Raw genomic sequence first — 72,089 nt, forward strand, 5'->3', positions numbered from 1 at the left:
GTGATGAGTTCATTGCCATGTGTTGGGTTCAATCAGTGAATGAGGCAACATTCTCTGTCATTCCTTATATCGGGTTACCTGCATTGTAACAACGTACTAAGGGTCATTATTACCTGCATTTTGTGTCTCTCTATGTGCAGACCCCAGGGCCTTCAGAAAAAGGAGAAAATTGGAATCTTTTGCCATGAACAGAAACGTGTACCACACAGACCATATTTAAAAAGATGTTCTCACATTCCAGATTTTATGAGGATCTCAACTCAAGTAGAGGGAAGAAAAGAAACTTTTATTATTCATTATCTGCTTGCCTTTAGCAAAACAAGAATAAGCCCTTTATCCTACTGTAAGTGCTTGTTAGCATACCAGTTCCAGCACACTTATACAGTGGGTCAAGCCCCCCCCCCCCCCACCTGTGGGAATATGTGAATATGTATGTTTAGACACCGACTATATCATTTGTTGTAGACCCTTGGGCAACAAAGGAGTTTAATCTTTCTGACACCACTTTAGTCATAACGCCTTAGTGGTCCCTCACATCTATTCATTTTCAATGTAAAAATGAGCATGTTAACACTTGCCGCTCTTCAGTAAATTCAGACCACTAACCATACACTTAAATCAATATACCACTGGTATGTACTCAAGTGCCTCATGCTTAGAAATGTGGTTCTACATATGTTGTTATTTAATCATATACATTATATAGTGATACACAGTTCCACTACATGAAGATGGTCCTCAACCTGATAAGTATGAATGTGGATATTTAGTGAATGCCAGACTCTGATGAAATGTAAAAGCGTTTCAACCAGTAATGGCCAAAAGCAATGGTAATGGTTATATTATGTATTAATTGCACAAGCATGATGGTGGTGTACAGGACTGCCATCAGAAACTGTGGGGCCCAGTACTAATTAATCTGGCAGGACTCCCCCCCCCCCCCGCCTCCCTCTTCCCGGTACATGCCCCCCTCCCTCTTCGCGGTACATGCCCCCCTCCCTCTTTGCAGTACATGCCCCCCTCCCTCTTTGCGGTACATGCCCCCCTCCCTCTTCGCCATACATGGCCCCCCTCATCACAGTACATGCCTCTCTCTCCATCCCTCATCCAAGTACATGTCACCCTCCGATATTCTAGTAAAAATCTTTAGAGGAAATATAATTATGTATAATAATAAAAACGATACAAATAAATATAGAATAGGAATGCGTTTCAATTATGAGAATTATAATAAATATAAAGGTAGAGAATCTGATTAAATATGGTGATGAATTAGGCTAGAAAAAAGTGGAAAAAACAGATAGTAAGGAAGGAGAAGTGGTGATGGTTTGCAGATGAATATAATAGTGTAATAGAGTAAGCACCTACAGTGTGGATGATATTGGGTGGCTGATGCTGGATGTGTGTAGTTGGGTGGTAGTGGGAGGTATGCAGAATACAAGTGCTGGTGTCTGTGAGAAGTGTGTGAGATGTAAAGTAAGTGTAATATGTAAATACCCTTAATGCTCTTTGAAGAGCAGTTCTTTACTTTTGATGATAGCTATCAGTGGTGGCCAGCAGTCTTTCTGTATGTAGCGGTGGCCGAGCATCTTCTGGTCCTGGTGTTTGGAACGCAAATGCGTTCCAAAAACCGAACTTCCTACTTTATATGGAACGCACAGACGCTGGTGTGTTCCACTGTCTCAATAGCCGGCTGAATTGGGGTTTTATTCTGGGGGGTCCGTGCAATGAGGACTTCGTCAGGGAGGATGGTTAGTCAGCCCGGACAGTCCAGGGGGTCCGGACAGATGAAGGGGTCTGTCCAGCAGTACCGGCCGCACCCCCCTGATGGCGGTCCTGGTGGTGAATGTCCTTGTGGCCCATCCTATACGGGCAAAGAAAATGTGAATTGTATATTTGCACTAGTGAACACATTAGTAATATTTGCAGATAGAACTTTAAAAGTTAGACAGTTTCACACGTGATTTACTATTTTCCATCTGTGACTAAATTTACCCGATTTTAAATACAGGTTACCTATACACTAAAGTTGAATACCCGTGACCTTTGGAGGTCTGTATATGTTCATAGTTTCCTACCTGTGCTGTAAAGTGTTTCAAGTTTTTTTTAATCTTCATTGATATATGCACTTAATGGGGTGGTGAAACCATTATCTTACGGTGACCTTGTATACTGTTTTTCATGATGGCTAATTCTGGTCCTTTAAATATATTAAAATATTCCATTGGCAAATCACCTGAGTAATAAGAAGTGTTGAACATTACTGGACATTTTGACGTCTCCATGATTTATTCATCATATATTATGTATTATACAACCATGAATTTTGTATTTCTATGTGATGATGAATTGGTGTGATCTGCAGTAGCAAAAGAAAGTATGTGAACCCTTTGGAATTATCTGGACTTCTACATCAATTGGTCATAAAATGTCATCTGATCTTTATCCTCACAAGAATAGACAAACACAGCCTGCTTAAGCTAATAACACACAAATTACAGTACTTTTCTTTCCTATATCTTTTTTAACATTCAAAGTGAAGACTTCTGAAAAAGCTAAATGGTGTCAGTAGTTAGCTAGCCTGGAAGTCAATCAATGAGACAAGGTTGGTGGTAAGAGTTGTCCTGCCATATAAAAACCACTCACAAATGAGCTCCAAGAAGACTTAAGATTAAGAATTGTTGACTTGCATAAAGCTGGAAAGGATGACAAAAGTGTTTCTAAAAGCCTTCATGTTCATCAGTCCACATAAAGACAAATTGTCTAGAAATGGAGAAAGTTCGGCACTGTTGCCACTCTTCCTAGTAGTGGCCATCCTGCACAGATGATTGCAAGAGAACAGCGCAGAATACTCAGAGGATAAGACAGAAATCTATACTTTCCCCAAAAAATATTGCTGCATATCTGCAGTACGCTAAAAAGCATCTGGATGTTCCACAGTGCTACTGGCAAAATGTTCTGTGGACAGATGAAATGAAAGTTAAGTTGTTTGAAAGGAACACACACTATGTGCATAGAAAAAAATGGCTCAGCCCATCAACATCAAAACCTCATCCTAACTGTAAAGTATGGTGGAGGGAGCATCGTGGTTTATGGCTGCTTTGCGGCCTCAGGGTCTGGACCACTTCTACTCATTGACGGAAAAATGAGTTCCAAAGCTTATTGGGTGATGCATCAGTGACCCAATGACCCAAAACACAGAAGTAAATCATCAACAGAAGAAAATTAGACTACAAAGTGGTTCATACCAGACACCCCAAGAGTGTTGCTGAATTGAAAGGCTTTTTTTTTTTTTTTTACAGAGGAATGGTCCAATATCTCTGTTGACCATTGTTCAGGCCTGATCCGTAGCCACAGGAAACGTTTGGCTGAGGTGTTGCTGCCAAGGAGGGTCAACTAGTTATTAAATTTAAGGGATGACGTATTTTGTCAACCCTGCACTGTGAATATTAGCTTAAGCAGACTGTGTTTTCTATTCTTGTGACTTAAGCTGGTACACACTACAGAAAATTCATGCAATTATCATGCAGATCACATGAAAAACGACCATTTGGTCAGACATTACATTAGGCTTGGTACACACTGGAGAATTTTCCGACCAATGTTTTATATATAACGATTGTACCTGCGACTGAAGGTCCAACTGGTCGGGCGATTCATGCTTACACACTAGATACATTTTTTTTTTTATATATTTTCATTTTTTTATTAATCTCACTTGTGACAATACACATGTCGATACATACAACAGTGCATAAGAATATACATGTCTTCAATACAATCAAAGCTATATTGACAGCATCAAAAGCATCATGGTATAATCCAAATCAAATACAATAACAATCATATACAGACTTAAAACCACACAGGACGCATTTTAGCTCAATGCTCTTGTCTCATATCATAACACAAAAGTGTACCGATTTCTTGCAATTGCAATACCACCTAATAATTTATATAATAGGAGGTTCTCTTGCCACATTTCGAAGTTCATATAAAGCTGTGTTTTGGAGACATTCTTGTATTTTAAGTTTGGTAGCAACAGGAAGTGTATTAATATAGCTTTCCCACATGTCAAAGAACTTTGCAACTTGATTTTCTTTATCAATTAGTGCCTCTCCGAAAATAATCGCAGTTTGAGGAACTATCGCCAGTTTGTTGCGGAATCGGTTGTGAATTCATACACACTACATGATCGGAAGATGATTGGAATGAGATTATTAAACAGTACGACCAACCAAATGAAACGACAATTGGGACTTTGGAATGACTGTCATTTGGTGTGTAAGTATACATACTAACGCGATATGTGGCCGAGTGGACGTATATCGGCTGATTGGCAGGATAAATACGTGGAAAACCTCCAGTGTGTACCTATCCTAAGTGTTTATGTTTTATTGTACCAAAGCACATTGCATCTGTTGATTTAGTTTTCTAAACCTTCTAAAAATCAACAATGGAACGATGTCAGGCAAATGTGGAAGTGTGTATTAACTCACGACAGTTCTCCATAGAGTTTACAGTCATAATCTTTTTAGCAGATGGTTATGAGAAATGAAGAGCACAGATCTGAAGGTAAATCGTGTGTGTACAGTAGGGATGTGCACCGGCGACTTTTGAGGTCTCGTGTTTTGTGTTTTGGATCCGGATTTTCGTTATTTTTGAGGTTCGGATTTGTCTCGCAAAACACTTGACGAAAGGTCTCGGTTCGGATTTAAGGTATTGGATTCGGATTTTTTTTGAAAAAAACATAAAAAGTTTAAAAATCAAGTTTTTGGGCTTATTTTCACTCCTAGGCTATTATTAACCTCAATAACATTCAATAACAAGCATTTCCACTAATTTACAGTGTATTCTGAACACCTCACAATATAGTTATTAGTCCAAAACATTGCAACAAGGTATCTTTCTGGACTGCGTAGAGGAGTGGGTCACCACAATATCTTAAAAACCCTGAACTTTTATGATTCGCACCAATAATTGTACCTGGACTGCGTAGAGGAGTGGGTCACCACTGTATATTAAAAACCCTGAACTTTTATGATTCGCACCAATAATTGTACCTGGACTGCGTAGAGGAGTGGGTCACCACAATATATATTAAAAACCCTGAACTTTTATGAATCGCACCAATAATTGTACCTGGACTGCGTAGAGGAGTGGGTCACCACAATATCTTAAAAACCCTGAACTTTTATGATTCGCACCAATAATTGTACCTGGACTGCGTAGAGGAGTGGGTCACCACAATATATATTAAAAACCCTGAACTTTTATGAATCGCACCAATAAATGTACCTGGACTGCGTAGAGGAGTGGGTCACCACAATATATATTAAAAACCCTGAACTTTTATGAATCGCACCAATAAATGTACCTGGACTGCGTAGAGGAGTGGGTCACCACAATATATTAAAAACCCTGAACTTTTATGATTCGCACCAATAATTGGACCTGGACTGCGTAGAGGAGTGGGTCACCACAATATATTAAAAACCCTGAACTTTTATGATTCGCACCAATAATTGTACCTGGACTGCGTAGAGGAGTGGGTCACCACAATATATATTAAAAACCCTGAACTTTTATGAATCGCACCAATAATTGTACCTGGACTGCGTAGAGGAGTGGGTCACCACAATATCTTAAAAACCCTGAACTTTTATGATTCGCACCAATAATTGGACCTGGACTGCGTAGAGGAGTGGGTCACCACAATATATTAAAAACCCTGAACTTTTATGATTCGCACCAATAATTGTACCTGGACTGCGTAGAGGAGTGGGTCACCACAATATCTTAAAAACCCTGAACTTTTATGATTCGCACCAATAATTGTACCTGGACTGCGTAGAGGAGTGGGCACTGGGCACCACAATAAAATATATAAAAAACCTTCAACAGATCTGCATTACACTACACATACGGCTGCTCCTCCATCCTCTCCATCATATACATGTTGGAGTTTTAGCGTGTGACAACCTCTTGTTTTTGATAATGTCAGTGCATTTTGAATATTTTTCAATTTGCCCCACACCACTGAATGTACTTTATCTATGATACGCAATACGCATCTATCTATCTTGACTGCGTAGTGTGGTGGCCCCGGTACACAATTTGGTACCGAGGCCACAATATAATTAAAAAACCCTCCACGTGTCTGAATTCCACCAAACAAGTATCTGGACTGCATAGTGGGGTGGCCCCGGTACCCAATTTGATACCGGGACCACAATACCTCCTCCAAACATGGTACAGACAATTCGTCATTGAGAGACCCCAGACAGACAGGGTCGAAGTGTTATTGTTTGACTTTGTAAGCCCAAAAAAATGTCCCTGTTGCACATAGTCGTGCAATGAAGACTGACTTTTTCATTTAAAGGCACGATCTTTAAAGTGTAGTGTTTGTAAGTCTAAGTCATATTATACTTTTGGTAAAATTGGTTTATTTTGTTCCTCTTTATGGTAATTAATTAGTAATAGAAGTAAAGTAGGAAATAGAATTAAAGTATGAAATAGAATTAAAGTAGGAAATAGAGTGGTATAGAGTTGTAGTGTGGTATAGATAGAGTGGTCCACACAATATAATAATAAAACCCTCAACTGGTCTGAATTCCACCAAACAAGTATCTTGACTGCGTAGTGGGGTGGCCCCGGTACACAATTTGGTACCGAGGCCACAATATAATTAAAAAACCCTCCACGTGTCTGAATTCCACCAAACAAGTATCTGGACTGCATAGTGGGGTGGCCCCGGTACCCAATTTGATACCGGGGCCACAATACCTCCTCCAAACATGGTACAGACAATTCGTCATTGAGAGACCCCAGACAGACAGGGTCGAAGTGTTATTGTTTGACTTTGTAAACCCAAAAAAATGTCCCTGTTGCACATAGTCGTGCAATGAAGACTGACTTTTTCATTTAAAGGCACGATCTTTAAAGTGTAGTGTTTGTAAGTCTAAGTCATATTATACTTTTGGTAAAATTGGTTTATTTTGTTCCTCTTTATGGTAATTAATTAGTAATAGAAGTAAAGTAGGAAATAGAATTAAAGTATGAAATAGAATTAAAGTAGGAAATAGAGTGGTATAGAGTTGTAGTGTGGTATAGATAGAGTGGTCCACACAATATAATAATAAAACCCTCAACTGGTCTGAATTCCACCAAACAAGTATCTTGACTGCGTAGTGGGGTGACCCCGGTACACAATTTGGTACCGAGGCCACAATATAATTAAAAAACCCTCCACGTGTCTGAATTCCACCAAACAAGTATCTGGACTGCATAGTGGGGTGGCCCCGGTACCCAATTTGATACCGGGGCCACAATACCTCCTCCAAACATGGTACAGACAATTCGTCATTGAGAGACCCCAGACAGACAGGGTCAAAGTGTTATTGTTTGACTTTGTAAACCCAAAAAAATGTCCCTGTTGCACATAGTCGTGCAATGAAGACTGACTTTTTCATTTAAAGGCACGATCTTTAAAGTGTCAGAAAGAGAGAGAAGACACAGGAGAGGAGAGTTGTAGCTGGGGACCTGGGGTGGAAGCTCCCAGGCTCCCCCAGCATTGCCTGGAAGTCTGAGCGTGGTGACTGAGCCAGGGCAAGGAATGTGTGCCCTGGATGAGGGGGAGAACTCCATGCCACTATAGTGAACCCAAGAGAGAGGGGGACACTGCACATGGAAGAGGCCCTGGAGTGAGGGCTGCTACAAGAGGCATGGTAGTTGTAGTGTCAGATCCTGAGGCTGAGAGTACACAGAGTGACGTGTCAGAGCACAGGAGACATTATCCCCGCAGAGGAGGGATGAGCTGCAGTTGAGAGGTACACAGAGTGTGTCAGAGCTGCATGGAGGAGAGGCTGCCTGCCTATTAGCATCCATGCATGTGCCCCTGCAGAAAGGGTGATCTGCAGTGAGTATGGAGTGCAAGAGACATGTAAATTATGTTATTTAACATCTGGATAACATTAAGAACTGTGCAGGAGGAGTGATAAGATATTTGCAACCATATTCGTATTTCTCATTAATAACTGTGCTGGAGAGAGTAAGGAGATGTATATATTCTGCAACCATTATGATTATCGTGCTGGAGGAAGAGTGTAAATAAAAGTTCAGTTTGTTATAGAGATGGTCTGGCGCCCAAATTATTGTGACTTCTATTACACTGCACCAAAGTGACATTACCTGTGTCCCACTAACTACAAAGAAACACCTGCATGTGCAGGGACCCCCTGATCATTTACACCCATGCCCATCAGCTAGCCAGGGCTTGAGAAGGAGGTGCACTGTGTACCCTTTGCACCCCACACTACACACAGTGACAGGGGGTTACATAATGAGGCCACAATATAATTAAAAAATTGGGCATCAACTGTCACCGTTGTTTAATATCTGATACACCTAAATATGGACTGCACAGTGGAGTGTCCCCCGTAGTAAATTTGGTGCCGGGGCCACAATACCTCCTCCAACTTCCAAGTGTAGTGTTTATAAAGACACACAGCGTCGAAGTGTTATTATTAGTTGACTTTCTTAACCCTAAAATTGTCCCTGTTGCAAATATTCGTGCAATGGACAGTTACTTTTCTATTGAAAGACTCAAGCTTTCAAGTGTAGTGTTTATAAAATATAAACAACAATACAGTAGTTTTAGAGCACGTCAATACCTCTTGTTTTAAATTATGACACGGCATTTTACTTTTGGTTTAATTTCTTGAATTTTTTTACATTTGGTTTTACTTTTTGAACATGGCAAACGACTGTTGCTTGGTCATATAATGCAAAAAAAAAAGTTCCAAGATGGAATTGTCCTTGGGCCCTCACACCCACCCTTATGTTGTTGAAATAGGACATGCACACTTTAACAAACCAATCATTTCAGCGACAGGGCCTACCAAACAACTTTGGCTGAAATGATTGGTTTGTTTGGGCCCCCACACCAAAAAAGCTATTCATCTCTCCCTGTACAGACTAAACAGGCTCTACTGAGGCAAGATGTCGTCCTCATCCTCAACCTCTGATTCCTCTCCCCCTACAGTGTGTACTTCCTCCTCATCACACATTATCAATTCGTCCCCGCTGGACTCCACAACCACAGGTCCCTCTGTAGTATCTGGAGGGCAGTGCTGTACTTCATTGAGGAATTGATTATTCATTTTTATAAACATCATTTTTTCAACGTTGTGAGGAAGCAACCTCCTTCGCCGCTCACTGACCAGGTTCCCCGCTGCACTAAAAACTCTTTCCGAGTACACACTGGAGGGGGGACAACTCAGGTAAAATAGAGCCAGTTTGTACAGGGGCTTCCAAACTGCCTTTTTTTCCTGCCAGTAACAATATGGACTGTCTGACATGTCTACTTGGATGGTGTCAGCAAAGTAATCATCCACAATTTTTTCTATTGTGACAGCATCCAATGCAGCGAGAGTAGACATGTCTGCAATGGTTGGCAGGTCCTTCAGTCCGGACCAGATGTTATCAGCATCCCCGCCAGTGCCTCTTTTGGGAAAACTGAGCTTTTTCCTCGCAGCCATAGATGTGGAAGAAAATGAGGGTGGAGCTGTTGGCATGTCACGGTCCTCTTCAGAGGACAATCTCCTGACCAGCAGGTCTTTGCACCGCTGTAGACTTGTGTCCGCCGGAAACAGAGACACAACATACGCTTTAAACCGAGGATCGAGCACGGTGGCCAGAATGTATTCCTCTGACTTTAAAAGAGTGACCACCCTCGGATCCTGGCAAAGCGTACGAAGGGCTACATCCACAAGAGCTACATGCTTGGTGTAATCGCAATGGCTTACCAGCTCCTCCCTCACTTTCTCCAGCTGCTTCTGCAACAGCCTGATCAGGGGAATGACCTGACTCAAGCTGGCAGTGTCGGAACTGACTTCTCGTGTGGCAAGTTCAAATGGCTGCAGAACCTTGCACAACACGGAAATCAGTCTCCACTGCGCTTGACTGAGGCGCATCCCCACTCCTTTGCCTATGTCGTAGGTGGCTGTGTAGGCCTGAATGGCCTTTTGCTGCTCCTCCATCCTCTGCAGCATATAGAGGGTGGAGTTCCAGCGCGTCACAACCTCTTGTTTGAGGTGATGGCAGGGCAGGTTCAAGCTTTTTTGATGTGCCTCTAGTCTGCGGTAGGCACTGGCTGAATGCCGAAAGTGTCCAGCAATTTTGCGGGCCACCGCAAGCATCTCCTGCACACCCCTGTCACTCTTGAGGTAATGCTGCACCACCAAATTAATGGTGTGGGCAAAACATGGGACGTGCTGGAAATTGCCCATATTTAATGCCCGCACAATGTTACTGGCATTGTCTGACACCACAAATCCCCATGAGAGTCTAAGTGGGGTAAGCCACTGGGAGATAATTTCCCTCATTTTCTCTAATATGTTGTCAGCGTTGTGCCTCTTATTAAAGCCTGTAATGCACAATGTTGCCTGCCTTTGCATGAGCAGCCATTTTGTAGATGCTGCTACTGATGCAGCTGTTGCTGTTGCTGCGGAAGGGGATGCATCTACCCAGTGGGCTGTCACAGTCATATAGTCCTTCGTTTGCCCAGAACCACTTGTCCACATGTCCGTGGTTAAGTGGACAGTGGGTACAACCGCATTTTTAAGAGCACTGAGGACACTTGATCGTACTTCTCTGTACATTTTTGGTATCGCCTGCCTAGTGAAGTGGAATCTCGAGGGGATTTGGTACCGGGGACACAATACCTCCATCAACCCTCTAAATCCCACTCCACTGATGGCGGACACCGGGCGCACGTCTAACACCAACATTGCAGTTACAGCCGCAGTTATACGCTTTGCAATAGGGTGACTACTATCGTATTTGGTGGTCATGGCAAACGACTGTTGGACGGTCAATTGTTTTGTGAAAGACTTAGCGGTCTTACGACTTCCCCTCTGGGAAGATGACCGACTAACAGCAGCAACAGCAGCAGTGGCAGTAGTAGGCGCACCGCTGCAGGATTCCTCGGATGAATCCCGTATTGAGGAGGACTCAGTCTGGCTGCTGACTTGGGCTGCAGGACTGAATCTGATGGAGATTGTGGAGGAAGTTGACGAGAAGGGTGTTGCTGGTGTGTATCCAACTGGACCACGGGATTTAGGTGTCCCTGTACCGATGAGGGTCCTAGCCCCAGTTCCTGAACTAACCACTGAACTATGAAGGTTATTCAGGTGACGTATAAGGGAGGATGTTCCTAGGTGGGCAAGATCCTTACCCCTGCTTATTTGAGCTTTACATAAGCTACATATGGCCATACATTGGTTGTCTGGATTTGGATAAAAATAACTCCAGACCGAAGAGGTGCATTTTTTGGTCTTCTGACCAGGCATGACGATGGGCTTTTTCATCCCATGGACATCAGCTGTTTCCCCCCCTGGTGCCTCATTTACAATAACCACATCACCATCCTCATCATCAAGTTCCTCCACAGCGCCAGCTACATCATCAATAGCCTCCTCCCGAGCCAACTCTTCCCGTACAGTGATGGGAAGGTCAGGCTTGACAACCACCAACATCCTTGGACTCGCCTTGTGGATTTGTGATAATTTCTCTTTAGAAGGCAGAGTTGTTTGCTGTTTTGTTGCTGACAGCATAACTCTCTTCAATTTTTTGTAGGGGGGGGGAGGAGGAGGAGGGCTAAGATCCGTGGGTGAAGCTGAACCACTAGTCATGAACACGGGCCAGGGCCTAAGCCGTTCCTTGCCACTCCGTGTCGTAAATGGCATATTGGCAACTTTACGTTTCTCCTCAGATGATTTTAAGTTTCTCTTTTTGCTACTTTTTCTTAACTTGGGCTTTTTGGATTTTACATGCCCGGTACTACGAGATTGGGCATCGGGCTTGGAAGACGACGTTGATGGCATTTCATCGTCTATGTCATGACTAGTGGCAGCAGCTTCAGCATTAGGAGGAAGTGGGTCTTGATCTTTCCCTACTTTATCCTCCAAATTTTTGGTCTCCATTATATGTAGCACAAGATACTGCAGAATGTGTGAACTTGGTAATATTGCAGTACCAATGGACTTATACTGCTGGATTGGTTTTGCAAATTTGGTTATAATTATTATATATTTTTTTTTTTTTAAATTTTTTATTTTTTTTTACTTTTTTTTTATTTTTAAAAAACTTGGGAATAGTGGGGAAATAACTATGCCCTTAGAAGCACAGAGCACAGGACACAGCACCACTGGACTGAACAGGACACGGCACAGGACCCAGCAGCACTACGGAACTCAGCAGGACAGAGCACAGGACACAGCACCACTGGACTGATACTGCAGAATGTGTGAACTTGGTAATATTGCAGTACCAATGGACTTATAATGCTGGATTGGTTTTGCAAATTTGGTTATAATTATTATATATTTTTTTTTTTTAAATTTTTTATTTTTTTTTACTTTTTTTTTATTTTTTAAAAACTTGGGAATAATGGGGAAATAACTATGCCCTTAGAAGCACAGAGCACAGGACACAGCACCACTGGACTGAACAGGACACGGCACAGGACCCAGCAGCACTACGGAACTCAGCAGGACAGAGCACAGGACACAGCACCACTGGACTGATACTGCAGAATGTGTAAACTTTGTAATATTGCAGTACCACTGGACTTTTACTGCTGAATGTGTGAACTTGGTAATATTGCAGTACCAATGGGCTTATACTGCAGGATTGGTTGTGCAAATTTTGTGGTAATTAAAAAATATTAAAGTAGTTTTTGGTATTTTTTAAAAAAACTTTTTTTTATTTTTTTAAACACAGGGGAATATTGGGGAAATAACTATGCCCTTAGAAGCACAGAGCACAGGACACAGCACCACTGGACTGAACAGGACACAGCACAGGACCCAGCAGCACCACTGCCCTCAGAAGGACAGAGCACAGCACACAGCACCACTGGACTGATACTGCAGAACACAGCACAGCACAGCACAGCACTAAACAGTACAGCACAGCACAGCACAGCACAGCACAGCACAGCACAGCACTAAACAGCACAGAACTAAACAGCACAGAACTAAACAGCACAGAACTAAACAGCACAGAACTAAACAGCACAGAACTAAACAGCACAGAACTAAACAGCACAGAGGACCACCTAACACACCCTCCCTCTACCCTGATCAATGCCCGAGTGAAGATGGCGGCGACTAGCGGGGAATTTATAGGATCCGAGTATCGCGAGATCCGACAGCGGGATTATGAGTCAGAGCCTCAGTTTCACTTTTGAATTTGGCGCCAATACCCGGATCTGTCTCGGATCCGACTCGGATCCGCAACGTTCGGGTGGGCTCGGATTTCATAAATCCGAGTGCGCTCATCCCTAGTGTACAGTGTCGGACTGGGGTATGAAGGACCCACTTGAGGGGGTGTGGCCAGCCATAATAGAGGCGAGACACTAGAGGGGGAGTGATCAGCCCACGAAAGAGAGTTAGCACCATAGTGTAGTATATAAAGAATGCAGTGTGTATATAAAGAGTACACAGTCTTGACCTGCCCCTTAGATTGGGCAGAACAGTCAGCAAAACTCAGGATTTTCCCGCTAGAATCAGAAAATTTGACTGTCCTGCTCTCTCCTACCTGTTCTTGTCACTTTCACCACCTGTGGCTGCTGGTTTCTTTAGTTGCAGCTTGTCTGGATCCTGGAATGTTGGAGACCCAATTTTGAGAAAAAAAATGGGTAGATTTAGAAAATTCCAACCAGCCCCAGCGTTAAATCAATAGGACCCACGATTAATAGTTAGGCCTTCCTCCAGCCCCAACAGTAACATAGTAACATAGTTGATGAGGTTGAAAAAAGACACCAGTCCATCAAGTGCAACCTATTTTGGATCTCCTGCGATCCTGCACTTATATTTGAAATTATTCCAGAGTAGGCAACCGCCCATCTGTTTCAATTTTGAAAATCCCCCCCAGACTCAATATTGCAATCCAATTTTTACCCTATATCCACTACTATCCTTTATTTTAAATTAACGGTCGTATCCCTGGATACACCTTTCCGCTAAAAATTTGTCTAACCCTTTCTTAAACATATCTATTGAATCTGCCATCACAACCTTCCCTGGCAATGAATTCTATATCTTGACTGCCCTTACTGTAAAGAACCCCTTCTTTTGCTGGTTGTGAAATTTCCTCTCCTCTAACCTTAGGGGATGACCATGTGTCCTGTGTATGGTCCTTGGGGTAAAAAGTTCCCATGAAAGCTCTCTGTATTGACCCCTAATGTATTTGTACACAGTAATCATATCTCCCCTTAGACGCCTCTTTTCTAAAGTAAACATGCCTAAACTGGCTAACCTTTCCTCATAACTTAATGACTCCATACCCTTTATCAATTTTGTCGCCCTTCTCTGAACCCTTTCTAGTTCCAAATTATCTTTTTTATAGAGTGGTGCCCAGAACTGTACTGCATATTCAAGATGAGGTCTTACCAACGATTTATACAGTGGCAAAATTACACTGTCTTCCCTTGCATCTATGCCCCTTTTTATGCATGCCAATACTTTGTTTGCCCTTGCAGCTGCTGCTTGACATTGAGCACTATTGCTAAGTCTACTGTCTACGAGCACTCCCAAATCCTTTTCCATTATAGATTCTTCCAAATTAATTCCATTTAATTTATAGATACCTTACATTTATCTGTGTTAAACCTCATATTCCATTTAGCCGCCCAATCCTCCAGTTTATTTAAGTCCCTCTGTAGAGAAGCTACATCTTGCTCTGATTTTATTACCTTACAGAGTTTAGTGTCATCTGCAAAAATAGAAACTTTACTCTCTAAACCATCACCAAGGTCATTAATAAATATATTAAAAAGGAGTGGTCCCAGCACGGAACCTTGAGATACTCCACTTAAGACCTTTGACCAATTAGAAAATGTTCCATTTATCACAACTCTCTGTTCCCTATTCTCTAACCAGTTTTCGATCCAAGTACAAATTTTGATTTCTAGACCCAGTTCCCTTATTTTGTAAACCAACCTCTTGTGTGGCATTGTATCAAAGGCCTTTGCAAAATCTAAGTAGACCACATCTACTGTCCTGCCCTGGTCTAAGTTCCCACTAACTTCCTCGTAGAAACTAATTAGATTAGTTTGACATGACCTATCCCTCACAAATCCATGTTGATTCCCACTAATAATTTTATTGCGTACCAAGTTATCCTGAATACTGTCCCTTAAAATACCTTCCAGTAGTTTCCCCACTATTGATGTCAGGCTTACAGGTCTATAATTCTCTGGTTGTGATCTCGTCCCCTTTTTAAACAACGGCACCACATCTGCTATTCGCCAATCCCTTGGTACTGAGCCTGATGAGATTGAATCTCTGAAAATTAAGAATAGCGGTCTAGCTATTTCCGAGTTTAACTCCATAAGGACCCTGGGGTGTATGCCATCTGGACCTGGAGCTTTATTTATCAGTAAAATAATAGTATACCCATTTAATAAATAAACCTATTTCCCTCCCTCCAAACAGCCCCAGCAATAAATAGCATTTACGTATAATAAATATACCTATTTCCCACAACTGTCACTGCCATTAAATAACACATATTCACTTTTTTTTTTTAAAAGATATTTTATTGAGCTTTAGAATAGACAATAAGGGAAACAGGCAATACAGGTAAAACAGAACTGCAATGAAGTTTCCACATAATATAAGCAGCGTATTGTTATTAATATGAAAATACAAAAGCAAATTTAGGGAGGGTTGGTGGAAGAGAAAAGAGAAAGGAAAGAATAAGGATGAGAGGGACAGGGGAAATCACTAGCCAAAGCGATAGGAAGAAAAGTAAGAAGGTGATGAACCATAACGAGGATCAAGATTGGTAGTTAGGGCTCAGCAGCCTTAAAATGAAAGCGGAGGGTAGGCTCCAAGAAACTCAGTCCAAGGACTCCAGACCATATCGAATTGGACAGGAGTGCGGCGGATAATGCTAATCATATACTCCATATGATAGACTTGTCAAGTGCGGTTGACCACAGAGGGCAGGTCAGGAGGGCTCGGGTTTTTCCAAAGAAGGGCAATTTGGCATCTAGCAGCACTAAGTATATGTGTGATAAGTTTCTGAGTTGATTTTGATACCTTGGGAATAGAGCGCGGGAGTAAGGAATACGACATATTCACATTTAATAGACCTCATGCTCCTCAAACTCAGGCCCACAGTCAATTAATAGCCCCCAAACCACCCCCATCTTAAATTAATAGTCCTCACTATAAATTTAAATTGCCCCACTATCACCCAACAAATTAGCATCCATTAGTTAGCCACCACCTACCACACACACATTACATTGCCACAAGCCCGCTGTCAACACACACACACATTACTGTGCCCCTTCATCACCATGCTGTGCCCCCTTATGATCACACTGATCCATGCTGCTTTTTTTTTGCCCCACTTCACCACCCTGTGCCATGCTGCTTTTGCTCTCCCCTTCTCCTGGCCCCCCTTTCATCACCCTGCACCATACTGCTTTGGCCTTCCTTCACACTCCGCCATGCTGCTTTGGCCCCCTTCACACTCTGCCATGTTGCTTTGGCCCCCCTTCACACTCTGCTTTGCTGCCTTTGCCCCTATTCACACTCTGCCATGCTTCCTTTGCTCCCCCTTTACACTCTGCCATGCTTCCTTTGCTCCCCCTTACTTCCGTTCCTTCACCTTTTCTATCGGCTTCTTTCTTCTCTTCCTGTCATCTTGCCGACTCCTCTCTGCGCCGCTCCTCACTGAACGTCGGACGTGATGATGTCACACCCGACATCCAGTGTAAACGGAGCAGAGAGGAGGGGCGCCGGTGCCGCGATCACGTATTTTTTTTTGTATTATTATTTTTTAAAGGTATTGGCTCCACCTACCAATGAAGAGGGAAGCCATCAGGATCGGGGCCTACCGGGTATACCCCAGCTCCCGGGCGGGCCAATCCGACCCTGTGTGTGTGTGTGTACACATAAATTTGCATGCTCATCGGGACTTTCAATCATAGGTAAAAACGTTACACGTGCTTTTTCTTGCCACTATATTTTTATCAGTTTGTCTATTAATGTTGTCATAATTTAATTATTCTATATCTAGCATGGTGTTACCAGTATTAGGTAAAACTGGTCTTCAGCTGACCAAGTATATGACAATATTGTCTTTCAAATTATATATTTTTATGACAATTTTGTGTATGAATTACAATTTTTACATATCCATTTCTTCTTCGTTTTTTACTTATTTACATAGCCATGTGTACCTATGGATAAGAATCTGATATATAATATGAATATATTGTGGGCCTGATTCAAGTCAGAAAGCAAATTGGCCGTACTTTACGTGTTTAAAAAGAGCATCTCTTGCGTAGTTACACCCGGATTCCAATCAAGTTCAATGCTAGAGTTTCTTTTCATATGTTTCGATTTGAATATAGGTGTAAATGCTGTATGAACAGTACTTGCCCTACATAGACACACATTATAGAATGAAATATACACACATGCGTATGTATGTATAGTAAATTTACATCAGAAAGCACATAACTTGTATTTAATGATGAATTAAAAAAACACCTTCTAACAATGTAATACATTTAAAACATACATTTTTCAATTATAATCCATTTTTAGTTTCACAAATGATTTAAAATTAACTAAATAATTAACTCTTCAATGCATACAATGTGTTCTGAAAATAAACATTCATACGTCCGGCCTTAAGTCAGGCCCTTTATATACCAACCATTCAGATGAGTTCTGATGTTAACACTCCAGTGTTTAGGTCTGCACCCTTGTGCTTAGTTATAGAACTCCAATCACATCATTAGACTTTAATTAGGTACAAATAAACTCCTTCTTACTCACACATTGTTATCTACTAAACTCACCTACTGATCTATTTCTCTTCATACGGAGAAAACAGGAAATCAGTGCTTTATTAAATTAAATGTACAAAGAACATGTACATTGCGCATTCTAATGAATAGCATTTTTATTTTTTGAGAAAAAAAAGGGTACTTGTCGAAAAAGATGAGCTGTGTACAATCAAATTGTCAGCTGCTCTTCTTATACGTCTTTTCGCCCCCATGCTGGACACTGAGGTCGGTCTTCTCTGCCAGGATCCTGTCTAAATATTTCACTACTGACTATGCCCACATGGTACACAACATATTCACAATGTCCTTTAATAGGTGGCAGCAGGGCTAATGGAGGCTTATGATATAACATCTTCAACAGTGGTTCTAAAAGGAACATTAGAATCAACTCTGAGGCATAATACACTTTGAGAGACATGTATCAGGAACAGTAGACAACCAACCTTTGTTTTTAGAGATGAGGGGCCCTCGGACTCTCACACCATTAATTGGAGCATCTGAATCAAATTACTACTTTTAATAGGGTTGATGTCAGAGATCAGTATACCATTTTCCTATGGATTCATGCGTTCAATAAAAACATGATAACATACCACCTGGGGGTAAATGTATAAATGTCCGGATTCTTCAACTCCGGCGTGTTCAGCGTCTTCGGCGATTAAATTTAAAGCGGCGCTGCATTGTAAAGGGAAACTTCCCTTTACAATGCAGCGCCGCTTTAAATTTAATCGCCGAAGACGCTGAACACGCCGGAGTTGAAGAATCCGGACATTAATACATTTACCCCCAGGTGTTTATTGTGTGATAACATTCTATTCTTCTCCTCTGAGTATTAGTACTCAGCTGAAGATCCGATTAATGAAAGGAATCCACTGCGATAAGTGTTCACAAACTTCTTCCCAGCATCAGCAGAGATTGAGTTTTATTATATGCTTTTTTGGGCATGTATTTTGTACCAGTTGCACTGTAAATGTCACAACAAAAGTCTAACCTTCGGACACTTTATTACCCCTTTCATTCATTAAGACTATTTTTTTCTTTAGTTTTATATTTTTAAAATATTTTATATTAAAAGACAAGCAATTTGCCCATGTAAAGAAAAAGTTTAAAATACACAGAAGAGCCACCTATACTAAAGAGAGTCTGGATGTCCCCTTACTTAAGCCATAAATAACAATAAACAAAGCAATATAAAAATAAAGCATAGTTATTTAATGAAAGGGGTAATTATAAAGTGGCAGGAGGTTAGTTTTAGTTTTGCACAGTTCGTCTCTTCAGATCTAAAGAGACATGCGTGTAGGACAGTGCTGGGCGGACCGTGTAGAGGCAGTTGTGCAACACCAAAGCATTTAGCAGTCTGCATCCATTGCGCTCTGTAAAAATGGAGATTCAGTATAACAATTCCGCATAACCTGAACCCTTAGTATTTGACTGAATCCTATATTCAGTGCATCAACACTTATCTCTAGAAACATTTGTTTGCTAAAAGTGTTGTACAACTATTGATAAAGAAAATACAGATACACTATATGTATAACGTATTTGGACGCTTGACCATTACACCAACAGGGACTGTAATGATATTGTATTCAAATACAAATACTTTAATATGGAGTTGGTCCCCCTTTTGCACTGATAACAGCTTCCACTCTTCTTGGAAGGCTTTATACAAGATGTTGGAGTGTTTCTGTGAGAATTTGCATCCATTCATTCTGTATAGCATTATGAGGTCAGAAACTGATGTTGGACTAGAAGGCCTGGCTCTCTTCATTCCAGTTCATCCCAAAGGTGTTCAATGGAGTTGAGGTCAGGGCTCTGTGGGGGCCAGTCAAGTTCTTCTGCATCAAATTAATCAAACCATGTCTTTGTAGTCCTTGCATTGTGCACTGGGGCTCAGTCATGTTGGAATAGAAAAGGGTCTTCCCCAAACTGTTGCTACAAAGTTGGAAACATAGCATTGTCCAAAATGACTTGGTTTGCTGAAGCATTAAGATTGCCCTTCACTGGAGATAAGGGGCTTTGCCCAAACCCTGAAAAACAGCCCCATACCATTATCCCTCCTCCACCAAACTTCACAGTTGGCATAATGCAGTCAGGTAAGCAACATTCTCATGACATCCACAAAACCCAGACTCACCCATCTGCCTGCCAGAGAGGCATGACTTTACAGAACACGTTTCCACTGCTCCACAGTCCAGTGTCTGTGTGCTTTACACCACTCCATCCGACGCTTGGCATTGGTCTTGATGATGTAAGGCTTGCATGCAGCTGCTCGACCATGGAACCCCATTCCATTAAGCTCCCACCAGTTTTTTTTGCTTACATTAATGCCAGTGAAAGTTCAAAACTCTATAGCTATTATTATTATTTATTTGTTAGGCGCCACAAGGTATCCGCAGCGCCGCACACAGTACCAGTGGCGGATCCAGGGTGGGGGGGGGGGGGCGATCGCCCCCTCCAGCAGGGGCTTGCTGCCGGCGGCTGCACACTGTGCAGGTCCGTTCAGCAGTGATAATGTGCTGCCCGGCTGCTCTGATTGTGTTTTAAACACAACCAGAGCAGCGGGACAGCACACTTTCACTGCCGAACGGACCTGCACATACTGTGCAGCCGCCGGCAGCCTTAGAAGTTAGATCACCCCCCCCCCCCCCCCATATCGCCCGGGGTAGAAAAAAATTCTAGATCCGCCCCTGCACAGTACTAACAGTAGACTATACAGGATGAAACCATACAGAACAATGAACAAAAAGTGCCAATAATTCAGAAACTCCGGCTAGTCATATGCAGTAAAGACGGAGCGGAAGAACAGGTATGGAGACAGGAGGGGAGGGGGCCCTGCTCATACGAGCTTACATCCTAAGGGAAGCTATGGAATCAGCAGAGCATTGGTGACTTTTATGCACCATGTGCCTTAGCAGTCATTGATCCCGCTCTATTTTACGTGGTCTTCTGCTTCGTGGCTGCTGTTCCTAAACGCTTCCACTTTCTAATAATATCACTTACAGTTGACCGTGGAATATCCAGCAGGAATGAAATATCACGAACCGTCTTATTGTAAAGGTAGCATCCTATCACAGTACCACGCTGAAGTCACTGAGCGCTTCAGAATGACCCATTTTGTGTCACAAATGTTTGCAAATGGAGACGGCGTGGCTAGGTGCTTGATTTTATACACCTCTGGCAACGGGAACGGGTCTGATTGAAACACCTCAATTCAATAATTAACAGTTGTGGCCAAATGTTGATATACTATATGTGCTGTAGTTTGAATAACTCTAGTATACAAACAATACATGGTTAAATATTGTAGATTCCAGCACAATTAGATGACAGTTTCTTGCTCAAGATGAGTCATAAATGCTTCTGAGAAGACATAAATCTTCACGCTGTACCTACGTCTCTGAACATCTCTCGGCTAAGAATCTCTTGGGTGATTCATTGAAGGTTGCGAGAGACATCACTATGTTGCTGATACACAGGTATGTTGCTATGGCTGTACCATTTAAATAGTGTGCAGGCTACACGTTCATTGTGATACACATAGTTACACAGATTGACATATTTACCAGCCTGATTGCTTTAAATTAATTAATTGAAAGAAGTGCGCCTACCTTTCTTTTTTTTCACTAATTTCTAGTTTGTTTTTTTGGTAGTGGACTACTCCCTGCAGGTGCTGCATGCTTTAAAATGACACCCTGAATATACCTACAAGAGATGTCTTGACGGTGGCAGGTGAGCTTATCCCAATATAGCTGTATTGTGCACAAAAGTCTCCTATTTATGTATATCCCGACACATGATTTATTTATTTTTTTGCTTTAGAGAGTGCCAGACAATATTTTCTTTTGTTCTTTCATAATCGCTTTATATAAATTCCTTTGTCCTCAGTAACTGCTCAACAACAGTGTTTAACAATAAAGCAGTCACACATCACATTTACATTAACGTACATACAATTACACAAATTTATAGATCAAAATCATTATAAATTATATTAATATAACAGGACAAATTTGTATAATTTTAAACACATTTTATCATTTATACATTATATTATTTATTGAGTTTGCTTAAAGGGTAAATTTGAAAAACACAGGATTTAGGATTATTTAATCTAAAACAAATTAATGGTATTATATTAGCTCCGCTGGTCTCATAGTCAAACAAACAACAACACACTCTTGTGAGGAAAATGGCAATATTACCTCATTCATTCTAAAAATGCTAAATACAGTCTTCTCACTCCTGATCCTACCAATTCATTGGCTTTACATCAAAAGTAATTGGGGGAGAGGATGCTATTGAATACACAGCAAAACAAAAAGTGATTATTTCATTCTGAATAACTCATTCAATAATAGGAGAGCAGTAACCAAACTCATTTTTAAAGACACAACTCTAATGAAGTATAGAGAATTTAATCTCCATGAGTTCGGGAGACTTGGTAACTCGTGCTAGAAGGAGCTGAATTGCCAAATACACATTGTCCTTATTTTTATAATTATTATTCATAAAACATATAACACATATGTCACAAATACAAATACAAGTAATAATACAACAGGAAAGACAGATGCAGTAAATACATAAACTAAACTGGAGATGTTGTTAAGATCTATCGACCCCATATTCAAAGAATCACGGCAGCAAGCCCTGGCCAAGAGAGACCAATTATTCTATAAGCAGTTCCTATTGATCTTTTCCAGCATAAAGTAACCATGACAGGTACATGGTTTTCCAGATAGAAGCTAAATGCAAACATGCCCCTAAAGAGATATGCTGCCATAGACAATTACCGAATATAGTATTTGCTAATGCGCAGCTAGCAATGCGGAGTTACTAAAACACAAGGAAAAAATCTGCACTTGACAATTCTCCTTACTGATCCATCTATTTCTTCCTTCATCATCTATTTATATAGTGCCACTAATTCTGCAGCACTGTACAGAGAACTCATTCACATTAGTCCCTGCCTCGTTGGAGCTTACAATCTAAACCCCCTAACATACACACAAACCGAGGGAGACTAAGGGCAATTTAATAGCAGACAATTAACCTACCAGTATGTTTTTGGAGTGTGGGAGGAAACCGGAGCACCCGGAGGAAACCCACGCAAACACGGGGAGAACAAACAAACTCCTCACAGATAAGGCCACAGTCGGGAATCGAACGCATGACCCCAGTGCTGTGAGGCAGAAGTGCTAACCACTGAGCCACCGTGCTGCCCTTTTTTTGTGTTGCGTGCAGGAATGGAAATGTAAGAAATAAAGTTTTTGTGTTCTGTCTGTGAATAAAGACCTTTCTGTGGGAGACATCGATTCTCATTTAGGAGGCGTACTCAACGCAGTTCGCATTATGGACACATCAAGAAGCACACCCACCCTCCACTCTCAGGAGATAGCTCTACAAAACCTCAAGTGTACCTGAGTGTAGGGAGAAGTGGAAAATCGCTCACTGTGCAATTTATGAAACATCAAAACGTCCATCCTCCTTTATAACTTTATAACCATCCCCTCAATAAAAGATACGTTTCCTTTTTTTTCTTAAATACTGCTCAGACTAGCCTCATTCATTACTTAAATCAATAATTATTTTAGTACATGTGCACATTTGCATGTTGAAAACTTTCTTTCATTGGGCATAATGTGCCTAGAACTGCATATCTCTGACGAAACGCAACTGGACAATGCGAAATGCGTTCCATTAAAAATATAGGATGAGAATGTCTGCACCAGCTCAGAGCTGGTGAAAAAAGTCAAGCAGTTTAGCTGACTGGAAATGGTCTAGCGCCCCTCCACACATCAATTAATGCCCCTAAACATGCACCCTCTCAACCCTTATATTTTAATAACACTGCTTGGCAAAATGAGATTTGGTTTTTGCACTGTTTTGCAAAACTAAAATAACAATTGCTGCTCCTTATCCATATACGTCCTCACTCCGCCCAACTTCTCCCCATTGATAACCTCTGCTCCTCAACAGGTGCCGCCATCCTGCTCCATAAACCTATGCGCTGTGGTGGAAATTTCAGCGCACGTACAGAAACTGAGGCGTATAGCACAGGGATTGTTCTGTGCAGCACATCAGCTGTTTGCTGGTTATGAAATGAGGCCCAGTGCATTTATTTGTGCACATCAGGCAGCAGAGAGTGTTCTGTAGAGGTCCCCTTCCTGCCATCTGCACACCTACCTCCATTGTCCCTCTAAACTAATGTCTGGTAGCAAAGTGATGGACTTCTACCTACACTTGGGAAGGGGAGTGGTGAAAATAAGGTGGGAGGTGGGAAATTCAAGAGAATTATATATTAATGGTGATACTTTGTAGCTGGCAACATCACAAAATACACATAAATCATATTTGTAAAAATGTACATATAAATTGTCAATATAAATATACTTATTTAGAAGTCAATTAAATAATCCATATGGAACAACTTTAAACCCCATCTGCAATAGTGTCAAAGTTCACCAAAGATGGAACAAACCCCTTAAATGAACTCAATGGGAATTTGTCACATGCAAATATCAGAGCAGGGATTGTTCATTCTGATGCACATTAGTTATCAGGTGAATATCTCTAATCATGAATGGTAAATGTACCATCAGGGCAATGTTTCCTTCCGGATATAGTTCTGGAAAAGGGAACACAAGTTTATCTAATTATTAAGAAAGAAGTGAAATGAAGACCTTCCCAAGATCACCCCTAATGCAAATAAATATAAACATTTGTTATAGTGGAATCTTAAGAACACACTTGGAACCTCCGTGCTTCAGTGAGGTCACTGGTTCCTATAGTTACCTGATAATGTGTAATTTCATGAATATGGTTCAGCCCACAAAATGGCTGCCTCCAAAGAGTGTAGACCAAGTGCCTCAGCGATATCACTGGTTCATACTGAATTAATCGGCTGCATTATGATAACTATTTGTTCAGCCTACAAAATGATTGCTTCTATGGAGTATAAATAAGTGTGAGTATTGTCTCACTAAACAAGATGGCTGCATCCACAGTGTCTATGTAACTGATGCACTTTAAAGTCTGCAGGTGATCACTAGCCATCCAATTAGCAATCTGCCTCATCAATATAATGCCTAGAACACAGAACAGAAAGTTAAGCGCTAGGGAACTTGCAAACTAACAATCATTGTACCAATCTGTAATCCACTGGTTAAATATAATCTTGTATTTGGGGTTTAAGCATCTGTTTATAAGAAAGATCCAGGAGAACCAGAGATTTTTGATAAACGGGCTACCTTATTAATAATTATTATGGAACTATAAGAATCTAAAGGTATTTCTAAATTAAAAGTTAATTTGTATTTCTCATATTTAAAAATAACAGTCTTAAAACATTATTTTGAATATTGTTTAAGTTCTCTGTGGCAAAATAATTAATGCAGGTTACTTTATAGCAAGTGAGTCTACCTCTACTCAGTCCCCTTTTATAAATGAGGCAGAACTGCAGGTCACCACGTACAGCAACTCCCAAGTACTCATGATAAATGAATTCAGTGGCAATTCACATTTTCTAGGGAATACAGGCTACTGAATGCAAAACCATCGTTGGCCATAGTGCAGGGAAAATAAATGCACTTCCGGGTTTTAGATCTGGTTAATCAAATAAAAGTATTCCCCTGGAATCATTTGAAGCTATGAATCATATTCTGATCCCATGACAAATGTCCCGTTATATACCTGTTCCCATTCTCTGCATTGTGACAAGTGTTATTTATGATATACTGTATTCTAAATACAGCCATTCATCTTTGTGTTACATTTCAGTAAATACAGTCACGTCGAGACTGCAAGGTTTATAAGGAAATCTACATTTAGTTTTTTTCATTGCTGTATAACACAACTGGAATGTGTATACATTATGTATACTTCTGGTCAGGGCCGTAACTAGGGTTGTGCGACAGGGGCGACCGCCCAGGGCGCAACGCTGAACGGGGGCGCAATTTCGGAATATTTCCCGTTAATTTGGTTAAAATTGAGGGCTAGTGGGGCGGCATTTGTCTTTCTCGCCCAGGGCGCTAGAATTCTAAGTTACGGCTCTGCTTCTGGTATCAGACAAGAGCCATGTTTTAATCGTGGAATATGCTGTATTTTAAGTGTCATAACATAGGCAGGGGAGGGCCGACAAACTTTAACCCGGGGGCAACACTCAGCTCAGCAGCTTATTAGGAACATTTTAAAGGAAAATAAACACATGTAGCTCAGTGACCCAGCCCAAGGCTGCCCACTATGGGACCGGCCTGGGGGTCAGAATACCCCCGGCCCCTGACCATAGGGATCAATGATCACTTGCTGCATTTTGCTTCTGTTCCATGCATTCGGAAACCCAAAGGAGTGGATAATAGCTCGCACATGGGCTACACACCCATGTGGAATAAAGAGATGGAAATAAACAAAAATATCATTATAGTGTAAAGCAACCTTTTGGTTTGTTGTGAAGTCAAAGGGGAATGTTTAAGTAGAATCAAAATATTGGCGTTTCTACTTCCATAACATCCTGTCTAGGGGTTCTACGTAAACAGACTTTGGTTTCCCCAATGTAAATAAAAAACACAAAACAAACAGACACACACACAGCAGAAATAAAAAAAGAAGGGGGACTAGAGTCCATTTTCTATAAAATAAATAAAACAGAAAACTACTTTGGCAAAAATAAAGTTTGCTGTAGCATTCCTGTTGGTAAGAATGGCTCCCTTGACTTCAGCCTGCTTTCCTCATAGAAAATAATGAATTGTATCTGATCTAGGCAGGCAAAAAAAAAAAAGTCAGAGAAAAGTGGTTGAAAAGTTGGGCAACAACATATTGTTGCTACTTAAATAATTCATATAGAAACTATAGTTGAAGAATCTTAAGTGTGGCATGAAAATGATAATCAACTGTAAAACTGGTGAAGTAAATATTTGTATATGCTTTTTTTTTTGACAGTGAAAAAAAGCACATTGATGATTTTCTAATAGCCCCACCTCCAAAGACATATAATTGATAACAGCTTCAGGATATGGAACTTAATAACTGACTGTACTATATGACGACAGCGTGGATTGCCCAAGGCCTGGTTAGGAAAACAAATGAGCAAACCTACCCAACGGGTGTATAAATAAAAGTCATGTTTATACAGTACATACTTTCCTTATGCATCACTAAATAGCCGTCAGATTACAGTAAAGTTGTTGTCTATCTGCATAAAACCTACTAAATGCTTCAGGCTACATCTTGAAATGAAAGCTAAAATGTTTTATAGCTAGGTCTGCCCTATGAGGCTGCATCTATTGCAAATTAACAATCCATTACATTTTTAACAACTATTAAAATTCCATGGCAATACCTACCTACCATCAATGAGCCAATGTAGTAAAAACAAAATAATTGTATAGTGCAAGTTTTGTAATTAGAGAACTAATTTGATGACCCCCCCCCCCCCCCCTCATCACATCACGTGTATAAATAAATACAGTATAGACATAGGATGAAAGGTGGTCATATTATGAAATGCTACACAATTTATCTGAAGCTGCCCACATACAGGCAGAGCCTGGTGTAACACAGATGAAATTCTGCAGCTGTGTCCAGTTTGGCCAGATACATTGGTAGCTAAATTGGTCAGATCCTGTCTTTAAGTGGGTAGGATGAATGATAGGATCACATGGGGAACAAATAATGAGGGCTGCAGATGATAGTATACACAAAACAAGCATGGTCATTGGCTGATTATTTAGCACATGTATATGGAAACAGACAAAATATCAGCTTTACAGGACAGACCAGGTTAAATAACAATATTTGTTTCGGAAGACTCTCCTCTACGCGTGTCAAACTAACAGTCTCCAGCTCAAATCCATTCATTCGTTTACCTGTGATATACTGGCAAAGGAAATGTCAAACTTACACAAGGCATTTTTATTTCTGACATCTACCTTTAGAGGGTTGTTCACTTTTGGACAATCACCTTTAATATAACTCTGCCCCCTCGTTGATGCTTATCGAAAGCTGGATTGCTCTGTGCCCTCAAGACACAGGAAGACTCAATGTATCTCTAGAGTACTCCATGGAGGAGGAATGGACAGAAGGTCATACATGCTACCAGCTAAAGCGTTACCCCAGCCTGATCTATCAGTGAACGAGATCCAGGGGAAGGCGGCCCTACTATGTGCCAGTGCTAATAGGCAGCAATACATCTACCAGGATGAAGCTGGAAGAAAGGAGATGGGCGAGGTGTACCTTTGTAAGACATTTATATCTGGTGAATTAATGCACATAAAAACATGAAGAAAACTGTTGTTGTGTGAGCATATATTATGTTCATTATTTACGAAAGCACCTTTCCCATAGGGATCTGTTCTTCACTTTGGTAACCGTCTAGAAGACCCAAGAATCTGAATATCCAAATGGCAGAGAGCACTTCTACCCTTGCCTAACTAAAGCCCTCCATTAAGATTACAGTCTATCTTGCAGCGTTGGAATAAGAATTACAATCATAATAGAACAAGCACTGGCGGTGGAAGATTTCTATATGACTGGATGGAGGTAGAGTAGGTACAACACTACACAAGCAATTGTCTGGTCACATTCTGCCACCACCACGGAGGTTGTCTTGAATCTAGATTGTGGCTCATTGTAGACATGCAAGTTAGGTAAAGCGCTATGGTTCTTCCTCTCCCTCCAGTTGTGTCTCTACGTACTGAAAATGAGCCCCATCACAGAGCACAAACTGGGGACTTTTTCTCTTCCACACACTGAACGAGTCCACGTGTCCCGGCCAGCTGGGCAGCCGGATCCTCTTCACGCAGCAGAAATCCTCGGCCAGAGTGAGTTGGAAGTCACGTGAGGTGGACTGTCCCCAGGGGTTGGAGGACAATGTTTCGCCGAGCAGTTCACCGACGTGGAAAAGTGTTTGACCCCTGAAGAAGATCAGACAATCCAGAGAGAAGTGGGAAGATTCTGAAAAACAGCATACTGTAAAATAAGACGGCAACCTCCTATAGACATCTACAGTGGGCCTAAGTGACAGAAATAAACTAAAAATACTTTAAATCAGCACTCAAAGGAATGAAGGTCAAAATATCCCAAAGTGCCACCACATGAAAACAAATTATATAAGAAAAAAAAAAAAAAAACCACATAAATTGAGCACTTTGCCATAAGCACAAAATCAAATACATCTGTATAATAACACATATTAAGAAAATATATAATTCTATCCACAAAAAAGGTTGTTCTCTAAGTCAAAGAGTAGGCCGGTAAAAAATCAAATCCAAATCCTCTTTTAAAAACAGTGTTCTAATCCAAATCAAATAAACATTTGAATGTTCCACTCACAACATCACTCCCGTTGTTAATGAAATCACAATTAAAGACTTGTGATACATTCTTTTGAACAAGTCATCAAATTGTGAGTACAGGAATTGGGATTAGTGAAAATGGCAGAAATCTGCCAGAGAGGAGATGAAAGCATCACATTTTATGGGGTACCTCATAAACATAAATACCATGACATATACCCATCCAAGGCTCTCACCGTTGTCCTTACCACACGACGCACATGAAAAAGTAATACCTCTTAACAGAGGAAGCAGCGCTCAGCCGTGCTGTAACATGGACGTAGGGTTTATTGTCTGTGACACATTAATCGAGTTTATTGGATGCCTTATACAAATATTATACAATCCATGAAAGTGTTCCCTATAAAAAGTCATTGGTGTGACTAGGAAATACAAATCTCAATAGATGTGAAAAGCAGCATCATAGGAAAATGTGCAACAGAAAAAATAAAATTCCAGATTCAAGTTTTGATTGTAAGGCCGTCATTGAATATATTTTGATGATCATTAGATTATTAAACACCCATTTATTTTTGTTTGATGCAAGTCATCATGGATATTCCCACTCCAAAACACCAGAAGCTGGTTCTGATTATCGCATCCTATTGTCCCTTTAAATTTGTCTCATCATAGACAGTTTATGTGGACGTGCATTTATTTTCCAGCTCTCAGTCTATCCGGATCAGCCTAAAGTTAGGGCCATCTGCTCTACTCAAACTCATACACCAGGAGACAGATATTTTGTACTTGTAGTTGAGGTTTGTTCTCCGGAAATGAGATAATTCTATTTAGCTGAGAGAGGAACATTTTCTTGCATATAACTGTTGCAAGTAATATATGGTCAGTATACACAGCTCGTGGTATAATCTCAGTGGAAAGGTGGGAATTTTATTCAAAGTTTTTTTCCACTGTAAATACTCATTGTACTAAATCCCCTAATTTCCCTGAAACTGCCCCCCCCCCCCTCCCAACCATTCATTGTTTAGTAGGGTCCTATTACCTTTGATGCTCCATGTGTCGTTCTGTGGCAGGAGACACAGTGGCTCTGATTGAAAGCCTCTGTGCTGCCGATTTAAATAAGGGGAAAGAGGCAATCGGCGCTAAAGGCGTTCGGCGCCGATCCTGGTTATATGCGAGTTTCAGGATCCTGTAAAACAGAGTGTAAGAAACAAGAAGGAATCCCTAATAAAGTACTATTATTGGGAAGGGAGGGGATATATTCCAAAGGTTATTCATTTTTCCAAGGGAAAACTGCTTTAGAGAAAGTTCATAGCTTTACTCAGCACATTATAGCACTAGTGATATATACTAATTACAGGGTTTATTTATAGTATTGATTTAAGAATACTTGTACACATACTGCCCTCTGCTGGCCACAGCTGCAGCAATTTTATTTTCTCAGAGGAAGAATTGGAATTTCAAGAAAATATATTAATATTCTATGTAAATGCCTAACTTGTGAACTCTTGCGATAATATGTAGTACATACAATATCTCTGGTACTACGAGAAGGGAAATCTGCCATGAGAAGAAATACCTGATATTTTTAGCAGTGCTATAAATGGTAGCTCTATAGCATTTCCTCATATTTTCAATGGGGGGACCTACAAGAATGGGTTAAGCCTCAATCTTTCCATTTTCATTGTTCACAGACATTTAATCCCCTTGCTGCTAAGGCTTTTCTGCTTTTTCTCACCCCTGAGCTGAGCCTATTTTGGTACAAAAGGTTTGGAAGTAAATTAAATAATATTGGTAACAGAAATCTTGAGCAAATAAACTTAGTTTAAAAAAAAGACTTAAGTGATGTGGCTCAGTAATGTTCAATTTGTGCCACACTGTAAAATATAAGTAGGTAAGTATGTGTTTAATAATTGTGGGTAAGTGATTACCCACTGAATAGGTATAGAATCCCCACTAAAGAGTAGAATAAAAAATCCAGTTTGCTGCGATCTCCAGCTTTGAAGATACAGTGTGTCTGCAATGCGGTTTGGGACGGCGCCCCTTTTTAAGTAGTGGAGCGTACTCTTCATTGTTGGAACTAGTTTACGTCTTCCCAGTGCCCCGGGGCTGTAGGAAGATTCTAACATTGCAGATTTCTTCAAACAGGGTCTATTCCATAAATAAGGCTGAAGATCTCCAACACCTCCTTACAGTTTCCACAGTGAGACATGCATCCATTTGGTTGCAGTATTTCAAGGCGTATTAAAAACCCTATAGAATATTTTTTGCAATTCATTTTTTGCGTTAATTCTGTTTCTGTTAAGGCTCTCAGTATGAAGGAGAGTATTGGCAGTTACTGAAAACGGAGTACAGCTCACACAGGTAATATCAAAATGCAGTCAACATTAATATCAGCATCACAAGTACATAGGCACAACAGGTAATGTCAGTCAAGCAGGGGTTAATGCAGAAGACTCTGGCACAGGTCTAATGTAGAGGGCAGCTTACGGTAGCAGGTAGTGAGCAACCAGAATATATTTGGCAAATACATGTCTCGATACAAAGGCACACTGGATCAAACAGGAACAAAAGACTTGGTAATGCTGGTATCCGGGTATAACAGAGGGAGTGCAGGTACAAGGAGACACAGCATATCAGTCACAAATGGTGCAGAAGCAAGTTACCAGGTTCAGCAGTGACTGGTGTCCAGGTGTACAGATGAGATACAGGCACAAGGAGACTGAATACCAGGTTAGTCAGGAGGCACGAGGCACTGGATGTCAGGCACAAATGGGGAAGTGCAGATGCAAGTTACAAGACTTAGCCATGTGACAGGAGGCACAAGATAATCGACAGGAGAATAAAGCAAAGGAGGGTCAGGTAAGCCAGGGGTCAGAAGCCGAAGGATCTACAATGATACCAGGGAGTAAGTAGCAGCAAGATCAAACGAAGCCAGAGTCTTGGGTTACAAGCAAAGGTGCAAAATGATGCAGCAGGCAGAAGTCAGATAATCAGGAGAACAACAGCCACAATAAGACAGGCGTACTGACAGGGACCAGAAGCAGCAAACAATTGATGTACTGAAAGGAGCAATGTTTGGGACGGGTTATAAGGCAGTGGAACAGATGCAGGTGATGATCAGGGAAGAAGGTTAATTCCTGCAGGTGAGGTGGAAATGTCCAGTGGCAAAACAGCAGCACCTGGTAGCAAAGAGGTACTGCAAGCCAGATACAAATTAGGATCAGAGTCCTAAAAGTTTCCTATATTAATGGCGCTGTTGTTTATCTTTCTAATGACCCCTTCCTTTTCCCCTTCTGCGATAATCGGGAGTGTTAGTGATAGCATTACTCTATCCACTTCTATTAATTCATATATCTATTCTATAGCACATTTATCATTTGTATTTTTTCTACTTATGTGTCGCTACGTGTGGGCAGATTGAGAGATTATAAATAAGCTCTTTAATATAGATTGTTCTTTTCATTAAACAATTTGCACACACAGAAAAGATCCTTCAAACAAAATTCAGAAAATAAATGAATGTGTGGATTTTTTTTCGCTCAACCACGAATCACTCTTTTTTCTAGAGTAGCTTTGAAAATGAAGGTCAACATCTGATTGGTTACTATAAGCAAAAACACATTTTTCTCCACTCCAAACAAAGCGTTGGTACGTGTTAGACAAGATATAGTGAAAGGTTCTCTCACCATCAGCATCAGGCCAGGCCAGGAACAAGGCTCTATCTGGATAGTTCTCCAAGAGTTCTGGACCTCCAGTCTAGATATAACAAGTTGCATGTTCAGAGGCTGCACCTGTGTCCTGTAACCAGTGTAATAATAGAAATAATAATACTAACACAGAATACATGCTAACACTTGGCATCTAATGAGAATTTTGTTGTTTTATAACCATGGTTTACAATAAATAAAAGTGGAACTCTGTTGACTTAATGCTCGATAGCCACTGAAAATGGGTGTGAGCTGGAGGACCAATAGGAAGCTGCAAGCTGCATGTTTGCGGATTTCTATTGGCACACGTGGTCACATCCCCAGAGTGCAGCATTAAATCATTTCATTAATCAAAAGCAATGGATGAGTTCTGTCGAAGTGATGCATGGGTCTGCACGTGTGTTAAAAAGTTTGACTTTTAGGCTGAAGATCCATAGAAAAGAATTGAAGGCCCACAATGGCTGGTACTTGGATAGCCCTGGATTATATTGTACTTCAATCAGTGCAAAAAAAGTGCTCAAAATGTAAATAAAAGCAATATAATTTACACCCTTGTATGATGTCTAAATAGCATTACAAATATCAGAATATTAAAATATGACATGCTCCCTAATATTTTGAATGACTAAAGGACATTTCACATTAGTGAAAAGAAACTGTTGTGTTCTTAGATTCCCGCACACAACTGCATTCTTATAGTACCTGCACATGCTATCATTTTATGAAGTTCAATCAATAGATGTTCACAAACTCTTAACTATATGTACAAACACTCCAAGTATTATAACTGGTCATTTACTCTGCCAACACACAGAAATACAATTGTTTTCAAGCACTGGGCGAGTAAAATGACCAAATTTGGATAACCACATTTCTTTTCAATTAGATTGTAAGATCTCATCATATATGAGACCTCGAGAACAACAAACTCTTGTTTGTGTGGATAGATACCAATGAGCCTAATATGGTATATGATACAGAACTACACCAAGTGTTTGCACACAATAAAATTACAATCTGGATGTAAACAGAGTGGGGGGGGGGAATTACAGAAGGAAGGATAGCTGGGATACAGTACATATGTTTTTATTTACAAAATTAATTTTTACTTGCCATTAACACTCATTCCAAAGTCCATCCACTACATTGTTCTTACCATCACCTCCGTGTAACGCATCTCAGGTGGAAAAATGCTGTTTTGGTCAAAAGCCACCACATCAAGTCCCCGACACTGTAGTAAGAATTCCCAGTATCCTGTACCCTAGAAAAATAGCAAAGACAATGTTAAGGAGAGAACGTGTAATGAGCAATATCAGTTCTTAACAGGCCTCACATGAAACAGTCAATAGGACCTTAAGCTAGGTACACACTGATACAATTATTGTACAGATCACACAAAAAACGACTGTTAGGTCCGATATCACATTAGAGTGTATGCTCCCACAATCATGTTTATCATACCAAAGCACATTGTACCATTTCATTTGGTTTTATAAACTTCCAAAAAAATCACGATCATCGATGGAACAATGTTGGGCAAAAGTGGAAATGTGTCCGCACTCACAACCAGCAATGTAGGCAGATCTCTGTACAGTGCGCAGATTCCCAATCTTTCCAGCAGATGGGTATGAAGGTCACAGATCTGAAGGTAAATCACGTAGGTGGGTACACATGAATCTGCATGCACATCGGGACTTTGGTGAAATCGCTATAGAAATCGCATCTGAAGTAAAATAAATAGTTCAATAGTGTGTACCCAGCTTTACATTTGTAGATTACAGGGGAAATTCACCTGTAGAGAATTCTATTGTCAAGGAAGATTTTTATTTCCCTTACAAAAAAACATGGACTACCCAGATGTCCATGCTGTGGGACTATTGCAAACTAAATATATATTGAAAAAAATTACCAAGAAAAGGGATTTAAGGGTTAAACAGTACCCATCTGGGTGGCCACATGTGACTTTTATGAAGGCAGAATGTGCTGTCAGGTCCATACTTATTTAGTATGGTCTGATATCAGTCCTGCTCTGCCCACCAACAAAGTGTCCTACCCGCCTGTAACGACTGCAGGTCACGTTAGGTACCACACTGCACCCCGGACTGCCCACCAGCTGCCAATGTCTCTCGCTCTGCTGTTCATGAGATTTTAATTTTTAAATCAAAACTGTAAAAGCTAGCCAGACTAGTTCTCCCAAAAGTATAAACTGCAATCAAAATCTCAAACATTAGGCTAAATCACAAATCCTACAATTGACACAACCATATCCTAACTTTAGCCCTGTCCACATTTATAAATGTAATTTTCTTTCTCACATGAACAATGGAGTGAAAGAGGTGCATGAAGAGCAATAGTCTGATGAGCATTTATTGTATTCCAAAACTCAAGGATTCCCATAGGTAAGACCAGTGGTGGAAGTGGGGGTTATACGATAGCATGCCATAGTACCACTTCTCCTACAGTCTTCATTGTAAAACTATCAAATTCCATTCACTTACTTTCCCATTACATTTTCCATGCCGCCAATTCTAAATATCTACCTCAACCACTGGGTAGGGACTTACATAGAACGATCTGTCTAAAGTCACAGGGGGGGAGGAATTCAATTCCCCCCGAATTAGCGCAGCATTAAAACTATTACCGTTATTACGGTAGTTTACTGCTCGCAGCAAAAGCCGGCGTTGAAACTACCGTAATAATGATAATTAAGCGCAGGCCGCGTTACTTTTACCCGCTGCCAATTGAATTCCCCCTACAAGGTCAAACACAATTAGATCACATGCCTGCAGTTTTTATGTGTGTAGATTTACATCGCTGATCTGGTAGCCCTGTGTGTTTTCACAGCACTGCTGCCTAGTTCTACTTCTCCTAAATGTAACAAACACAGGGGGAGATTCAATTCCTCAGAACATCACGGCTGCGCATTTGTACCGTTACTACGGTAAATTCTCTGCTGTTTTTCCCTCTTACCTCTATGGGGCGCAAGGAAAATTCAGCAAAGAGTTCTTGTAAAAATCTAGTGGCCGTGATGTTCCAAAGAACCACTGCGGCTAATTGAATCTCCTCATAATACAGTTAAAAAGTAATTAAAGCTGCACTACTGTTGACTAAAAGGTAGGAATGTAAAACCAATTGATATATATACACACACACACACACACACTGTGAGGGGTTAGTTGGGTCTGATGTACACATCAAATATATATTTATAATTTTGCTGTACTTAAAGAAATATACACCAGTATGTTAAAAAATATTTGAGTTGCTGTATCAATGCACTAGGTTTTTACTCACATAGCATATTAAGCAAATTTATTTTTAATGCAATAGTGTGCTTAAAATTTTCAGAGGAGTTACTTTGCTGTACTAATTTGTCCATGGGATTTTGAAACATCTGACTGGGATACATTCATCTATGTGACAAAAATATTTTTTTTGATGATCAAAGTCCCCTAATAGCACACAAAAAAAGTTTCTTTGAATGCAATGAAAAAAAACTGCCACAAGAGCATTATAGAAATGACTACATCAAAAAGTACTTATTGAATACAGCTTTTGTCTATGTACAAATGCCAGACGATTACAATGCCTACTTTAATTAGTTATCTGCCTTAAAATGCATTTTAGTTGTCTACTTCAGATTAAAACGGTGCAATAATTTACATTCATTGAGGCTTTAAGAAAAAGTTCCAAGTACACAAAAGCACCGTGATCTGCGTGTCCTGCTGTACTCACAGCTCCTGCAGACACAAGTGGTAAGTGCTGAGCACACAGTAGGTCCAGCACTTGTGGACTGGGCACAGAAAAGGAGAACAGGATCTGCAAGCGCTGACAGCTGGACTCATCCTCCAGGCTCCTCAGCAGGTGTAGCAGCTCCTTCCTGCGAGGGGCGGGTAACTGGGGGTCGCAGAACCTGTGCACATCTGCAGGCAGCTGTTGCACCTTCCACAGGTATATCTGATAATACAGATTGTCTCCATTGTGTTTCCTCTGCTCCAGGGTGCTCCACTGCAGCCCAGAAGACCCGGATACGGCCATGCTTCCGCAGCCTTGTGCTGACCACCTCCGGAGGACAGCTCAACATTCAAAGCAGCACCTCTCCGCAGACACTAGAGGAAGTGAGAGACTAGGAAGTAAACCGGAGTAGCTGTTAGTCTCTGCTTGTACTTTGCTACCACCTGCTGGACATGGTTGGAACTATATGAAAACGTATGTGGATAAACTAAATACAAATTGAATAAAAGTCCAGGACCACAAACACTGTAAGTTCATTCACGAAGTATGTGTCGTCGTATTCTATTTTTTCTATGAAGCCGCCTGTTCTAGGAAGTTCACGGATTAGTAAACTGGGATTCAGGAAGGCAGTGTCAGGTGTGCAAAAGTTTGTATCTTCTGAAGGAGCTGGCTGCAACTGGAGTGTATCTGAATGTGGTCACACATGGGAGGCATGTGAGGAGGTCTGAGTGGCCTGTGTAGTTTTGGAGGGCTTATGGGGTCTGAGTGTATGTGGTTGTATTTTGTGGCAAGTGGGTAGGTCTGAGGCTATTTCATGAATTATTGGAGCAATTAAGGTGCCAAGGTGATTTTTTTTTCCTTTCTTAAAATTATTTCAGGTAATGTGCATCCTTTTGAAGGTCAGGGCTGCTCATTTGCCCCTTGAAGTGTATCAGGTTGCCCATCACTACTTTAGACCCATGATGGACACAGTACATACTGTGAGAAAAGATATAAGTAAGTTTCCCTTCCCCCCCCCCCCCGTCTTTTTATTCTCTTTCTGTCTTCCTTTTTTTTCCATCTTCAATTCATTTGATATTAAACATTATAACAATGTTCTTGTTAGTTTACTTTTATTAACAAACTGTTTGTTTTACAGTCTAACCTGTATACTGTTGAAACGGTAAAATTGTCAATAAAATATACTTAAAAAAAAAAAAAAAAAAAGATATAAGTAGAATAGTAGATGCTTTAAATATGCCTGGCTTACCTACGGCTCTGGTAAGTAATAGTTGCTCCCTAAAGTGCAGGCCAGTTAAAGCTTGCTTGTTTTTACACAGATATTGAATGATTTCCCCAAATAGGTGGGATTAAGTACATAACCTGACTTTTAAGTGATAACTAAAGTAGATAATTGGCTAAAACTGACCTACGATTACTTTGACAGTAGGGAAAGGGTAACTTGAAACTTGCTTACTAAACAAATTGCAGATTATAGTGCCACTACTTTAAGACAGTAATTTGCACAACCAGTTTAAACAGAAGGCCCCAACTGTGCCAACTTTATTTGTAGGTTACATTACTATTAATATTATAATGATATTAGCGTGATAAAATAAGAAATAATTTAATAATGTATATACACAGTGATCAAAGAGAATATTTAGTAGTGTTTACGATCAAAACCGTAAAATAAGTGGCGTGTGGCATACCACCGTATACAAGCAAACATCAGTAACCCTATACACAAGATATAGTTTAATGAGCATGAACATGATGTAAATTCTTAGAATTGGAGTCAGATACAGAAGAGAGTGCAGGATACTTTTAAAATACCGGTAATCATATAGGAATTAATATTGGATGTGTTTGGGGATTCCTCAGGCCACAATGTGATCTCTGGTTTGTAGTTCTAGTATACTGTAGAAGCAGAACTATGGGGTGTCTTAACAGGGTGTTGTGTGCCAGGACAAGAATATGACCACATACATGGATCCAACCAAGGACAAGTCAGGAATTGGTGAGAGGTTTAAAAGAGTGGCTTGCTAAGGGTCAACAGGTAAGATAGACAGAGAATGGAATTACTGTGCAGGCCACTGGTGAAGGTGGTTTCTGGAAAATGGAAAATTATATGGATTGAATTGAGGAACAGGCTGGGTATTAATTTAATGGGGAAGGTGGGAATTTATTTGTGGTTGGCAATTTATTTGTCGATGAGGACTATTTAATTTAATAGTGGTCATAGTAATGAGTATTAATTTAACGTGGTGTGATGCCATTATTTAATTACAGTAGTTTGGGGGGTTATTAATTTAATGTGGGGCTAAGTTTAGTGAGAAGTAGGGCTATATATTAATTGTAAATACCAAATATTTAATTTTGGGGGAAATAGGTTTAATAAATGGGAATACTAATTATTTAATATTGAGGCTGTTGTTAATTTAATGTCGTAGCTGGTAGGGAGGAAATAGGTGTATTTATTAAATGTGAAATGTGCCATTCATTTAATGTCAGCATTGGTTTCAGGTAGGGATGCCTAATTATTAAACATAGGTGCCATTGATTTAACGTTGGGGTTGGTTGGGGGGGCCTAAATGGTTCACTCACAGCTAGTGTAACGGGGCAGATGGTTGGCACCCCAAAAGTAGTGTAAGGAAGGATTCTACAGGCCCGGTGGTACGGTAGAGAGGTGAAGGTCCCCCCAGTAGTGTTGGAATAAAACAAGAAACACAGGGATAAAACTGTATAAACTCATGGGTTTTTTCTCTTTGCTTGTGGCATAAGGCTTTACCACAACAGCAAATAAGTAGTGGTAGAGTAGAAAGTAATAGCACAATACCATCAACATGCAATGTTATTCAACATGTCACAAAATAAATAACATTTTAGGAATCTTGGTTCAACAATATGCAAACATAAATCAACACAACACATAGGTCACTGAATAAATATATCCCACTTTAAACTTAGGCACTGTGCTTCAGTGAAATGGTTTTCACTGGATAGATAGTTTAGGAGACAACCGGTTGCTGCAAGTTAGTTAGACGAATACACTAAATGCTGCGGAGGCAGATAATATATACCAATCAATCACAATACGTTTAGTGCAATTAAACAGATCATACTTCTCACACAAAAATCAGTAGAGATGCAACAAGGAGTAATCCAGCTGGTTCAGGTTAGATGCTTTCTATTTTACTTTATGATCTACAGAACCCAAGGGGGTAAATTATAATCCACAGGTTTAAGCGAAGTTTCAGCTGACACATGAAGCTTATTTACTTGTACAAGGTGAAATAAGTAGTCAACTTGATGCATATGTGACTCCTGAGCTCTGTAAACAGCAGCAATTCTGCACAATAAATGATTTTCAGTGTAAAGGACAGGGTCCACTTAGCAATCCGTCTAATGGAATAAGCATCTGTCTCCCACCAACTGTAGGGTTAAACAACTTGCAATTCTCTCATCAGCGGCCATTTTAGGCAGTTTCACAATAGAATCAAACTTGTGATGCACTATAGACAAACTCTTGCGATAAATGATTGCTCTCTATGCCACAGTAAGCTTGCAGGTAAATTTAAATACAGACGATTTGGCTGGAATAAACTCTTCCTTTAGCCAGTGCTATAACACCTCTTAATAGCAAAATTACAGTCCTGGTCAGAGGTTTTCATAACACAGGTTGATGTCTTACTTAAATAACTTGAACACAGCAAAGCAAAATAAATTTTACTGTCTTAATATGAGTCCTGCTGACATTTCATGGGCAGTGGCAAGTTAGGTCTTTTTCTGTACTGCAAAGCTTCTTTCTGGGCTGGCTGAAAACATCCTACAGGACAACAATTCAGCCATAGCGTTCAGTGGCTCTTGGGGGGAAGAATCCTATATTAGCTCAGCCAGCAGTTACACATCACTTCTCTCACTAGCCAGTCTGTTTTCGGCTCCTTCCCTTTTCCCCAAAAATTTTCTGGAACCTTCTAGTTCATTCACTGCAGTTTGCCCATCCCAAAATAGCAGAAGCAATTTGCATTTAACTTCCCAGAGGCACTCTGGAGAACTGTAGTTTTCTGAATGACTGCATACAGTAATATACCTGGGATTTGCCGGGTATTACATTAGACTTTGCATAATTTATGTGCCTATTTCTTTTTCCAAACAGGGCCCCACCATTCCAGGATCCAGAAAATCAGCAACAGAGCTTAGAACTTGGGAAACAACAGGTAGTGGAAGCCTCAAGAACAGGTAGGAGAGCAGCACAGTCTGCTAACTGTCCTGATTCTGGTAGGTTGGTCCCAATTTTGTGTGACTGTCACGCTCGTTAGGACTTTGTCCCAACTGCTTGGATATTTGGGAGGTATGTCCCGCTTCCCACTGTATTGCTCGTTAAGGGCCAGTTGTGTGCACTACTGTTAGATGCAAGCAGCTCACCCTTAATAAGCAGTACAGTACGACTAAAGTCCTGACTGAGTGGGACAGGCGCACAAAATTGAGATTTCCCCACCAGAATCAGGACAGTTAGCTACCATTGCCCATGTATTGGAAGGGGATTGGGAGAGCAGTCTAGCACTGTCTCAAATCATAGCCACGCCCTCCAGAAATCTTGCGTTTTCCCCTGCTAAGGAACTACAGAAATGTAGTAACATATAAAGAGTGAAGCTCAACTATTGTTTGAATGAGGTACTACAATATAAAGGTCTAAAATCTGCAGAGATCTTACGCAATGGCCATCCCACTCACCAAATTACAGCGCTACTAAACTGCTGGAGTGATGGTTGAGACAGTGGTTTCAATCCCCATCAAAACATTATCTAGTGGCATTTCATGTGAACGAATAGTAGTGCATCCCTCCAATAGCGTTCCAGAGTCTATGCAGGGTACATCTTACAGGTTTTGGTGCCTTTTAAACCTACTAAGGGACTTTATGTCAGTGTTTCCTGTACATTGTCACATGCTTTGTCATTCAGCTAATTTCTGTCATGGGAATGTTTATACATATCTATGCGAGTATAGTAGACAAACTTGTATTTTAGCTTTATAAATAGAGAGTTTTTGTTTTACTTGGGTAATGAGGCATATTTTAATTTTGTGCAAACAATCTGCCTTTTCTACTTATTTACAGTAAATGCGTAACAGGCAAAAAGTGCAAAAAAACACATGCCCCATTGTTCTAAAAATACCACAAATATCAAGTTTTGCAAATGTTAAATTTACATATATTTGTGAATCTTAAACAATGTTCTTTTATATCAGAGCAGTTTATATTTTACAAACAATTTTACTTTGGTGTTGTTCCTGGGTTTAAAAAATAGATATTGAATTACAATGTTGCGTACACTACTTGTTTTCATAACTTTCTTGTTCCTTTTCAGTTGCACAATAATAAAAAAGGTTTTTTTTGCTAGTTGGCAATTACAAGCACCACATAATATTAGTATGGGGAGTAAAGATTTATGGAGAGTCACTACCATAAATGTCAGGGCTGGTCAAGAAGAACTCTGCAGCCCACGTTTTCCTGTAGTTTAGGGAAAGTATATATATGTTATATGTAACACTTCCTCTATACTTTGAAAAATATTTCTCATCATGATTATGTTGTGGTTTACCAATACAGATCCCAGCCTTCTGCAATTTAAATGTCATTTCATAGTGGTTGAGCAGTAATCATTTTTAATGAAGATACCCCATACAAGTTAGTTAACTAGATGTGACATTATGGTTGCAAATTTCAAATTCATACAAAAAAGTTGTGAATATACTAATAAAGTACCTTATGTAGGACAACATATTACATGCAGTATATTGATGAATTTTGTTTTATTTTATACTATTGATTAATTTTGAGAACTGCACACAGGTTATGTGAAGGTTATATGTACCTCCCAGCCCTACAAAGAACACTAAGGAAAAATATAATAAGTGTTTAATCTTGACGTACTCCTATGGTATGAAGACAATGAGTCATCCTTGGGTGGGCACTTGTGGATAAGCAAGCAGGAGAGACAAGGATGGTAACAGGCGCAGACATGACACTTCCCTCTCCTTTCACATCTCTCTCATTAGCGTTCGTCCATGCCTCCGCTCTGCTATATAGTTGTGATTTTAATGAAAACAAAATAAATGACAAGGATTGCTGTGACCCCTTCAAAACACTGGAACATAAACATTGGAAGGGGGTGAAGGAAGTAGGATTTACATTTAAGGACAAGTTCGTTTTTACCTACCGTGTATTAGCCTGGTGTGGAAGGAGACGGGCTTTACGAGTGTATTAGCCCTAGGGCTACCTGAACCCTTAATCAGGCCCTGATAATGCAGAAGTTGAGCAGTTTCCAAGGATGTGAAGGTCCCCCAACCTGCTAGAAGGGGACATCCATTATAAAGTGTTGATGTTTTCAAAGTAAAAAAAAATTACATATAGAAAATGGACAGAGGGTTGGTATCACCTCTATGCAGATTATACCACATTTATTTATCTTCTCCTGATCCCTCGCCATCTATGTTGGCCGTGTTACTAAATATCTTTATGCCATCATGGATGTGCTCTCACCACTTCAAACTCCATGATTCACATCTTCCCAAAAGTCAATAGAAGCTACATAACGGACATCTGTGTTTCTGTTGGCAACACAACAATAAACCCTACTCCTCATGCTCGCTGCCTAGATGTCATCCATGTCTCAGAACTGTCCTTTGTTCCCCACATCCAATCTGTAATCATATCCTCTTACATGCATCTAAGACACATCTTCAGCAAAAGCACATATTTTACATAAGACACTGCTAAAGCTTGAATTCATGCACTCATAATAACCCACATTGACTATTGCAAATACTGTTTTTTTCCTGACCTGATTTTCACCCCTACAATCCATTTAGAATGCAGCAGCATCTAGACTATTTTTCCTGACAATTTTTTTTACAATTGCTGCTCTGCTCTGTCAGTCCCTACATAAGTTGCCTGTATTTAACAATTATTTTACCTTTACTTACACTCCCCAATCCACCCTTAATTCATTCTCTCCAGTAACTGAAGACGAAATCTCTGCACTTATCTCATCATCTCACCCTACAACCTGTCCCCTAGACCCTATTCCCTTACAACTTCTCTGCTCCCTCTCCTCCACTGCATGCCCACCTCTTCAACCTGTCTCCACATTTCCATCCTCCTTTAATCATGCGCTCATCTCACCAATTTGCTGTAATCAGGCTTCTGCCCCAACATTCCACTGAAACTGCTCTCGCAAAAGTGATCAATGATCTATTTACTGCAAAGTATAAGGGTAATTTCTCCATACTCATTCTCCTGGGCCTCTCTGCTGCTTTTGACACTGTTGATCACCCTCTTCTCCTACACACCCTTCACTCCATTGGCCTTTGTGACACAGTTCTTTCCTGGTTCAATTCCTACCTATCGAACAGCTCCTTTAGTGTTTCTACCTCTGGCACATCCTCCCCTCCACTCCCACTATCCGTTGGGGTCCCACAAGGGTCTGTTCTTGGTCCTTTACTTTTTTCATTGTACACCTCTTCTCTTGAGGCACTAAGTCGCTCATTCTGCCTCCAATACCACCTCTATGCTGATGAGACCCAAATCTATCTCTTCCCCTGACCTCTGTTCTTCTGTACTATGTCATGTGAGAAATGTGATTTTGCTAAGCTGGCGCCATCTTGTTGCCTTATAGCCATTTTGTTCTCTTATAGCTTAAAGACAGATTAGATACAGCTAGTATGTAGGAGTTATTCATTATTTGCAGGAGACTGTGCTCATTGCCTTGAATATGGCAGCACAGGAGATAAGCCAACTCACCCCTGGGGAGTATTCCTGTGTGAAAATGAGAGAATATAGCAACATCTGTGTAAAGGGAGCATGAGCGGTTAAAACCTTTTGGGATGTAGTTTTCTGTAATACATGATTTTTGCTATATATATATATATATATATATATGGACATGTAACTAATAAAGCAGAGCTAATTGTACATGCAAACTATGCAGTGTATTTAATTCTCTCCAGCTGATGAGCTCATAACTGATAAACTGACACTGACAGGTGAACAATCTGATTTAGATTTGACAGCATTGGAGGTCTACACCGAGACTGCTGCCCTGAGCCAAGGAGAGACACAACTGGAGGTCGCCCTGGACACAGGACTTTGACTATAACCCGGGTGAGTAGAGTTTTCTACTCGTCAGGCTCCTCTGTTTAGTGCTTCCTCATGTCCGTCTAAGGTATCAGGCACGCAGATCTGTAAGTCTCAGAATTATACAGTAATTTCTAGCTCAATTTGTTTACTGTAATTGTATTGGTAATTAGATCTGTGAAAGATGAGTGAATTTTGAGTGCATGTGTGACACACCAACACCATCCCCAGAACTTTGTCAAGAAGTTTAGAAAGAGTTTTCAGACCTTCGTCACAGATGCTGTCAGGCTATTCTGCAAAAGGGGCATCCAGTGCACAGAGCCCACAGAACCGGTCATCCAGTGTAAGGAGTCCAAAAGGGGCATCCAGTGTATGTAGCCCAAAAGGGGCATCTAGTGTACGGAGTCCAAAGAACCGTACATCCAGTGTAAGGAGTCCAAAAGTAGCATCCAGTGTATGGAGCCCAAAATGGGCATCTAGTGTACGGAGCCCAAAGAACTGGACATCCAGTATCTGGAGTCCAAAGAACTGGACATCCACCCCAAGGTGTCCACAGAACGTGACGTCCACTATTTGGACAACCCACAGAAGCTAGAACAGAGTCTCTATTGGGACTTAAAAGTACTGTCAATATAGGTGAATATAGACAGTAAGCAGATAGATGACAGCAAACCCCCCCCCCCATAGAAATGATGCACAGATTTCTAGGATATGAGGGGAGTAGAAGGTCTGCAAGTAATTTGTCAAGAAAGCGGGGATAGCCAAAGAAGGAATTGATATGTGTTAATGGAGAAACAAGGGTGTTGCAAGTGGTAATGTGACAAGAACAAATGGGTATTGAGACCAAACCCGAAGAGATAGTTTGAGGTGGCATAGGAAAGTTAAGAGATCTGGAAAGTCGCAATATATGTGGATAGGCTAAATGTATCACAAGCTAAATGATATAATGACTAAAATAATGAATCAAGTAGGCTGTGTATGTTTGAAGCTACGCAGCTGAAAGAGTGAAATGTGCCCCTCCCTTATTCTGTGTAAAAGATTTCAGTGTGTTGAGATAAGAAGGACTGTATTTTGTTATCTGGCAATGTATGTAACATTGATAAAAAGGTTCTTCAAGTATGCTTCAATATATCAAGAGTAAAAAAATATGTCCGGAGTGCTGAGTGATAATAATGTTGAAGCTAATTTGTATTTAGTCTAATGCTGGGATTTGTAGTTCCACAGCAGTAGGCTGGAAGATAACAGTTCATTTTTCTTTCTCTGTATGTGAGTGTTATCTCCGTTTTACTGTGTGTGAGGGACATCTGTGTTTGTCTGTCTTGACCGTTTTACAAGAGACATGTTTCAAGGTTTAAAAAGTTGTACATTTGTAAATGTAATGCTTTTGAAGAGATGCAAAAGAAGTTTTAAAATCTTTGGTCCGTCACTGCACGATTCAGTGGACGAACAAGACTGTAAATAATGTACATTATTACTATTACTAGTGTCAGAAGAAAGCTGGCTGGGGCCCAACAAGCCGGTTCTGTATTGGAACAAAATAATTTTGTTTCTGAAGTTGAGAAAAATAGCTTTCTCTTTAATGAAGTTGAGAATTGTGGGAGTGAGCTTTTACATGCAGATATATTACAAGCGGTTTTAATATGTGTTAAAATGGCGCTGATGAATGTTCTCAGAAATCAGGAGGGTTTGTTATGCCCATAAAGAAATGGCTGAAAGAAAATGATGTCTGTGAGGGAGACTTGCTTAAATGAATATATTTGTACTTTCAACATGGAAATCACAGAATCTGGAAATATGTGAGAATATTTGGTGATGGGAGATTTTGTTGAGAAAATGTTGAGTGATATACAGACACAATGTGAGGTGTCTAACGAGAGTACTCTGATTTATAAGAGAAGTAGTGTTGCTTTCAATGGTTGAAAGCCTGGAACCAAGATTACAGATTGAATGTTTGTAAAACCGGAAAACATATTGGTGTCATTCAAGGGGGCTGTACTAGGTGATGATGAAAAAGGAGTGGCTTTGAACGCCCAGATCTCGTCACTTTGACATTCCCTGTTTGTGAGATTAGGGACTGCCCCATTGAGGAAATCATGGCATGGAACACATAGCGTCACAGTTAAGCTTTTAGCAGCTGTTCACTGCACAAAAATGTTTACTGGTTACCTGATAACGGTGTACTGATACTGACAAGCATGATAGTTACTGTAATTCCTAGTGAATAAATGTTAATCTCAAAAGTTTTTTTCTTCACAGAAGGTCTCCAGCTACAAAGACCCTTTAGTCAATGCAGATTGGATTGATCCAACTTCCAATGAATAGAAGTTTGCAATATGTTTTGGTCTACAGCCACAACAAACTTAAGTATAAACTAATGAAGGATTTAAATAACGTAGACTCTGCTGAGTAATGACTACTGTGCTTTTAAAGAGAAAATGAGAAATGGTCTAACATAGTTGAATATGAAATAGTGTTTGGGTTTGTTTTTGCTTTTTTTAACCAAATTTTATATTAGATGGTTTTGAAATAAAGTAATGTAATGTAATGTAATGTCAAATTATGGTAGATAACAAAAGGTTTTTATTTTTTATCCTCATAATAGTTTTGAGTTAATCAGTGTTGTAAAGACATTCACTGCCCTTATTTACTGTGCTATAATCATCATATACTGTAAATACCTCTTCGTATTATGGGTATGGTAATGCATTGATGGGAATGCAATGTTTGTACATAAATGAAAAAAAGCCTTAAGACTTTATGAGCTATTATCTGTGCTCCTGCAATAGCACTTCTGGATAATAGCAAGCCATTTATACTCTCCTCTGAGCAGAACCAAATGTTTAACCAATTTTAAGCTGAAGTAACTTCAGCGCCAGCACCAGATTATGACAAGTCTTTCACATTATTTTGTTATAAAGTAAGTGCACATGCACAAGGAGTACTGACACAGATACATGGTCGCAAGCTAAGGTCACTTGCATACTACTTTGCACAATTAGACCCAGTCATACGAGCAGCACCTACTTGTGTTAAAAGCAGTGGCTGCAGCGGCCATAGTGTTTGGAAAAAGTACAGATATTGTGCTAGGACACCCAGTAACCCTAATGGTGCCACGTGCGGTAACAGAAATGTTAAATCAAGCACAAGCAAAGCACTTCTCAGCAGCCAGACTTACCAAATATGAAGTAGCACTGCTAACTCCCTGTAACATTACACTTGCACAATGTTGAAACCTGCTGCCTTATTGCAGCAAGTTTCAAAAGATGGGAGAAGTACCTGTATATATCAGGGTTCCCCTAGGGATTTAGGGGGAATCCCATCCCTGCTTGAACAGGAAGAAAAAAATGCAAACACAAAATTTTTCTGAATATGATTGTGTAGAACTAATGAGACAAGGATCTTTGGTTTTATCTGACATTAAAGATACGCAGCTATCAAATGCAGACATCTTACGCTACCACATAGATGGTGTTTCTTATACAGGGTGTGCTGTAACCACACACACAGAAATAGTGATTCAATAAGACTCTACCGAGTCACATGTCAGCACAAGAAGCTGAATTAAAGGCCCTGACACTTGCATGCATATATGCAAAAGGACAAAGAGTAAACATTTACACTGATTCAAGTTATGCGTTTGGAATTGCGCATGAATATGGCCCTATATGGAAAAGTAGGGACTTTATGGGTTCAGCAAGCAAACCAGTCAACATTCTGAACATATCAGGGCACTGTTCACCGCATTCCAGCTGCCCTCCAAACTCAGTGTTAAAGGTGAAGACACACACAGAGACACTACCCCCCGAAGCTAAGGGAAATAGACTGGTAGACCAGGCCGCACGAGAAGCCGCCATAGCCCCGGTACCCCAAGGAGAGTCTATTTACATAGTGACCCCCTGACCCCAAGTTTGACCGTATCACACTCCAACTTGTGCAGAGACAAGCAACAGAGAATGAGGAAAAGACTTGGGCAAAACATGAAGCACTATAAGTGCAAGGAGAGTGGTGTAAAGGTCAGCGTTTGTGTCTGCCAAAAGCACTTTATCCCATTATGGCCAATATAGCACACTGGAAAGTACATCTGGGGAAAGATGCTATGGTTGTACTCACTAGCAGGTTATGGATGGCACCAGGGTACACCCAAGCAGCACAGGCGTTCGTGGTAGGATGCCTAATCTGTGCATAGAATAACCCGGGTAAGTCTGTCCCATGGAAGAGCACACCCCAGACACAGTATCCCTATAAAAGGATACAGATAGACTTTATACAACTTCCCAAATGCTTGGGCTTTGAGAATGTGCTAGTCTGTTTCGACTTCTTTAGTCACTAGCTGGAGGCATGGCTGTATAGGAAAGCAAATGCTAAAGCAGTAGCCAAGAAAATTAGGAGTGAGGTAATCTGCTGATATCGGGAATTAGGAGTGAGGTAATCTGCTGATATAGGGTACAAGAGTTCATTGAAAGTGACAGAGGGACACACTTTATGGGGCAAGGATTTCAGGAACTGTTAAAAGACATGGGAATCATGTCTGTCCTTCACACCCCAAAGTTTGGGATGTGTGGAGCGCCTTAATGGTACTCTGAAATTGAAAATGCAGAAAATAATGGCTGAAACAGGCTTGCCATGGATCTCAGTAAGAAACACTGCTAGGAAAGACACAGGTTTAGCACCAAATGAGATACTGTTTAGCACAGCACACACAACAGGACTGTGACTTTCCATAGCAACTACAGCATGTACATGGTGATTTGTTGAACTATGTTGCTTTATTATAGAAACAACTAACTGAAATACATGGTCAAGTATTCTCTTCCATTCTACGAACTTATTGTGATGCAGGTACTCATAAACTGCAACCAGGGGACTGGGTGGTTGTGAAAAAGCACGTCAGGAAGAGTCGTGAACCCAGATACGAGAGTCCTTTCCAGGTCTTATTGACGACTCCCATGGTAGTGGAAGTACAGGGAAATAATACCTGAATACATGCCTCCCACTGCAAGATCTTCAGACAAGGGGAGTCTGAGTAAAATGTATTTTACAAGTTTTTTAAATGTCCAAGGGAGACCAGAGAGTGGTGTTCATTGATATTAGCAGAAGGAATATTGATTGAATGTTATGTTCCTTTGCTGTAGGCTGTAGATGTGTACTAGTCTAGAAAGGAAAGCTGGGTCTGGGAGAACCAGACTCATGTCAATAGTAATGTAGAGATCATTATACATAATGAGAAAAATTCTAATATGAAAGTTTAACCGAAACAAATAAAGAAATGAGTAACCCATGACTAGGGGTTTACACCCAATACAGAAATGTATTTGTGAGTATTGTGGCCCAACACATTATTACATTTACACAAGACAATAGGTTAATATTGGACTACCTGACAGCTTAGTCTAGAGGGTACTGCCTGACCCTTAAAGGGCTCACCGTGTATGTTACCATAAACTTCACATCAACCTTAAAATATAAACCTTTGCATGCCAATAAACACACGGAGACGTGAAATAAGTTATTAAAAATTGGCAGAAATTTTATTATAAGGATTATATTAAACTAAACCTATGGTGGCGGGGAAAGGGCACTGCGGAACAGCTCTCAAGCTGATCACACAAGATCACTTTGGGGACAGACGCAAACCGCCATAAGTCCGCAAACCACGGGGAACAAATCCCTACACAAATTGTGCTTAGTTGGCGTCAGAGTGACTGCCCCTTTCAAACTCACACTGCCCTCCCTCACCGAGCCGGACAGGGACCCTCCTCACCGAAGGGCCAAAAGGAGTTACTGGTGCCTCAAAGGGGGGCAGTGACCTACGACAACTACCTGTGCGCCCACTAATCAGCCGCTGAACGCAGTGCCTTCCTACCCCCACGTTAACACAAAATACTAAAATAAGGAGTGGGTGGGTGGGATCTCGTGCTGCAAGTGAGGCAGAGCAGGAAGTACAGCCTGCTATATTCAATCAAAGTCCCTCCCACGGAAGCAACCCTTGGTCGGTCCACACCCCATGTTAACCCCTTAAGGTAAGTGTTTAGCTTATTACAAACCCTGTCGCCCTTTAAGTGCGTTCGTCCTAAAAAGCCTCACTTGTCAAAATATTTAAATTGAAGCCCAGGGTTGCACCTTTTTAACTAGTGACGCAGATGATCCAGAGAAAATGTTTGATGAACACTTAGAAAAAAGCCTAAACAATAAATGTAAGGAGATATATAACTTGTATGTGGTTTTTACAGCTACAATACCAATACATGTGTAAATAGAAACTAAAAATAGACATTTCTGGTGCGTAGTTTGGATACTTCCCCATCATTCAATAGGTTAGTTCACAACATGCTACTTGCACTCTGGCATTGCTGGGTGTTAATGAGCCAGCAATTCCATTCCTCATCATCTCCCTCGTAGAAACGTAATGAATCAGAGACTCCTGACAACTTGCACATGATTGATGTGGTGAACGTGATATATCGAAAAATAAATTAAAATGATTACACTTAAAATTAGGTGATTCAATTAGCACTATCACACAAGTCCAAAAATAGTTTACATATGATTAACACTGTATAATATATATTACTAAAAGAAGTAAGTTAGCTCACCCTCTTCTGTAAGATATAATAAACCATACTACAAGTGCTGTGTTCATGTTAGGTGTGTTATGTTCGTCTAGTCGCTGGCAGGGCCGTAACGAGGGTGGTGTGGGCGGTGCCTTCGCCCAGGGCGCAAGGCCAAGGGAGTGCAGCAGCCGCCCGCTACCTTAAGGGCTGAAGAGAGAGATAGTAACTTAGAAAAGTTTGATGCTTCTGGCCATGTGTGTTCCACTGACAGGAAGTTCGGCATTTGGAATGCAAGTTTGCGTTCCAAATGCCGAACTTCCTGCCAGTGGAACGTACTTATGGGCAGAAGCATCAGACTTTTGTAAGTTAATGTTAAAATCTCTCTGTGTCTCTCCCCAGTATAACACTTTAAAAAGAATTCAGCAAAATATCTGAACAGATGCTTTCCTCTGGCTATTTTGACTGAGCGGTTAATATGATTTGGGATGGTTGTAGTTGTGTTACGATGTTTCACTGTGCTCAGAAAGTGTTGGAAGAACTGTATATGAATTAATGTTTTTAGTGTGTGCTATGTATTGGCGTCTCAGTTTCTCTCTCTCATTATATGAAGTAAATTCATAATATTAAAAGGATTTCAACCCCCCCTTAAATTTATGCCCACTACAGTTTATGTAATTAAGTGCATATATAAGATTTTTTTCAGTAAAGTGCTAGCCACACCCACACATTAGGTTGGCCACACCCACTTGTCAAATGCCACTCCCACTTAGATGGGGAACGCCGGTGCCCTGTCTTGCCCAGGGCACTAAAATGTCTAGTTACGGCATTGGTCGCTGGTTCATACTGGTCTATTTGCATTACAAACACAATACCATTCTGATCATTAATTCCCTATAATCCATAACTCGGATACGCAAGGTGCGATCTCTTAGCCAATAGAAACGGATGTCTGAGGATAAATAGGGGATTTAGAATGATACTAAGCATGATATGTTTCCTGAATTCTGAACATTAGATCTCAATAAAGTGCCTTTAACATTATTATATTCAACTATAAACTCTATTACATTTGATTATAAATGACTATGTGTTGGAATTATTTTAAGGTGAACTATTTACAAGTGAATGTGTAAGTGTATGTGTGCGTTATTTATCGTGTGATTGCATCATAACACATGGCGTACTGATCGCAATCGCACGGTAAAGCAATATTAATCAATATGGTTTACTACATCCAATTATTTGACTTTGACAGGTGCTATAAGCATATTAACAATTGGGAGCAACTTGTATGTGGTACTGGCAGAGATTCCAGGCAGCTCTAAGCTGTGGTTTTTCAACTTCTTTAATAGTCCAGTTATTCTTTAGATGGAATACCACTGTTATTTACAAAGCAGTACAACTGCATGGAGAGCAAATGCTGTTTATGACACCTATTTGTGTGCTAATGCGCCTTTTTATACAGTCACAGAAAAGGATAGAAGATAGGTAAATTAGGGTGTACCTTGCTGAATGCACACTAGGCTCAGGAAAGGCCCTCTGCTCCCACATGCAAATGAGAAGTGACAAGGGGCAGTTTTTTTTGGGGGGGGGGGGGAACATAATGAGCGACAATGGGTGGTTTGGGGGAACATAAGGATACACTTGGACAGAGGGAATGACCCTTATGGGCCTTCTCCTCTGCATTTTTGGGAGGTTGTGTGACTTTCTGACTCCCACCTCCCTAAATTCTAAAGAATCTGATTTGCGGTGAAGCTTCAGCAGAAATAGAAGTAAAGGTAACCTGTAGTCTTGTGATGGACCCCTTGGAGATTGATGGATTGTCAGAAGGTTGCATTCCTGTGCACTTTTTTGCAATTTAAGCATGAAAGGGGCACCTCAGGCTTTCAATTGAAAAATAAATATCTGCTTTACGTTTCTTTAAAATAAACAACAAGCAAAGAGCAAAGTTTATTATTTAATGATATTAATGATCTGGGGAACTGATTTGGCCAGGACACCAAACGAGAATTCTTTGTCCATAATCCCTAATTTTGACTCTAGTGAAAGAGAACTCTTATACTATCTACTGTATAGGATAGGTGGTTCCCACTAGGCTCCACAGAATGTATGTATCAACCTACTGTATAGGATACCTGGTTCCCACTAGGCTCCACAGAATATATGTATCAATCTACTGTTAGGATCCCTGGTTCCCACTAGGCTCCACAGAATATATGTATCAACCTACTGTATAGGATACCTGGTTCCCACTAGGCTCCACAGAATGTGTGTATCAACCTACTGTATAGGATACTGGGTTCCCACTAGGCTCCACAGAATGTATGTATCAACCTACTGTATAGGATACCTGGTTGCCACTAGGCTCCACAGAATGTATGTATAAACCTACTGTATAGGATACCTGGTTCCCACTAGGCTCCACAGAATGTATGTATCAATCTACTGTATAGGATACCGGGTTCCCACTAGGCTCCACAGAATGTATGTATCAACCTCCTGTATAGGATACCGGGTTCCCACTAGGCTCCACAGAATGTATGTATCAACCTACTGTATAGGATACCGGGTTCCCACTAGTCTCCACAGAAGTATGTATCAACCTACTGTATAGGATACCGGGTTCCCACTAGGCTCCACAGAATGTATGTATCAACCTACTGTATAGGATACCTGGTTGCCACTAGGCTCCACAGAATGTATGTATAAACCTACTGTATAGGATACCTGGTTCCCACTAGGCTCCACAGAATGTATGTATCAACCTACTGTATAGGATACCGGGTTCCCACTAGGCTCCACAGAATGTATGTATAAACTTACTGTATAGGATACCTGGTTCCCACTAGGCTCCACAGAATGTATGTATCAACCTACTGTATAGGATACCGGGTTCCCAATAGTCTCCACAGAAGTATGTATCAACCTACTGTATAGGATACCGGGTTCCCACTAGGCTCCACAGAATGTATGTATCAACCTCCTGTATAGGATACCTGGTTCCCACTAGGCTCCACAGAATGTATGTATCAACCTACTGTATAGGATACCTGGTTCCCACTAGGCTCCACAGAATGTATGTATCAACATACTGTATAGGATACCTGGTTCCCACTAGGCTCCACAGAATGTATGCATCAACCTCCTGTATAGGATACCTGGTTCCCACTAGGCTCCACAGAATGTATGCATCAACCTCCTGTATAGGATACCTGGTTCCCACTAGGCTCCACAGAATGTATGTATCAACCTACTGTATAGGATACCTGGTTCCCACTAGGCTCCACAGAATGTATGTATCAACCTACTGTATAGGATACCTGGTTCCCACTAGGCTCCACAGAATGTATGTATCAACCTCCTGTATAGGATACCTGGTTCCCACTAGGCTCCACAGAATGTATGCATCAACCTCTAAATTGTATTGGATAAACTGTGTGCAAACTGATTGTCTGGTGGACCTTCTCCAATTGTTTGGCTTTGTGGGATGACATTTACTAAGCAATATTATTAAGTGCCTCAGTCTGAAGGACCATTGGACTATCTTATTAGGTTTACCAGTAGAGAAGATCAACAGGAATGCTGACAAACTGGTCCCCCAGATCCTATCTGCAGCTACGTGTTTAGTGGCAACCCAGTGCAAGTGTGCACAATCACCACTTGTCCCTACTCCATAGCAAAATCTACCACCTAGCTGCCATGGTGAAGATGACGGCTTACCTAAATAATAAAACCCATAATTACATCTAGACCTAGAGACTTTGTTTCCTATATAATAGATCTATCCCGCAAGCAGTTCCACCAAGGAACTCTCAGACCATTACTTATTAATTATAATGAGGTTTGCTTATTGTCACACAGAAGTTGCGCTACCAGTGACCACAGCTTTTTATCCCATTGGATTATTCTTGGATTACTACAGTACAGAAGAAAAAAAGATACCTATAGATTTAGGAGTACAATTAAGTTGGGAAAGGGGGTTTGGGTATTTATTTCTAATAAAGAATAACAATACTAGGTGTACGTGTCTTCATTTACTATTAATTAGGTTTGGGGATCAAACAGTCCCTGGCTGGCAGGGCATGCTGGTGCATATGTCAGCATGCCTAAACAGGTCATAGCTGCCAGGACTTGCTGTGACTTGTAATTATTCAAATTAATGATCTTCTACGTTTTACATATTACCCTGGACTCCATATCCCAGGGAGGTCAGGAAGAGCTCCCTAGTTTTGCCCTGGGCTAGGAGGGCACACATTTTTCTAGGGAATTCTACCCAATGCTGATCTTGTGAACAGTAGTGGCAGGGGACCTCATGCCATCTGTCTCCCTGTTATAGTGTGACCAGCCTATCATGGTACAGCCTGGTGCTGGTGGCTGCTTTTGCAAGGAGACCCTCTACTTTTTGAATCCCAATTTTAGCAGTAACATGACTAAACTATAAGCATTGGCGCTGGTTACATATTTAGGCTGGGGGCTACTTGTTTTTCTTTTTAATTTTTTTTTTTTTTCTACTGTAGTAAAGATATATGCTAATGGTCACCAGCACATATCTTTACACCACACCTCCTAATAGGCGTATCTGAGAATGCCTCCTACTCTAATTAGGATGAATCTTCAGAGGATATGCCATACTACCGTGTGGATGTCCTTACTCTTAACAACTTGCTGTTGCAGATTCCCAATCTACTTCTCCAGGCATAGAGTGGCTGCGAGTGCAAGTTGTTTAACTCAAAATTATCCTTTCTTTTATTGCGCTTGTCATTTTGTGACATTGATTTAGACTTAATTTCAACTCTAAATTAGGCCCAATGGCTGCTCTCCTTTTGTTTTAGAACCACTGATCCTCCTGGGTAGTGTTCTGTGTGTTGCTTTCTAGGGAAGGATCAGAGGTTATCTTAGCATAATATGTTGATACATACTCCTTAAAGGCTGAATCACATAGTCTGATTTTTGAAGAGTTTGCCTGTGGTATGTTTCTGCACTTGAATGTGAAACTACTGTTACATCCTTTGGCAAGAGAACTGCCTGGTCATCAAGTGCTGAAAGGAGAAGGTATGGCAAATGTCCCAGATTCCAGACTCTACAGTTTCTACTTGTGGGCAGAGGTATTTACAGTATAATTTAACTTCTGGATGGAGTTCTCCTGTAACAGAAATGCTTTTTTCAATATGACTTTGAGTGGCTTTTACATAGTTGAATGGTCTACTGTCCACAAGGGAAAACAACATATAGGGTTTAGGACGGCAGAGTTGCAGTTGTGGTGACCGGCATATTTTTTTATTTTCTATTAATATTTTTACTATAAAGCTCACCACACATGGGCGGATGCCTCTCAACTGAATAGGATTCATGTGGGTGGCCACAATGGTTGAGTACTAGGCCATTCAGCACATTCTGGCTCCATTGCGGCTAGTGCAAACATTTTCATACCACGTTTTATGCCAATATGTCAATTTCAGGAGGATCATTATTGGGTATCAGGGTAATTTAAGTCCACATGCTGATATATAAAGGACCAATAATTGCCACATCTATGGGCACCTTATCCTTTTAAAGTTCACACCAGTGGTTTATATTTTAATGTTTTTTACTTTTCTTTTTACATATGCATTTCTGACTGAAGGTAGGCAAATAGGCAAATTGCATCATGGGGACACATAAGTAATGATCAGCTTTAATTATTTATGTATTATAAACAGATGTCACATGGGACCTGATTCATTAAGGAGCGTAAATGCCGATACGTGCCATATTATACGTAAAATCACAGAGTCGTACCAAATGCCAGTGAACACAGCAACGCCCAATTCATCTTTGAGCACAAAGTACCCTTGCTACATCCTACAATTTCATGGGGATGGGACTGGGTGTATACACGTAGTGAATGTACAGTAAGGGTGTGCCAAGTTCGAGCGCACGCTGCAGCGTCTGATTCAAACTTTGGGCACCTCAAACGTACGTGTTTTTCTGTCGTATCACTTGCACCAACTACAGTTTGGGTGTAAGTGCCAATTAGTAGGGATGACGGTGGCATATGCATGCTAGAATCAGGAGCAACTGTAAAAATGCATTTTTGTTTATGTTTTGTCCTTAATGACTATAAAATTAACAGGTGACATTAACTGAATAGTTTTTTTTTTTCTGTGTGTCCTTTTGGGACTTTCTATTCCACATATGTGTTGGACGTATCCTGCAGTGTATTGTCTGTTAGAGCAGAGCAGTGCCTAGACCCGTATTCACCAACAGACGTGTCTGTTCATCTGTTTACGTGCATTTTAAAAAAAACGCATTATATATTTGTTTTGTGTGCCTTAATGATGATGATGAATCATGGTGTCCATGACGTTCTGTAGCAACGGAGGAAGACACAGTAAAAGAAAGCGTTTGGTGAGTATTCCTGTGGTGATCTAACAACTGTTTAATAGCAGCAGAAAACAGATAAATAACGAAGGGGTTAAGCTGAAGACCAATAAACGGAACACTGACCGTTTTAGTAACATTATTTATAGATTCTTCAGTTCAGCAGAAAAATCCTCTGAAATGTGGGTTATGCGGGTTCTGGAAGGGCAGAGATCCAGCTTATTGTCTTACTGTTAGACAAAGAATCTGTTTTGCAGGTAAATGAGCAATTATATTAACTGAAACCACTAGTATCATGGAATAATATAACACACCTCTCTGGGGATTCTGTACTGCAGGAAGGAAAACATTATTGTTTTCCACACTGACCAAGCAGAACAATCTATTAGTATTCAACAGTTTCCATCTATCAAATATTTCCAGACTACTCTGTAGTAGATTGACCGGAGCAAAATAAAATGTAGAGTAATGAATCATTGGGTGTGGGAGGTTACAGTAAATAATCAGTGAACAAGAACCATCTGGATTATAATATATAGACCAAATGACGTGTATCAAAAACGTATTTTGTCACCAAAAACAAATTTTAATATGGTTGCCTAACTTAAAGATAAAATAGCAGAGAATGAACAGAGAATGGTGCTTTATGTCACTTCACTCTACTGGTTAGATGCATGCCGCTACCAAATGCTAGACAGCCATACTGTGCAAAATCCCCCAGCTAGTGCTACCAGATGAATACACTGTATGGGGTCACTGTTATCAGTAATGGTCAAGGTGTGGATCCAGGGTAATAGAATAAAACTCAGGATGTTTGGAGATGCATGCATAGGAAAATGCTTTGTTTTTTTTTTTATAGGAATATAGATTAAATAGCATACGGTTTGAGCAATATCACCTCTCAGAACCACCATTGTCCCATATTGGAAAACTGTATCTGATTTTGGATGCAAATATGGAACATGGCTCTTAATACGTTGTCGTGTTCTGGAATGTGCAATCAAATTCATTGCAAAACAATTTATGATTTCCTTTTATTCCGGGTTTCAGATTTAAAGTTTTTGAATGCAGAAGTGACTTTTGTACCGCTACCAAAAATGTGAGTCAGGATTCTGTCTGTATTACTCCTTTTCTCTAAGTTTTCCAAGTTATGATCGTAATACAAAAATCCTAGGTCCCTGGGCATGTAGGATAAAACAACAACGGTGGTGCATTACATAATACTGCTCAGAGCAGTTACTCCAAGTACTTGCTTTCGTCCCCAAAGATTTGCGGATTGCACATACAGTATGCAACAGCTTTGGCCCCATTCACCCTGTGCAGGGCATAAATAAACAAAATTGGGGCGAGTGGATGCACAAGACAATATAGCATGCAGATTCCTATTGGTCCATGTAGTCACACACCCCTGGGTTGCAAATCCACCTGGCTCATGAGGCCACCACACCAGAGCCTGAGGTCCCTCTTGTTGGTCCTGGCTTTCGGTGGGAGAAGTTCTGTAGCATGCTTAGTATGTGTTCCTCTGAAACTCCCCTGGTGCTTCTCCCCACACACACAGCTACTGATGATCATGGCAATCAGTGACCTAAATAGCCCTTGCATGAGGATGATGCTCAACCAGATCATTGACTTTAGGTCTGTTCTAGTCATTTAGCAGTTTATCTGATTCCTCATGTATTGACTCAACTTTGGACTTCAAATACGGTGCTCTCTCTCCCCGACCGTGTTTGTCTATTGTCTACGCTGATATCTGGCTTGCAACTGAGCACGCTGCCTGACTATATGCCTGGTTCCCTGGGCATTGAGCGAATTTCAGGTTTGATTACTCTGCTTTCTAACTTCCTGTTTGCATTCTGTGAGTTCTCCTGTCTGTATAGACAGTAATTCTGCTGTTACTGTTTCATTAAAGTCGCACTTCAGTTGAACAGACATCTCCATCTTTCCAGTCTGTGTGGCTCTGTAATCCTGCTGTTCCTATTTCTCTACTATGGCTGTGTCCTGTCTTCTGCCCCTATCTGTGTTTCATGTGTCTCACCATCCGCTGTTCATTACTGAGGATTCCTGGCATAGACATCTTATCATTGATTTTGGATGTCCCTGTGTCAAGTTGTTCATGCTGGGGTGAAGGTGATGTTCTGTTGGGTGTTAACTACAGTTTCATGCAACTGAATAGTTAAATATACATTATTCTTAACATGATTTATTTTAAAACTGTGTTTATTATTTATTCTTGCTGAACAACAACAACATACTCCCAGGTATGTTACATACTTTGTTCAACAGTTATTTCTTGGAAAATCTGTTTAAAGGCTAATTCAATGAGAGCTCTAGATTGTGCTAGACAATATACTGTCTAATATCACTACTGGACTCTATCTTGATAAAAGTAACTGTAATAGAGGGTTCATTTTCTATTTTTAAACATTAATGTTTAACAAAACCTGTACAATTTATACTTGACTTGAATATCTGCCTGCAGCACCATTCCTTTGTTGGAATCTGACTTTTGTAGAAAGCTGTTCATAGGGTTCTATCTCTAATTACTGTGGACTGTAGCAGAAAAAGAGGGTTAGTGTACAGAATATTACATCTTTTTAAGTTTGTATAGTTGACTTGCAATCTGCTACTGGATAACATAAGTGTATTATTGTGATCTAACTGCAAGTTTAAAGGGATATGCTATCCTTTAATAGTTGAGTCTTTTGGTGACAACCAAGTCTTTTGTTCATTGGCCTCCATCAGTGGGGTGTGCCTTTCCCTCTTCTGATGGAAATAGGGAAAAATGCTTCATCATGCTGTACTTTTTAACAAAGTGGCAGTGATAAGTCAGGGTGAGATTGAGAAAATTTACTTACAGGCTACATAAAAGGTAAAAGTTTGGTTTAGGTGACCTGCAAATATAATCGCTACATTCTTCTTTTTTAGGGAATCTGAGCACACATTTCACATCATATCAATGTTGACTTACAAATTTATTTTACATTTGGATATTCTTAAAAACAGTCATTAGTAAACAAGAATGAGTTATTTATTTTGTTTTCCATTATTGTTAAAAAATACGCTATTTTATTATCCCCCAGTTAAAACTGTAACTTGGCACTGAGATATGCAATTACTTCTATCAACGATGATCCAACAATCTCACCCCTGCTCCGCTGGGATGCCCATAAGACTGTGATCTAAGGTAGCTTAATTGGCTACCTATGCCAAAAAAGTGAGGTCACAGAAACTGCTTGAAGCATCTAAACTAGTTGTACGGGTAGACAGGATACATACACTATATGGACAAACGTATTTGGCCACATCTATCAGTTATCAATCAGATCCGTTCGCAGAGGTGTGTAAAATCAAGCACCTAGCCATGCAGTCTCCATTTGCAAACATTTGTGATACATAATGGGTCATTCTCAGGAGTTCAGCGTGGTACTGTGATAGGATGCCACCTTTGCATTAAGACGGTTGAAATTTCATAATTGCTGGATATTCCACGGTCAACTGTTAGTGATATTATTGGAAAGTGGAAGAGTTTAGGAACAACAGCAACTCATTCATGAAGCGGAACACAATGTAAAATCACAGAGCGGGGTCAACTACTGCTAAGGTGCATGGTGGGTTCCATAGCTGAAGAGTTCTTTATTTCCACTGGCATTAATGTAAGCAAAAAAACTGTGCAGTGGGAGCTTAATGGAATGGGTTTCCATGGCCGAGCAGCTGCATGCAAGCTTCACATCACCAATACCAATGCTAAGCATCGGATGGTGTAGTGTAAAGCACACAGACACTGGACTGTGGAGCAGTGGGAATGTGTTCTGTGGAGTGACAAATCACTCTTCTCTGTTTGGAAATCAGATGGGCGAGTCTGGGTTTGATGGATACTGGGAGAATGGTACCTGCCTGACTGCAATATGCCAACTGTGAAGTTTGGTGGAGGAGGGATAATGGTATGGGGCTGTTTTTCAGGGTTTGGGCTAGGCCCCTTACCTAGCACACCTTTTTCAACCTATCACTCTCCTCTGGTGTAGTACCCTCCTCTTTTAAACACGCTCTTATCTCTCCTATCCTCAAAAAAAACAATCTTGACCCCACCTCTCTTGCTAATTATCGCCCTATCTCTCTTCTCCCCTATGCCTCCAAATTACTTGAGCGGATGCCTGGTTCGCCTCATACCTCGCTAATCGCTCGTTCTCTGTATCCACGTCTGGTTCTTCCTCCTCCCCCTACCCTCTCCCCGTAGGAGTCCCGCAGGGCTCTGTTCTTGGCCCTCCACTCTTTTTGCGCTACACTTCCTCCCTTGGTGCTCTCATCTCCTCCTTCGGTCTTCAGTATGACCTTTATGCTGAAGACATTCAACTCTATATATCCTCTCCTGATCTTTCCTCCACCTTTCTCGCTCGGGTATCTGACTGCCTATCCGCCATCTCCTCCTGGATGTCCGAGCGCTTTCTCAAAATCAATATCTCTAAAACTGAACTCATTGTCTTTCCTCCGCCCAGACTGCCATCCCACGATGACCTCTGTATTGTCGTCAACAACACCACCATCTCTGTCACCCAACTTCGCTGCCTGGGTGTCACCCTCGACTCCTCTCTCTCTTTTGCCCCCCACATTCATTCCCTTGCCCAAGCCTGTCGCTTCCAACTACGCAACATCGCCCGCATCCGTCCTTTTCTCTCTCAGGATGCCACCAAAATTATCATCCACGCACTCATCATTTCCCGCCTTGATTATTGTAACCTCCTCCTCACTGGCCTCCCCCACTCCCGTCTCTCCCCCCTCCGCTCTATACTCAATGCGGCCGCAAGACTCATCTTCCTCTCACGCCGCTCCTCCTCTGCCTCCCCTCTCTGCCTTGCCTTACACTGGCTCCCCTTCCCCTACAGAACCCTTTTCAAACTCCTCACCACCACTTACAAGGCTCTCTCCAACTCTACTGCCCCTTATATCTCTAACCTCCTCTCCATTCACACTCCTGCCCGCTCCCTGCGCACGGCCAACGACCGCCGCCTCTCCTCCACCCTTATCACCTCTTCCCACTCCAGAATCCAAGACTTTTCCTGTGCAGCCCCCTTCTCTGGAACGACCTCCCTCATTCCATCCGTCTCTCTCCTACTCTGTGCTCCTTCAAACGTGCACTCAAAACTCACCTCTTCCTCAAAGCCTACCAACCATCTACTTAACCCCCATCTCCTCCCTTTGCTCGTCCTCCCTTCTCTCCTCTTGCCTCAACTGGCTCCTCTTGTGCCTGGTCTGTTTACCCTCCCTTAGGATGTAAGCTCGTATGAGCAGGGCCCCCTCCCCTCCTGTCTCCATACCTGTTCTTCCGCTCCGTCTTTACTGCATATGACTGGCCGGAGTTTCTGAAGTATTGGTACTTTTTGTTCATTGTTCTGTATGGTTTCACCCTGTATAGTCTACTGTTAGTACTGTGTGCGGCGCTGCGGATACCTTGTGGCGCCTAACAAATAAATGATAATAATAATAATAATAATAGATTATTTCATGATAACTGAAAGGATGATTAAATAATTTGTCTCCTCTTATAATACATTGTGATAGATAGCTTTGTGTTCACATTAAAATGGACAATAAATGGTGGTTAATTGATAGATTTATCAAGAGGGGTGTGATATGTGGGTGGTTCTTGCCCAGTAAAAAAAGAAGCAGCTTAAGTAGCTGTAATGAAGTTATCATTGGGACGCATTAGTATAACAGTGGGAGCTCCCTGTCTATGGTTGTTGTGGTATAAGACGACATTTAGAAAGATTGGATAGACAGTTACCGCTTGGAACATCTGTAATGTAGTCATAGGTGCCGTATTATTCAGTGTGACTTAAAATAGTTTAAAATATGCAATTTTTATTATACCCCAATAATTAAGTGTATTATTTACTAATGGCTATAAGGAATTTGCATTACTATGTTTTCATATTTCACATAGTAACATCACCTCTCATTTAAATATGGATTTAAAGACTTAATGGAATTTCACAATAATCACAAAAAAGCTCTTTAGCAACGTTATTAGTAAAAGCTTCTTTGGACATTTATAAGTGAGTTTTGTACTGTAAATGTGTGTCTTATTAGTCAGAGACAAGTAAAACAGAGCACTACAGTACCACAGTGGAGTGAGTCAGCACTATAAGTTATGATGTGTAGGAGTAGATGGAACTTATAGGCTATGAATGTAATTATCCTGATGTACAGGAAACAAATGCACCAGCATACCTATTACTTGTACTCATCTCAGGAAACATATCATATTAGCAAACATATTTCCTTACAAATAACCAATGTTCCAAATTACTGGGAAACAACTAGAAATACCCAGTCAGAGACAATATATGCTATGTATATACTGGTTCTGTTTCACTTTATTTTTCTATATAACTTTGGGGGAGAGTGTGTTTTGCCCAAAGGAGCAATTATTTATGAATTCAGCTTTAAGTAATTGAATGAAGCAAGCAATGTTAGCAAGTGAGCTAAGTGTTAAGACTTTCGTAACGACATAGCGAACATTTGTTGCACGGGCAGAACTAACTTGGCAGGGAGTGCAGCTAAAACAGGATTTGCAGCAGAAGGAGGCTGCCCTCCACCCCTGAAATGCCTATGCAGCAGCAGTGGGGCTGCAGACAATTTTCCACCTACTCCAGATTACTGAACCTCCCTATAGTGATCAGGCAGTGGCTGTTGTCATAGTAACCAAAGGAAACTGTGACAGGATGAAACTTCTGTCGTCTTGCGTCCCCTTTCTTTATCCCAATTGTGCCCCTCTGAATGCAGTAGGAGGGTCTCTGCTGCCACCACTATGCTCCTTCACCGTTGCCTACAACCACTTCCTTCTGGGTAACTCTCACTGATAGTGTACGCTTTTGTTGGGCACCCGGGCTGGTACCCCTGACCTCTTACTTCAGATCAGGGTTGCTGTGGATGGTTCCTCTTGTCCTATCACACTGGCCACAGCTGCAGGGTAGCGGGCAGAACGTTGGTACTAGATGCTGGGTTCCAACCTCAGAACAGCCGGATATCGGATTAGATAATCATCATGATTTATTTATATAACGCTACTAATTCTGAAACTCGCTCACATCAGTCCCTGCCCCATTGGGGCTTACAGTCTTAATTCCCTAACAGACACACAGACTAGGGTCAATTTGTTAACAGCCAATTAACCTAGCAGTATGTCTTTGGAGTGTGGGAGGAAACCGGAGCACCCGGAGGAAACCCACGCAAACACGGGGAAAATATACAAACTCCTCACAGATAAGGCCATAGTCAGGAATTTGAACTCATGACCCCAATGTTGTAAGGCAGAAGTGCTAACCACTTAGCCAAGCAAGATGTTGAGGTGACATGAGATGTTACTGGGGTGTCAGATACTGACATGGGGACAAGTAGTAATGCATCTGTCCATTTTATGTCAGTCTCAGCAAATATTTGAGCAACTTTGTTTTTCAGCATAACATTTACCCTTAACATTTACCCTTTCAACTTTACCTGAACTCTGTAGGTGATAAGGAATGTCTGCTGTTTTTAAAGCCCGTCATCACGTCACCTGTAAAATGTGTACCTCTCTCTGCAGATATGATAATTCATAACCTGTTTCTACTGACAAATTCCTGTACCAAATTCTTTGCTACAAGGGTAGACTTCTACACAACCAAAAATCAATGAATTCCTTAATGAATCAGGTCCACAGCGTACAAGTACAAACAGCTGAGATTAAGGCTGGGTACACACTATACAAAATGTCTTCCAGCACAATTTTACCACACTGCACAATTGGAATGTCATTGTTCCATCGTTGAACAACATTTTTAGTTTGGTTTAAAAATTAAACAATACAGTATGTTTTGGAACGATAATCTATTATTGTTGCTGTGTGTACACTAATCTGATATCGGGCCGAATGGTCATTTATCGTTTGCATGAAAACACAATTTCAAAATAGGATAGCTGGAATGCCTGCCTGTTGCACCATTCTGGGCTTCCCAGCACTATGCTGTGAACAAATTACACATTGTTTACTGTACTGTGAAGAAACAGATAAAAAGCTGGGGGAAACAAGTGAACCTGTATCAGTGACTTCATCTGTTTTTGCTCACATGACACGCCTACTAAGTGATACAGAAGTGTTGGCGGTGCAACATGTTGGTGAGAGGGACCTCTGCAAACATCAGTATGTTGTGGTCAGTAAGTTCCAAGAATCTTTGGTTGTCGGGTCAGCAGAATCATGCAAGAGCTACATCATGTATAGCTTGCACTTGGGCAGGTGCACCTACATGTACTGCAAAATGAATGCAGGATGAGCTGTGCATTGAGCAGCATTTTAGCAGCCATGTCTGCGCACTGATTTGTTTTACTAACCATATCAGAACCATTATTGTTGGCTTGGCATTTAATGACTACAACAAATGTAGGTAAAATAACAGCATTGAACCAGGTCTCTACATACCGGAACTAATAAATTGGGTTAATATTTCAGGTAACTTGTACACCCCCATGTGATCCATAGTCACATAATTAAATATAATTGTTGATCTAGCCATTATTCCAGGAACATAAAATACCATCAGATCATCAGATTACATTTTAACACCCATAACCATATTTGTTCTATTATTTCAATGAAATCAGAAGGTCTATCTCTTGCCTTAGTCTTGATTTACCTATAGCCAGTGGTTGAAGTGGAAATTTAGAAGTGGCGGTATGAGAAATGTAAGTGAATGGAATTTATAGTTTTACAATGAAAGCAGTAGTACAAGTGGCGGTATGGCATTCCACCATATACAGCCCAATTCCACCACTGCCTATAGCTAAAACTACAGTCTTTGGAAGCTAGTTAAGTGGTAGTTGCCTTTTTGGCCACTCTAACATCATATGTACTACCTATAGTATCTGGCTGTTCTGCAACTTAATCAAATTATCTGTTGAAACCAAGTATTGTTTCCTACATAACGGTCTAGTGGACACCCAAATATTTCACATAGGACTACATCAATTGAACCTTGTTACTGTTAATCTTTTTCTATACCTGTTAATGACTGACAAACATTATGCAACATTCCTCTTGTTCTTCAACAATTTCTCTTTATATCAGAATAAATGCCACATACTAAAAGATTAATCTCCATATCTCAGAGGTTCTTAAATGTTTCTTTGCTTCTTTTTGAGTGACTCTCTATATGCATGGCATTGCAAATATGTGCTAAAATCACAGTTAGAAGCAAGAGCTTTGATAACGCTAGGATTCCAAAGATCCACCAAGATTCTTTAGTATTTATATGAATAATTGTCATGTCTAGATCAGGGTTTATCCAAAATATACAGTGAAAATATACATTGAAGCCCCTTTTATTTTGTTCCTCTTTGGGCCTTTGAATCTCAAATTAACAGGACAGCTCAATTTTTCTTCAGATTGAAATACTACCAGAGCCTGTCCTATGACACCTATAGTATCACCTGTATTTATTGCCACAGGAACAGGTATCCTGGGGTAGATGGTTGCACTTTGCAACGGAGCAGGAGCTTTTTACAACACAAAAGTCCATCAATCTGGTGCAACAAGCTGCAGCTAGTTTTACTAGGCTACGAGTAAATAAATAACAAACATTAAAACAAGTCCTAGCATGTCCAGATCTAAATAACAAATAGTCCCTCTCTATTTGTGGGGGACTTGGGGTCCAACCCACCAGCTCAATAGTTGTAGTCAAGTTTGTCTCACAAGCAAACCAGTAGTCTCTCTCTCTGAAGAGAGACAGCAGAGATATAGCGGCGGGAGAGAAAAATGAGGCAGGCAGCAGAATTGAGGACAGACTTAAGAGGTGCAGGGTGAGAGTCAGGTAGGCCAGAGAGAAGGAGGTTACAGTAGTCAAGGTGAGAGATTACAATAGGGTGAATAAGAGTTTTGCTAGCTTCCATGGTGAGAAGGGGCAGTATCTTTGGTATATTCCGGAGGTGGAAGTATCAGGATTTTTTAGAGCGACAGAATGTGAGGTTTGAAGGAGAGAGAGGAGTCAAGGAAGACCCCAAAGCATCGGACTGAGGGACAGAAAGTAGGGTAGTATTATGAACAGAAATAAAGAGGGGGAAATGGGAGAGCTGTGGAAGGGGGAAGTTCAGTCTTGGAAATATTGAGTTTAGGAAAGCGCTGGGACATCCAAGGCAAGATGGTAGGAGACAAGAGACATAAGGCAAGGGGAGATGTCAGGGGATGAAAGATCGTTTTGGGTATCGTCACCATAGAGGTAGCACTGAAGGTCAAAGGAGCGGATGGGGGCACCAAGGGAGGAGGTGCTGAGGGAGAAGAGCAGGGGCCAAGAACAGAACCATGTGGAACTCCAACAGGTAAGGGAAGAGGGGGGATGTGGAGTCATGTGTAGAGACTAAAAAGGACCGGTTGGTGAGGTAATATGAAAACCAGGAGAGGACAGTGTTACAGAGGTCTATAGTTTTGAGAGTTTGTAAAAGGAGGGAGTAGTCAGCAGAGAGGTCGAGAAGGTAGAAGTGGCCTTTAGGTTTAGCGAAGAGAAGGTCATTAGTGACCTTAGTGAGGGCAGTTTTGATGGAGTGGAGGGGGCAGAAAACCAGATTGCAGTGGGTCAAGGAGTGAGCAAGAAGAGGAAGGAGGTAAGATGGTTGTAGACAACCCATTTGAGAAGTTTGGAGCAAAAGGAAGGAGGGAAATAGAGAGGTAATTAGAAAGAGAGGCAGGGTCAAGGTATGGTTACTTGAGTATGGAGTGACCAGAGCATGTTTAAAAGTAAAGGGGAAAATTCCAGAGGAGAGTTATAGGATGAGGAGGTTGGCAAGGTGGGAGCAGGCCGAGAGAGAGAGGGAGCGAAGGAGGTGGGAGGGGATGGGGTTCTGTGAACAGGTGGAGGGGGCTGAGGAGGAGAGAAGGGTGTTGACTTTATCTGCAGATACTGGAGTGAAGGAAGAGAAGGAGGGTGGGCTAGCAAGTAGGAAGGAGGGGAAGGAGATAGCGTCCACAGAGGAGGGGGGTGCGGCAAGAAGGGTCTGCTGGGAGTAGGTGTTTTGACATATTGGAGGTGAAGTGGGTAGCAAAGTCGGTAGCAGAGAGCAAAAAGGGGAGTGGGAGTGGAGGAGGGGAGAGGAGGGAGTTGAAATGCTAAAAAGGCGACGGGGTTGGAGGATTGGAAGGAAATGAGAGCCTTATTATTTAGAGTTTTTTAAAGAGTGATAGGGCCAATCTGTAAGGGGCAAATATGAACTTGAAGTGAAGGAAGTCAGCACGAGTGCGTGACTTTCTCCAAAGCCGTTCTGCAATGTGGAAGCATTTTTGAAGATAGCGGGTAAGTTTTGAGTGCCATGGTTGAGGTGGGGACCGACGAAGCTTAATGGTGACCGCCGGGGTGTCAGAGTCAAGTGCAGTTGTAAGGGTGTGATTATAGAAGGAGACTGCCTCATTGGGACAAGAAAGAGTGGTGATGGAGGAGAGGAGTTAGATAAGGGATGATGAGAAGAAGTAGAATCAAAGGTGTCAAGCTTACACCTGGTGAGAGTAACTTTAGGGGATGGGGAGGTGACAGTGGTGGAGAGATGGTGGTCGGAGAGAGGAAAAGGGGAATTTATGAGGTCGGAGACAGTGCTGAGATGTGAAAAGACTGGATCAAGGGGGAGTGTTCACTGCAGTGGGAGGGAGAGGAGGTCTATTGAGAGAGACCAAGGGAGGGAAGTTTGAACACAGCAGGGTCTGAGGGATTGTCTATAGGGATATTAAAGTCCCCCAAGATGAGGGAGGAAAGGTCAGAGGAAAGAAAGTGAGGGAGTTAGGTGGCGAAGTGATCAAGGAATTGAGAGAAAGGACTAGGAGGTCAGTAGATAACAGCAACATGGAGGTGGGCTGGGTGGAAGAGGTGGATGGAATGTAGGAGGAGAAAGAGAGGGAAAGGGGAGGAGAAAGTGAGGGAACGTTCAGGCGTAAGGACCCAGAAAGAGCAGCAGGGGGAGAGAAGCATGCCAACACCACCACCTTGCCGATCCCCAGGTCTGGGTTTGCGTGCGAGAAGGAGAAGCCCCCAAAAGAGTTAAGAACAAAACATTGGTCTTCGGTGAATTGGCCTTCTATGAGTCCTGGGGGTAAATGTATCAAGCTGAGAGTTTTCATGCGGGTTTGAAAAGTGGAGATGTTGTGTATAGCAACCAATCAGATTCTAGCTATCATTTTGTAAAGTGTACTAAATAAATTATAGGTAGAATCTGATTGGTTTTTCAAACCTGCCGGAAAACTTGATACATTTACCCCCTGATCTAATTCCTATCAAATCTATGGAAAGAGCTGAAACCTGCAGTCTGGTGAAGGCACCTATTAAAACCTGAGACAGCTGGAACATTTTGCTCAGGAAAAGTGCCCCAAACTACCCGTTGACAGGTGCAGTAGTCTCATTGAGAGCTACAGAAATTGCTTGATTGCAGTGATTACTGCTAAAGGTTGTGCAACAAAATATTAGGTTACTGGTCCCATCATTTTTGTCAATGCCATTTTCATTTTTTTTTTTTAAATATTCTGTTGAATCAAAATTCAAATGCAATGTCTGATTTCTATTAAATATGGAATAAACAATGATGAAAGCCAATTACTTTTATCAGTTTCAAGTAATTTCAGAGGAAAATAATGGTTCTTTTTTTTTTCGTGGAAGGATACCAACAAATTTGTCCACGTCAGTATATACTGTATATTTCCAATGTAAACAAGCTCAATCCCTTAGAAAAGGTTTTACCAGTTTTCTGCTATGTCATTTGTAATGTTTATGTTACAAGGTCAAGTTGAAAAATGTTTGTAGTTTTCTAAATAAAGAATGGTCTTAATCTTACTTGTAAGTCATTGTTAAACACCCTTAGGGTTAAATATTTGAAATATATGTGATACACATGTCAAATAAATACATATGTTAATGTTTACATATTATTATGGTATGTAGTTGTCTTGAAGACAGGTTATCTTCCCTGGGCTGTACTTTTGAGACTTCTTAGATATCTTCGTCAATCATGGTATAATATAGAATACATTTATACACACAATTACACTATAGATAAGATAGCTACCAATTTGACACATGAATGAAAGAGATAATCTATTACACAGATGTATGTGGATGGCCAGCTACTGATCAGTAGATCCAACAAATTAGTCCGTATGCCTATATAGGTTGTACGACCTTGTGTTCATTGTGCAACTGAATAGTCTTTTTACTTATTATCAAAACAAACTGAGTCTGTATCTGATTGAGCATGGGTTGCAAGCTGTTAGATATGCATCGAACAGTCTGCTATTAATTCTAAATTTCACTAAGTAGAAAATATATAAGTGAAAGATACGGAAAATATGTTTATTCTCTTGAATACGAGTGGCCTAATGTGAAGAAAAAAGCACAAGTTATCCGACTTATTATAGAAAGCAGATCCTATTCTGGTAGCAATTGTAAGATGTAAAACCAAACCTGATTGCTCGTAAAACCAGAGACCAATCTGGTGGATAGTATACCAGACAGACCTCCAATCTGGTGGCTAGTTTTTAAAGCGGATCTTCAGTCTTGTGATAGACAGCCATAACTCTGTAATAGACTGCTGCAAAGTGAAATTAAAGAACAATATGTGAGTATATATTTCTCACTATCATGCTGAATCACAAATACCAGGTTCAAGCACAGAGAAACATGAAAAATAACAAACATCTGTAAATGACTTGTCATTCCCGGTTGTCTTCAACTAAACTTATTACTATTGTTTACAGAAATAGTGACCCTTTTCACCACAATTTCCTTGTTGTAAAAAAGGTAATTCTCTGTTTATTTATGCTACCATACAACGTGCAATGTCTTCATAGGTGTTTTCAACTTACTGCATCTCGGTGACATAAATCATTTGTTTTTTTTACTCTCTTTCATGAGCGGTAGAATAGAAGGTGGTAGGGTTGAAGCCAGGAAGCAGATGCAACTTGAGGTCCCAGAGCGAGATGCAATAAATAACTATGGTCTGTTCATAACTAGCGCCCAATGATCGAGTTGAAAAAAGCAGAGCCGAATCTGATGATAATATTTAAAACAGCTTTTAAATGATTCATCCAGGGGAGCCAGATTTTCACAGAAAGCATAGCTGAATCTTGCAGAATGCTACTGATGTATTTCCTACTACAAGTGTGCCACATAGGGTTAATAAGGAAACCAAGCAAAGAGGGACTTGGCTCTGTCAAGGATACTACTATTTGGCAATTTGCTGCATTAAAAATATGCATGCATTAAAAATATGCATGATTATGTTCTTGGTATACTTGGAGACTCCTGGAATCAGAAGAGGGAGAAGGAAAATTCTGGAGGGTCAGGGGTTGTCAAACCTCTGATGGCTTGTGTCAGGTCCTTGATCTCTTACCAAAATGACCCAATCTTCGAGCAGTGTCTCCAACATAGGTTTTAAATAGTTGGGTAGAACAAG

General features: G+C 40.8%; 1 protein-coding gene and 2 long non-coding RNA genes across 3 annotated transcripts; 2 read left to right on the plus strand and 1 right to left on the minus strand.

The window, feature by feature from the left end:
* The first annotated feature begins 7,503 nt into the window (after positions 1-7,503).
* On the plus strand, positions 7,504-8,132 carry LOC142139363 (uncharacterized). The gene is made up of 2 exons (XR_012688193.1): positions 7,504-7,993; positions 8,050-8,132. It is a non-coding gene; the product is annotated as an uncharacterized LOC142139363 (long non-coding RNA).
* A 19,640-nt stretch (positions 8,133-27,772) lies between these two features.
* LOC142139364 (uncharacterized) lies at positions 27,773-37,006 on the minus strand. The gene is made up of 4 exons (XM_075196898.1): positions 36,612-37,006; positions 34,033-34,137; positions 32,856-32,925; positions 27,773-28,828 (listed from the first exon to the last, which is right to left on the minus strand). Exons 1-4 carry the CDS (start codon positions 36,912-36,914, stop codon positions 28,530-28,532), a joined length of 777 nt encoding a protein of 258 aa, XP_075052999.1. The 5' UTR covers positions 36,915-37,006; the 3' UTR covers positions 27,773-28,529.
* LOC142139365 (uncharacterized) lies at positions 36,815-47,198 on the plus strand. The gene is made up of 5 exons (XR_012688194.1): positions 36,815-37,138; positions 37,490-37,607; positions 40,750-40,832; positions 44,655-44,754; positions 46,984-47,198. It is a non-coding gene; the product is annotated as an uncharacterized LOC142139365 (long non-coding RNA).
* Positions 47,199-72,089: the final 24,891 nt, after the last annotated feature.

The sequence above is a fragment of the Mixophyes fleayi genome, chromosome 2 (assembly GCF_038048845.1).
Source record: "Mixophyes fleayi isolate aMixFle1 chromosome 2, aMixFle1.hap1, whole genome shotgun sequence".
Taxonomy (NCBI): domain Eukaryota; kingdom Metazoa; phylum Chordata; class Amphibia; order Anura; family Limnodynastidae; genus Mixophyes; species Mixophyes fleayi.

Coding starts and splice junctions, on each gene's coding strand:
- LOC142139364 (XM_075196898.1), bottom strand. CDS start 36,914: ATGGCCGTATCCGGGTCTTCTGGGCTGCAGTGGAGCACCCTGGAGCAG. Junction 34,138..36,611: donor CACTTGTGTCTGCAGGAGCT/GTGAGTACAGCA, acceptor CTATTTTTCTAG/GGTACAGGATACTGGGAATT. Junction 28,829..32,855: donor GGCCTGGCCTGATGCTGATG/GTGAGAGAACCT, acceptor GCTGTTTTTCAG/AATCTTCCCACTTCTCTCTG.